Source organism: Festucalex cinctus, chromosome 3 (assembly GCF_051991245.1).
Source record: "Festucalex cinctus isolate MCC-2025b chromosome 3, RoL_Fcin_1.0, whole genome shotgun sequence".
Taxonomy (NCBI): domain Eukaryota; kingdom Metazoa; phylum Chordata; class Actinopteri; order Syngnathiformes; family Syngnathidae; genus Festucalex; species Festucalex cinctus.
In genome coordinates this window covers 6,129,997-6,199,991 of record NC_135413.1, presented here as the reverse complement: position 1 = coordinate 6,199,991, position 69,995 = coordinate 6,129,997, and positions in this window count along the sequence as shown.

The following is a 69,995-nucleotide window of genomic DNA, read 5'->3' as shown; positions in this document are numbered from 1 at the left end:
GCTGGCCAGAATTTTTTCTAAGTCTGATGCCTGGCTGAAAATGTTCAAAGTCCCATGCAGGCCAGAATTTTTTCTAAGTCTGACGCTTGGCCAAAAATTTTCAAAGTCCCATGCAGGCCAGAATTTTTTCTAAGTCTGACTCCTGGCCGAAAATTTTCAAAGTCTCATGCTGTCCAGAATTTTTTCAAAGTCCCATGCTGGCCAGAATTTCTTCTAAGTCCCATGCAGGACAGAATTTTTTCTAAGTCTGACGCCTGGCCGAAAATTTTCAAAGTCCCATGCTGGCCAGAATTTTTTCTAAGTCTGACACCTGCCTGAAATATTTCAAAGTCCCATGCTGGCCAGAATTTTTTCTAAGTCTGACGCTTGGCCAAAAATTTTCAAAGTCCCATGCTGTCCAGAATTTTTTCAAAGTCCCATGCAGGCCAGAATTTTTTCTAAGTCTGACACCTGCCTGAAATATTTCAAAGTCCCATGCAGGCCAGAATTTTTTCTAAGTCCCATGCAGGCCAGAATTTTTTCTAAGTCTGATGCCTGGCTGAAAATTTTCAAAGTCCCATGCTAGCCAGAATTTTTTCAAAGTCTGATGCCTGGCCGAAAATTTACAAAGTCCCATGCTGGCCAGAATTTTTTCTAAGTCTGACGCCTGGATGAAAATTTTCAAAGTCCCATGCTGGTCAGAATATTTTCAAAGACCCATGCTGGCCAGAATTTTTTCTAAGTCTGATGCCTGGCTGAAAATGTTCAAAGTCCCATGCAGGCCAGAATTTTTTCTAAGTCTGACGCCTGGCCGAAAATTTTCAAAGTCCCATGCTGGCCAGAATTTTTTCAAAGTCCCATGCTGGCCAGAATTTTTTCTAAGTCCCATGCAGGCCAGAATTTTTTCTAAGTCTGACGCCTGCCTGAAATATTTCAAAGTCCCATGCTGGCCAAAATTTTTTCTAAGTCTGACGCTTGGCCAAAAATTTTCAAAGTCCCATGCAGGCCAGAATTTTTTCTAAGTCTGACTCCTGGCCGAAAATTTTCAAAGTCTCATGCTGTCCAGAATTTTTTCAAAGTCCCATGCTGGCCAGAATTTTTTCTAAGTCCCATGCTGGCCAGAATTTTTTCTAAGTCCCATGCAGGACAGAATTTTTTCTAAGTCTGACGCCTGGTCGAAAATTTTCAAAGTCCCATGCTGGCCAGAATTTTTTCAAAGACCCATGCTGGCCAGAATTTTTTCTAAGTCTGATGCCTGGCTGAAAATTTTCAAAGTCCCATGCTGGCCAGAATTTTTTCAAAGTCCCATGCTGGCCAGAATTTTTTCTAAGTCTGACGCCTGGCCGAAAATTTACAAAGTCCCATGCTGGCCAGAATTTTTTCAAAGTCCCATGCTGGCCAGAATTTTTTCTAAGTCTGACGCCTGGCTGAAAATTTTCAAAGTCCCATGCTGGCCAGAATTCTTTCAATGTCTGACTCCTGGCCGAAAATTTTCAAAGTCCCATGCTGGGCAGAATTTTTTCTAAGTCTGACTCCTGGCCGAAAATTTTCAAAGTCCCATGCTGGCCAGAATTTTTTCAAAGTCTGACTCCTGGCCGAAAATTTTCAAAGTCCCATGCTGGCCAGAATTTTTTCAAAGTCCCATGCTGGCCAGAATTTTTTCTAAGTCTGACGCCTGGCCGAAAATTTACAAAGTCCCATGCTGGCCAGAATTTTTTCAAAGTCCCATGCTGGCCAGAATTTTTTCTAAGTCTGATGCCTGGCTGAAAATGTTCAAAGTCCCATGCAGGCCAGAATTTTTTCTAAGTCTGACGCTTGGCCAAAAATTTTCAAAGTCCCATGCAGGCCAGAATTTTTTCTAAGTCTGACTCCTGGCCGAAAATTTTCAAAGTCTCATGCTGTCCAGAATTTTTTCAAAGTCCCATGCTGGCCAGAATTTCTTCTAAGTCCCATGCAGGCCAGAATTTTTTCTAAGTCTGACGCCTGGCCGAAAATTTTCAAAGTCCCATGCTGGCCAGAATTTTTTCTAAGTCTGACACCTGCCTGAAATATTTCAAAGTCCCATGCAGGCCAGAATTTTTTCTAAGTCTGACGCCTGCCTGAAATAATTCAAAGTCCCATGCTGGCCAGAATTTTTTCTAAGTCTGACGCTTGGCCAAAAATTTTCAAAGTCCCATGCTGTCCAGAATTTTTTCAAAGTCCCATGCTGGCCAGAATTTTTTCTAAGTCTGACGCCTGGCCGAAAATTTTCAAAGTCCCATGCAGGCCAGAATTTTTTCTAAGTCTGACACCTGCCTGAAATATTTCAAAGTCCCATGCAGGCCAGAATTTTTTCTAAGTCCCATGCAGGCCAGAATTTTTTCTAAGTCTGACGCCTGGCCAAAAATTTACAAAGTCCCATGCTGGCCAGAATTTTTTCTAAGTCTGACACCTGCCTGAAATATTTCAAAGTCCCATGCAGGCCAGAATTTTTTCTAAGTCTGACGCCTGCCTGAAATATTTCAAAGTCCCATACTGGCCAGAATTTTTTCTAAGTCTGACGCTTGGCCAAAAATTTTCAAAGTCCCATGCTGTCCAGAATTTTTTCAAAGTCCCATGCTGGCCAGAATTTTTTCTAAGTCTGACGCCTGGCCGAAAATTTTCAAAGTCCCATGCTGGCCAGAATTTTTTCTAAGTCTGACACCTGCCTGAAATATTTCAAAGTCCCATGCAGGCCAGAATTTTTTCTAAGTCTGACACCTGCCTGAAATATTTCAAAGTCCCATGCTGTCCAGAATTTTTTCAAAGTCCCATGCTGGCCAGAATTTTTTCTAAGTCTGATGCCTGGCTGAAAATTTTCAAAGTCCCATGCTAGCCAGAATTTTTTCAAAGTCTGATGCCTGGCCGAAAATTTACAAAGACCCATGCTGGCCACAATTTTTTCTAAGTCTGACGCCTGCCTGAAATATTTCAAAGTCCCATGCTGGCCAAAATTTTTTCTAAGTCTGACGCTTGGCCAAAAATTTTCAAAGTCCCATGCAGGCCAGAATTTTTTCTAAGTCTGACTCCTGGCCGAAAATTTTCAAAGTCTCATGCTGTCCAGAATTTTTTCAAAGTCCCATGCTGGCCAGAATTTTTTCTAAGTCCCATGCTGGCCAGAATTTTTTCTAAGTCCCATGCAGGACAGAATTTTTTCTAAGTCTGACGCCTGGTCGAAAATTTTCAAAGTCCCATGCTGGCCAGAATTTTTTCAAAGACCCATGCTGGCCAGAATTTTTTCTAAGTCTGATGCCTGGCTGAAAATTTTCAAAGTCCCATGCTGGCCAGAATTTTTTCAAAGTCCCATGCTGGCCAGAATTTTTTCTAAGTCTGACGCCTGGCCGAAAATTTACAAAGTCCCATGCTGGCCAGAATTTTTTCAAAGTCCCATGCTGGCCAGAATTTTTTCTAAGTCTGACGCCTGGCTGAAAATTTTCAAAGTCCCATGCTGGCCAGAATTCTTTCAATGTCTGACTCCTGGCCGAAAATTTTCAAAGTCCCATGCTGGGCAGAATTTTTTCTAAGTCTGACTCCTGGCCGAAAATTTTCAAAGTCCCATGCTGGCCAGAATTTTTTCAAAGTCTGACTCCTGGCCGAAAATTTTCAAAGTCCCATGCTGGCCAGAATTTTTTCAAAGTCCCATGCTGGCCAGAATTTTTTCTAAGTCTGACGCCTGGCCGAAAATTTACAAAGTCCCATGCTGGCCAGAATTTTTTCAAAGTCCCATGCTGGCCAGAATTTTTTCTAAGTCTGATGCCTGGCTGAAAATGTTCAAAGTCCCATGCAGGCCAGAATTTTTTCTAAGTCTGACGCTTGGCCAAAAATTTTCAAAGTCCCATGCAGGCCAGAATTTTTTCTAAGTCTGACTCCTGGCCGAAAATTTTCAAAGTCTCATGCTGTCCAGAATTTTTTCAAAGTCCCATGCTGGCCAGAATTTCTTCTAAGTCCCATGCAGGCCAGAATTTTTTCTAAGTCTGACGCCTGGCCGAAAATTTTCAAAGTCCCATGCTGGCCAGAATTTTTTCTAAGTCTGACACCTGCCTGAAATATTTCAAAGTCCCATGCAGGCCAGAATTTTTTCTAAGTCTGACGCCTGCCTGAAATAATTCAAAGTCCCATGCTGGCCAGAATTTTTTCTAAGTCTGACGCTTGGCCAAAAATTTTCAAAGTCCCATGCTGTCCAGAATTTTTTCAAAGTCCCATGCTGGCCAGAATTTTTTCTAAGTCTGACGCCTGGCCGAAAATTTTCAAAGTCCCATGCAGGCCAGAATTTTTTCTAAGTCTGACACCTGCCTGAAATATTTCAAAGTCCCATGCAGGCCAGAATTTTTTCTAAGTCCCATGCAGGCCAGAATTTTTTCTAAGTCTGACGCCTGGCCAAAAATTTACAAAGTCCCATGCTGGCCAGAATTTTTTCTAAGTCTGACACCTGCCTGAAATATTTCAAAGTCCCATGCAGGCCAGAATTTTTTCTAAGTCTGACGCCTGCCTGAAATATTTCAAAGTCCCATACTGGCCAGAATTTTTTCTAAGTCTGACGCTTGGCCAAAAATTTTCAAAGTCCCATGCTGTCCAGAATTTTTTCAAAGTCCCATGCTGGCCAGAATTTTTTCTAAGTCTGACGCCTGGCCGAAAATTTTCAAAGTCCCATGCTGGCCAGAATTTTTTCTAAGTCTGACACCTGCCTGAAATATTTCAAAGTCCCATGCAGGCCAGAATTTTTTCTAAGTCTGACACCTGCCTGAAATATTTCAAAGTCCCATGCTGTCCAGAATTTTTTCAAAGTCCCATGCTGGCCAGAATTTTTTCTAAGTCTGATGCCTGGCTGAAAATTTTCAAAGTCCCATGCTAGCCAGAATTTTTTCAAAGTCTGATGCCTGGCCGAAAATTTACAAAGACCCATGCTGGCCACAATTTTTTCTAAGTCTGACGCCTGCCTGAAATATTTCAAAGTCCCATGCTGGCCAAAATTTTTTCTAAGTCTGACGCTTGGCCAAAAATTTTCAAAGTCCCATGCAGGCCAGAATTTTTTCTAAGTCTGACTCCTGGCCGAAAATTTTCAAAGTCTCATGCTGTCCAGAATTTTTTCAAAGTCCCATGCTGGCCAGAATTTTTTCTAAGTCCCATGCTGGCCAGAATTTTTTCTAAGTCCCATGCAGGACAGAATTTTTTCTAAGTCTGACGCCTGGTCGAAAATTTTCAAAGTCCCATGCTGGCCAGAATTTTTTCAAAGACCCATGCTGGCCAGAATTTTTTCTAAGTCTGATGCCTGGCTGAAAATTTTCAAAGTCCCATGCTGGCCAGAATTTTTTCAAAGTCCCATGCTGGCCAGAATTTTTTCTAAGTCTGACGCCTGGCCGAAAATTTACAAAGTCCCATGCTGGCCAGAATTTTTTCAAAGTCCCATGCTGGCCAGAATTTTTTCTAAGTCTGATGCCTGGCTGAAAATGTTCAAAGTCCCATGCAGGCCAGAATTTTTTCTAAGTCTGACGCTTGGCCAAAAATTTTCAAAGTCCCATGCTGTCCAGAATTTTTTCAAAGTCCCATGCTGGCCAGAATTTTTTCTAAGTCTGACGCCTGGCTGAAAATTTTCAAAGTCCCATGCTGGCCAGAATTTTTTCAAAGTCTGACTCCTGGCCGAAAATTTTCAAAGTCCCATGCTGGGCAGAATTTTTTCTAAGTCTGACTCCTGGCCGAAAATTTTCAAAGTCCCATGCTGGCCAGAATTTTTTCAAAGTCCCATGCTGGCCAGAATTTTTTCTAAGTCTGACGCCTGGCCGAAAATTTACAAAGTCCCATGCTGGCCAGAATTTTTTCAAAGTCCCATGCTGGCCAGAATTTTTTCTAAGTCTGATGCCTGGCTGAAAATGTTCAAAGTCCCATGCAGGCCAGAATTTTTTCAAAGTCCCATGCTGGCCAGAATGTTTTCTAAGTCTGACGCTTGGCCAAAAATTTTCAAAGTCCCATGCTGTCCAGAATTTTTTCTAAGTCTGACGCCTGGCCGAAAATTTACAAAGTCCCATGCTGGCCAGAATTTTTTCAAAGTCCCATGCTGGCCAGAATGTTTTCTAAGTCTGACGCCTGGCCAGAATTTTTTCAAAGTCCCATGCTGGCCAGAATTTTTTCTAAGTCTGACGCCTGGCCGAAAATTTTCAAAGTCCCATGCTGTCCAGAATTTTTTCAAAGTCCCATGCTGGCCAGAATTTTTTCTAAGTCTGACGCCTGGCCGAAAATTTTCAAAGTCCCATGCTGGCCAGAATTTTTTCAAAGTCCCATGCTGGCCAGAATTTTTTCTAAGTCTGACTCCTGGCCAGAATTTTTCAAAGTCCCATGCAGGCCAGAATTTTTTCTAAGTCTGATGCCTGGCTGAAAATTTTCAAAGTCCCATGCTGGGCAGAATTTTTTCTAAGTCTGACTCCTGGCCGAAAATTTTCAAAGTCCCATGCTGGCCAGAATTTTTTCAAAGTCCCATGCTGGCCAGAATTTTTTCTAAGTCTGACGCCTGGCCGAAAATTTACAAAGTCCCATGCTGGCCAGAATTTTTTCAAAGTCCCATGCTGGCCAGAATTTTTTCTAAGTCTGATGCCTGGCTGAAAATGTTCAAAGTCCCATGCAGGCCAGAATTTTTTCAAAGTCCCATGCTGGCCAGAATGTTTTCTAAGTCTGACGCTTGGCCAAAAATTTTCAAAGTCCCATGCTGTCCAGAATTTTTTCTAAGTCTGACGCCTGGCCGAAAATTTACAAAGTCCCATGCTGGCCAGAATTTTTTCTAAGTCTGACTCCTGGCCAGAATTTTTCAAAGTCCCATGCAGGCCAGAATTTTTTCTAAGTCTGATGCCTGGCTGAAAATTTTCAAAGTCCCATGCTGGCCAGAATTTTTTCTAAGTCTGACACCTGCCTGAAATATTTCAAAGTCCCATGCTGGCCAGAATTTTTTCAAAGTCCCATGCTGGCCAGAATTTTTTCTAAGTCTGACTCCTGGCCAAAAATTTTCAAAGTCCCATGCTGGCCAGAATTCTTTCAAAGTCCCATGCTGGCCAGAATTTTTTCTAAGTCTGACTCCTGGCCAGAATTTTTCAAAGTCCCATGCAGGCCAGAATTTTTTCTAAGTCTGATGCCTGGCTGAAAATTTTCAAAGTCCCATGCTGGCCAGAATTTTTTCTAAGTCTGACACCTGCCTGAAATATTTCAAAGTCCCATGCAGGCCAGAATTTTTTCTAAGTCCCATGCTGGCCAGAATTTTTTCAAAGTCCCATGCTGGCCAGAATTTTTTCTAAGTCTGACACCTGCCTGAAATATTTCAAAGTCCCATGCTGGCCAGAATTTTTTCAAAGTCCCATGCTGGCCAGAATTTTTTCAAAGTCCCATGCTGGCCAGAATTTTTTCTAAGTCTGATGCCTGCCTGAAATATTTCAAAGTCCCATGCAGGCCAGAATTTTTTCTAAGTCTGACGCCTGGCCAAAAATTTTCAAAGTCCCATGCTGTCCAGAATTTTTTCAAAGTCCCATGCTGGCCAGAATTTTTTCTAAGTCTGACGCCTGGCCGAAAATTTTCAAAGTCCCATGCAGGCCAGAATTTTTTCTAAGTCTGACACCTGCCTGAAATATTTCAAAGTCCCATGCAGGCCAGAATTTTTTCTAAGTCCCATGCAGGCCAGAATTTTTTCTAAGTCTGACGCCTGGCCAAAAATTTACAAAGTCCCATGCTGGCCAGAATTTTTTCTAAGTCTGACACCTGCCTGAAATATTTCAAAGTCCCATGCAGGCCAGAATTTTTTCTAAGTCTGACGCCTGCCTGAAATATTTCAAAGTCCCATACTGGCCAGAATTTTTTCTAAGTCTGACGCTTGGCCAAAAATTTTCAAAGTCCCATGCTGTCCAGAATTTTTTCAAAGTCCCATGCTGGCCAGAATTTTTTCTAAGTCTGACGCCTGGCCGAAAATTTTCAAAGTCCCATGCTGGCCAGAATTTTTTCTAAGTCTGACACCTGCCTGAAATATTTCAAAGTCCCATGCAGGCCAGAATTTTTTCTAAGTCTGACACCTGCCTGAAATATTTCAAAGTCCCATGCTGTCCAGAATTTTTTCAAAGTCCCATGCTGGCCAGAATTTTTTCTAAGTCTGATGCCTGGCTGAAAATTTTCAAAGTCCCATGCTAGCCAGAATTTTTTCAAAGTCTGATGCCTGGCCGAAAATTTACAAAGACCCATGCTGGCCACAATTTTTTCTAAGTCTGACGCCTGCCTGAAATATTTCAAAGTCCCATGCTGGCCAAAATTTTTTCTAAGTCTGACGCTTGGCCAAAAATTTTCAAAGTCCCATGCAGGCCAGAATTTTTTCTAAGTCTGACTCCTGGCCGAAAATTTTCAAAGTCTCATGCTGTCCAGAATTTTTTCAAAGTCCCATGCTGGCCAGAATTTTTTCTAAGTCCCATGCTGGCCAGAATTTTTTCTAAGTCCCATGCAGGACAGAATTTTTTCTAAGTCTGACGCCTGGTCGAAAATTTTCAAAGTCCCATGCTGGCCAGAATTTTTTCAAAGACCCATGCTGGCCAGAATTTTTTCTAAGTCTGATGCCTGGCTGAAAATTTTCAAAGTCCCATGCTGGCCAGAATTTTTTCAAAGTCCCATGCTGGCCAGAATTTTTTCTAAGTCTGACGCCTGGCCGAAAATTTACAAAGTCCCATGCTGGCCAGAATTTTTTCAAAGTCCCATGCTGGCCAGAATTTTTTCTAAGTCTGATGCCTGGCTGAAAATGTTCAAAGTCCCATGCAGGCCAGAATTTTTTCTAAGTCTGACGCTTGGCCAAAAATTTTCAAAGTCCCATGCTGTCCAGAATTTTTTCAAAGTCCCATGCTGGCCAGAATTTTTTCTAAGTCTGACGCCTGGCTGAAAATTTTCAAAGTCCCATGCTGGCCAGAATTTTTTCAAAGTCTGACTCCTGGCCGAAAATTTTCAAAGTCCCATGCTGGGCAGAATTTTTTCTAAGTCTGACTCCTGGCCGAAAATTTTCAAAGTCCCATGCTGGCCAGAATTTTTTCAAAGTCCCATGCTGGCCAGAATTTTTTCTAAGTCTGACGCCTGGCCGAAAATTTACAAAGTCCCATGCTGGCCAAAAATTTTCAAAGTCCCATGCTGTCCAGAATTTTTTCTAAGTCTGACGCCTGGCCGAAAATTTACAAAGTCCCATGCTGGCCAGAATTTTTTCAAAGTCCCATGCTGGCCAGAATGTTTTCTAAGTCTGACGCCTGGCCAGAATTTTTTCAAAGTCCCATGCTGGCCAGAATTTTTTCTAAGTCTGACGCCTGGCCGAAAATTTTCAAAGTCCCATGCTGTCCAGAATTTTTTCAAAGTCCCATGCTGGCCAGAATTTTTTCTAAGTCTGACGCCTGGCCGAAAATTTTCAAAGTCCCATGCTGGCCAGAATTTTTTCAAAGTCCCATGCTGGCCAGAATTTTTTCTAAGTCTGACTCCTGGCCAGAATTTTTCAAAGTCCCATGCAGGCCAGAATTTTTTCTAAGTCTGATGCCTGGCTGAAAATTTTCAAAGTCCCATGCTGGGCAGAATTTTTTCTAAGTCTGACTCCTGGCCGAAAATTTTCAAAGTCCCATGCTGGCCAGAATTTTTTCAAAGTCCCATGCTGGCCAGAATTTTTTCTAAGTCTGACGCCTGGCCGAAAATTTACAAAGTCCCATGCTGGCCAGAATTTTTTCAAAGTCCCATGCTGGCCAGAATTTTTTCTAAGTCTGATGCCTGGCTGAAAATGTTCAAAGTCCCATGCAGGCCAGAATTTTTTCAAAGTCCCATGCTGGCCAGAATGTTTTCTAAGTCTGACGCTTGGCCAAAAATTTTCAAAGTCCCATGCTGTCCAGAATTTTTTCTAAGTCTGACGCCTGGCCGAAAATTTACAAAGTCCCATGCTGGCCAGAATTTTTTCTAAGTCTGACTCCTGGCCAGAATTTTTCAAAGTCCCATGCAGGCCAGAATTTTTTCTAAGTCTGATGCCTGGCTGAAAATTTTCAAAGTCCCATGCTGGCCAGAATTTTTTCTAAGTCTGACACCTGCCTGAAATATTTCAAAGTCCCATGCTGGCCAGAATTTTTTCAAAGTCCCATGCTGGCCAGAATTTTTTCTAAGTCTGACTCCTGGCCAAAAATTTTCAAAGTCCCATGCTGGCCAGAATTCTTTCAAAGTCCCATGCTGGCCAGAATTTTTTCTAAGTCTGACTCCTGGCCAGAATTTTTCAAAGTCCCATGCAGGCCAGAATTTTTTCTAAGTCTGATGCCTGGCTGAAAATTTTCAAAGTCCCATGCTGGCCAGAATTTTTTCTAAGTCTGACACCTGCCTGAAATATTTCAAAGTCCCATGCAGGCCAGAATTTTTTCTAAGTCCCATGCTGGCCAGAATTTTTTCAAAGTCCCATGCTGGCCAGAATTTTTTCTAAGTCTGACACCTGCCTGAAATATTTCAAAGTCCCATGCTGGCCAGAATTTTTTCAAAGTCCCATGCTGGCCAGAATTTTTTCAAAGTCCCATGCTGGCCAGAATTTTTTCTAAGTCTGATGCCTGCCTGAAATATTTCAAAGTCCCATGCAGGCCAGAATTTTTTCTAAGTCTGACGCCTGGCTGAAAATTTTCAAAGTCCCATGCTGGTCAGAATTTTTTCAAAGACCCATGCTGGCCAGAATTTTTTCTAAGTCTGACACCTGCCTGAAATATTTCAAAGTCCCATGCAGGCCAGAATTTTTTCTAAGTCTGACGCCTGGCCGAAAATTTTCAAAGTCCCATGCTGGCCAGAATTTTTTCAAAGTCCCATGCTGGCCAGAATTTTTTCTAAGTCTGATGCCTGGCTGAAAATTTTCAAAGTCCCATGCTGGGCAGAATTTTTTCTAAGTCCCATGCTAGCCAGAATTTTTTCTAAGTCTGACGCCTGGCTGAAAATTTTCAAACTCCCATGCTGTCCAGAATTTTTTCAAAGTCCCATGCTGGCCAGAATTTTTTCAAAGACCCATGCTGGCCAGAATTTTTTCTAAGTCTGACACCTGCCTGAAATATTTCAAAGTCCCATGCAGGCCAGAATTTTTTCTAAGTCTGACTCCTGGCCGAAAATTTTCAAAGTCCCATGCTGGCCAGAATTTTTTCTAAGTCTGATGCCTGGCTGAAAATTTTCAAAGTCCCATGCTGGGCAGAATTTTTTCTAAGTCTGACGCCTGGCTGAAAATTTTCAAAGTCCCATGCTGTCCAGAATTTTTTCAAAGTCCCATGCAGGCCAGAATTTTTTCTAAGTCTGACGCCTGGCCAGAATTTTTTCAAAGTCCCATGCTGGGCAGAATTTTTTCTAAGTCTGACACCTGGCTGAAAATTTTCAAAGTCCCATGCTGGCCAGAATTTTTTCAAAGTCTGACGCCTGGCCGAAAATTTTCAAAGTCCCATGCTGGCCAGAATTTTTTCAAAGTCCCATGCTGGCCAGAATTTTTTCTAAGTCTGATGCCTGGCTGAAAATTTTCAAAGTCCCATGCTGGGCAGAATTTTTTCTAAGTCCCATGCTGGCCAGAATTTTTTCTAAGTCTGATGCCTGCTTGAAATATTTCAAAGTCCCATGCAGGCCAGAATTTTTTCTAAGTCTGACTCCTGGCGGAAAATTTTCAAAGTCCCATGCTGGCCAGAATTTTTTCTAAGTCTGACGCCTGGCCGAAAATTTTCAAAGTCCCATGCTGGCCAGAATTTTTTCTAAGTCTGACTCCTGGCCGAAAATTTTCAAAGTCCCATGCTGGCCAGAATTTTTTCTAAGTCCCATGCTGGCCAGAATTTTTTCTAAGTCTGACGCCTGGCCGAAAATTTTCAAAGTCCCATGCTGGCCAGAATTTTTTCTAAGTCTGACTCCTGGCAGGAAAATTTTCAAAGTCCCATGCTGGCCAGAATTTTTTCAATGTCTGACTCCTGGCCGAAAATTTTCAAAGTCCCATGCTGGGCAGAATTTTTTCTAAGTCTGACTCCTGGCCGAAAATTTTCAAAGTCCCATGCTGGCCAGAATTTTTTCAAAGTCCCATGCTGGCCAGAATTTTTTCTAAGTCTGACTCCTGGCCGAAAATTTTCAAAGTCCCATGCTGGCCAGAATTTTTTCAAAGTCCCATGCTGGCCAGAATTTTTTCTAAGTCTGACGCCTGGCCGAAAATTTACAAAGTCCCATGCTGGCCAGAATTTTTTCAAAGTCCCATGCTGGCCAGAATTTTTTCTAAGTCTGATGCCTGGCTGAAAATGTTCAAAGTCCCATGCAGGCCAGAATTTTTTCTAAGTCTGACGCTTGGCCAAAAATTTTCAAAGTCCCATGCAGGCCAGAATTTTTTCTAAGTCTGACTCCTGGCCGAAAATTTTCAAAGTCTCATGCTGTCCAGAATTTTTTCAAAGTCCCATGCTGGCCAGAATTTCTTCTAAGTCCCATGCAGGACAGAATTTTTTCTAAGTCTGACGCCTGGCCGAAAATTTTCAAAGTCCCATGCTGGCCAGAATTTTTTCTAAGTCTGACACCTGCCTGAAATATTTCAAAGTCCCATGCAGGCCAGAATTTTTTCTAAGTCTGACGCCTGCCTGAATTTTTTCAAAGTCCCATGCTGGCCAGAATTTTTTCTAAGTCTGACGCCTGGCCGAAAATTTTCAAAGTCCCATGCTGGCCAGAATTTTTTCTAAGTCTGACACCTGCCTGAAATATTTCAAAGTCCCATGCAGGCCAGAATTTTTTCTAAGTCTGACACCTGCCTGAAATATTTCAAAGTCCCATGCTGTCCAGAATTTTTTCAAAGTCCCATGCTGGCCAGAATTTTTTCTAAGTCTGATGCCTGGCTGAAAATTTTCAAAGTCCCATGCTAGCCAGAATTTTTTCAAAGTCTGATGCCTGGCCGAAAATTTACAAAGACCCATGCTGGCCAGAATTTTTTCTAAGTCTGACGCCTGCCTGAAATATTTCAAAGTCCCATGCTGGCCAAAATTTTTTCTAAGTCTGACGCTTGGCCAAAAATTTTCAAAGTCCCATGCTGGCCAGAATTTTTTCTAAGTCTGACACCTGCCTGAAATATTTCAAAGTCCCATGCTGGCCAGAATTTTTTCTAAGTCTGACGCTTGGCCAAAAATTTTCAAAGTCCCATGCTGTCCAGAATTTTTTCAAAGTCCCATGCTGGCCAGAATTTTTTCTAAGTCTGACGCCTGGCCGAAAATTTTCAAAGTCCCATGCTGGCCAGAATTTTTTCTAAGTCTGACACCTGCCTGAAATATTTCAAAGTCCCATGCAGGCCAGAATTTTTTCTAAGTCTGACACCTGCCTGAAATATTTCAAAGTCCCATGCTGTCCAGAATTTTTTCAAAGTCCCATGCTGGCCAGAATTTTTTCAAAGTCTGACTCCTGGCCGAAAATTTTCAAAGTCCCATGCTGGGCAGAATTTTTTCTAAGTCTGACGCCTGGCTGAAAATTTTCAAAGTCCCATGCTGGCCAGAATTTTTTCTAAGTCTGACTCCTGGCCGAAAATTTTCAAAGTCCCATGCTGGCCAGAATTTTTTCAAAGTCCCATGCTGGCCAGAATTTTTTCTAAGTCTGACTCCTGGCCGAAAATTTTCAAAGTCCCATGCTGGCCAGAATTTTTTCTAAGTCTGACGCCTGGCCGAAAATTTACAAAGTCCCATGCTGGCCAGAATTTTTTCAAAGTCCCATGCTGGCCAGAATTTTTTCTAAGTCTGATGCCTGGCTGAAAATGTTCAAAGTCCCATGCAGGCCAGAATTTTTTCTAAGTCTGACGCTTGGCCAAAAATTTTCAAAGTCCCATGCAGGCCAGAATTTTTTCTAAGTCTGACTCCTGGCCGAAAATTTTCAAAGTCTCATGCTGTCCAGAATTTTTTCAAAGTCCCATGCTGGCCAGAATTTCTTCTAAGTCCCATGCAGGACAGAATTTTTTCTAAGTCTGACGCCTGGCCGAAAATTTTCAAAGTCCCATGCTGGCCAGAATTTTTTCTAAGTCTGACACCTGCCTGAAATATTTCAAAGTCCCATGCTGGCCAGAATTTTTTCTAAGTCTGACGCTTGGCCAAAAATTTTCAAAGTCCCATGCTGTCCAGAATTTTTTCAAAGTCCCATGCTGGCCAGAATTTTTTCTAAGTCTGACGCCTGGCCGAAAATTTTCAAAGTCCCATGCAGGCCAGAATTTTTTCTAAGTCTGACACCTGCCTGAAATATTTCAAAGTCCCATGCAGGCCAGAATTTTTTCTAAGTCCCATGCAGGCCAGAATTTTTTCTAAGTCTGATGCCTGGCTGAAAATTTTCAAAGTCCCATGCTAGCCAGAATTTTTTCAAAGTCTGATGCCTGGCCGAAAATTTACAAAGTCCCATGCTGGCCAGAATTTTTTCTAAGTCTGACGCCTGGATGAAAATTTTCAAAGTCCCATGCTGGTCAGAATATTTTCAAAGACCCATGCTGGCCAGAATTTTTTCTAAGTCTGATGCCTGGCTGAAAATGTTCAAAGTCCCATGCAGGCCAGAATTTTTTCTAAGTCTGACGCCTGGCCGAAAATTTTCAAAGTCCCATGCTGGCCAGAATTTTTTCAAAGCCACATGCTGGCCAGAATTTTTTCTAAGTCCCATGCAGGCCAGAATTTTTTCTAAGTCTGACGCCTGCCTGAAATATTTCAAAGTCCCATGCTGGCCAAAATTTTTTCTAAGTCTGACGCTTGGCCAAAAATTTTCAAAGTCCCATGCAGGCCAGAATTTTTTCTAAGTCTGACTCCTGGCCGAAAATTTTCAAAGTCTCATGCTGTCCAGAATTTTTTCAAAGTCCCATGCTGGCCAGAATTTTTTCTAAGTCCCATGCTGGCCAGAATTTTTTCTAAGTCCCATGCAGGACAGAATTTTTTCTAAGTCTGACGCCTGGTCGAAAATTTTCAAAGTCCCATGCTGGCCAGAATTTTTTCAAAGACCCATGCTGGCCAGAATTTTTTCTAAGTCTGATGCCTGGCTGAAAATTTTCAAAGTCCCATGCTGGCCAGAATTTTTTCAAAGTCCCATGCTGGCCAGAATTTTTTCTAAGTCTGACGCCTGGCCGAAAATTTACAAAGTCCCATGCTGGCCAGAATTTTTTCAAAGTCCCATGCTGGCCAGAATTTTTTCTAAGTCTGATGCCTGGCTGAAAATGTTCAAAGTCCCATGCAGGCCAGAATTTTTTCTAAGTCTGACGCCTGGCCGAAAATTTTCAAAGTCCCATGCTGTCCAGAATTTTTTCAAAGTCCCATGCAGGCCAGAATTTTTTCTAAGTCTGACACCTGCCTGAAATATTTCAAAGTCCCATGCAGGCCAGAATTTTTTCTAAGTCCCATGCAGGCCAGAATTTTTTCTAAGTCTGATGCCTGGCTGAAAATTTTCAAAGTCCCATGCTAGCCAGAATTTTTTCAAAGTCTGATGCCTGGCCGAAAATTTACAAAGTCCCATGCTGGCCAGAATTTTTTCTAAGTCTGACGCCTGGATGAAAATTTTCAAAGTCCCATGCTGGTCAGAATATTTTCAAAGACCCATGCTGGCCAGAATTTTTTCTAAGTCTGATGCCTGGCTGAAAATGTTCAAAGTCCCATGCAGGCCAGAATTTTTTCTAAGTCTGACGCCTGGCCGAAAATTTTCAAAGTCCCATGCTGGCCAGAATTTTTTCAAAGTCCCATGCTGGCCAGAATTTTTTCTAAGTCCCATGCAGGCCAGAATTTTTTCTAAGTCTGACGCCTGCCTGAAATATTTCAAAGTCCCATGCTGGCCAAAATTTTTTCTAAGTCTGACGCTTGGCCAAAAATTTTCAAAGTCCCATGCAGGCCAGAATTTTTTCTAAGTCTGACTCCTGGCCGAAAATTTTCAAAGTCTCATGCTGTCCAGAATTTTTTCAAAGTCCCATGCTGGCCAGAATTTTTTCTAAGTCCCATGCTGGCCAGAATTTTTTCTAAGTCCCATGCAGGACAGAATTTTTTCTAAGTCTGACGCCTGGTCGAAAATTTTCAAAGTCCCATGCTGGCCAGAATTTTTTCAAAGACCCATGCTGGCCAGAATTTTTTCTAAGTCTGATGCCTGGCTGAAAATTTTCAAAGTCCCATGCTGGCCAGAATTTTTTCAAAGTCCCATGCTGGCCAGAATTTTTTCTAAGTCTGACGCCTGGCCGAAAATTTACAAAGTCCCATGCTGGCCAGAATTTTTTCAAAGTCCCATGCTGGCCAGAATTTTTTCTAAGTCTGATGCCTGGCTGAAAATGTTCAAAGTCCCATGCAGGCCAGAATTTTTTCTAAGTCTGACGCCTGGCCGAAAATTTTCAAAGTCCCATGCTGGCCAGAATTTTTTCAAAGTCCCATGCTGGCCAGAATTTTTTCTAAGTCTGACGCCTGGCTGAAAATTTTCAAAGTCCCATGCTGGCCAGAATTCTTTCAATGTCTGACTCCTGGCCGAAAATTTTCAAAGTCCCATGCTGGGCAGAATTTTTTCTAAGTCTGACTCCTGGCCGAAAATTTTCAAAGTCCCATGCTGGCCAGAATTTTTTCAAAGTCTGACTCCTGGCCGAAAATTTTCAAAGTCCCATGCTGGCCAGAATTTTTTCAAAGTCCCATGCTGGCCAGAATTTTTTCTAAGTCTGACGCCTGGCCGAAAATTTACAAAGTCCCATGCTGGCCAGAATTTTTTCAAAGTCCCATGCTGGCCAGAATTTTTTCTAAGTCTGATGCCTGGCTGAAAATGTTCAAAGTCCCATGCAGGCCAGAATTTTTTCTAAGTCTGACGCTTGGCCAAAAATTTTCAAAGTCCCATGCAGGCCAGAATTTTTTCTAAGTCTGACTCCTGGCCGAAAATTTTCAAAGTCTCATGCTGTCCAGAATTTTTTCAAAGTCCCATGCTGGCCAGAATTTCTTCTAAGTCCCATGCAGGACAGAATTTTTTCTAAGTCTGACGCCTGGCCGAAAATTTTCAAAGTCCCATGCTGGCCAGAATTTTTTCTAAGTCTGACACCTGCCTGAAATATTTCAAAGTCCCATGCAGGCCAGAATTTTTTCTAAGTCTGACGCCTGCCTGAAATAATTCAAAGTCCCATGCTGGCCAGAATTTTTTCTAAGTCTGACGCTTGGCCAAAAATTTTCAAAGTCCCATGCTGTCCAGAATTTTTTCAAAGTCCCATGCTGGCCAGAATTTTTTCTAAGTCTGACGCCTGGCCGAAAATTTTCAAAGTCCCATGCAGGCCAGAATTTTTTCTAAGTCTGACACCTGCCTGAAATATTTCAAAGTCCCATGCAGGCCAGAATTTTTTCTAAGTCCCATGCAGGCCAGAATTTTTTCTAAGTCTGACGCCTGGCCAAAAATTTACAAAGTCCCATGCTGGCCAGAATTTTTTCTAAGTCTGACACCTGCCTGAAATATTTCAAAGTCCCATGCAGGCCAGAATTTTTTCTAAGTCTGACGCCTGCCTGAAATATTTCAAAGTCCCATACTGGCCAGAATTTTTTCTAAGTCTGACGCTTGGCCAAAAATTTTCAAAGTCCCATGCTGTCCAGAATTTTTTCAAAGTCCCATGCTGGCCAGAATTTTTTCTAAGTCTGACGCCTGGCCGAAAATTTTCAAAGTCCCATGCTGGCCAGAATTTTTTCTAAGTCTGACACCTGCCTGAAATATTTCAAAGTCCCATGCAGGCCAGAATTTTTTCTAAGTCTGACACCTGCCTGAAATATTTCAAAGTCCCATGCTGTCCAGAATTTTTTCAAAGTCCCATGCTGGCCAGAATTTTTTCTAAGTCTGATGCCTGGCTGAAAATTTTCAAAGTCCCATGCTAGCCAGAATTTTTTCAAAGTCTGATGCCTGGCCGAAAATTTACAAAGACCCATGCTGGCCAGAATTTTTTCTAAGTCTGACGCCTGCCTGAAATATTTCAAAGTCCCATGCTGGCCAAAATTTTTTCTAAGTCTGACGCTTGGCCAAAAATTTTCAAAGTCCCATGCAGGCCAGAATTTTTTCTAAGTCTGACTCCTGGCCGAAAATTTTCAAAGTCTCATGCTGTCCAGAATTTTTTCAAAGTCCCATGCTGGCCAGAATTTTTTCTAAGTCCCATGCTGGCCAGAATTTTTTCTAAGTCCCATGCAGGACAGAATTTTTTCTAAGTCTGACGCCTGGTCGAAAATTTTCAAAGTCCCATGCTGGCCAGAATTTTTTCAAAGACCCATGCTGGCCAGAATTTTTTCTAAGTCTGATGCCTGGCTGAAAATTTTCAAAGTCCCATGCTGGCCAGAATTTTTTCAAAGTCCCATGCTGGCCAGAATTTTTTCTAAGTCTGACGCCTGGCCGAAAATTTACAAAGTCCCATGCTGGCCAGAATTTTTTCAAAGTCCCATGCTGGCCAGAATTTTTTCTAAGTCTGATGCCTGGCTGAAAATGTTCAAAGTCCCATGCAGGCCAGAATTTTTTCTAAGTCTGACGCTTGGCCAAAAATTTTCAAAGTCCCATGCTGTCCAGAATTTTTTCAAAGTCCCATGCTGGCCAGAATTTTTTCTAAGTCTGACGCCTGGCTGAAAATTTTCAAAGTCCCATGCTGGCCAGAATTTTTTCAAAGTCTGACTCCTGGCCGAAAATTTTCAAAGTCCCATGCTGGGCAGAATTTTTTCTAAGTCTGACTCCTGGCCGAAAATTTTCAAAGTCCCATGCTGGCCAGAATTTTTTCAAAGTCCCATGCTGGCCAGAATTTTTTCTAAGTCTGACGCCTGGCCGAAAATTTACAAAGTCCCATGCTGGCCAGAATTTTTTCAAAGTCCCATGCTGGCCAGAATTTTTTCTAAGTCTGATGCCTGGCTGAAAATGTTCAAAGTCCCATGCAGGCCAGAATTTTTTCAAAGTCCCATGCTGGCCAGAATGTTTTCTAAGTCTGACGCTTGGCCAAAAATTTTCAAAGTCCCATGCTGTCCAGAATTTTTTCTAAGTCTGACGCCTGGCCGAAAATTTACAAAGTCCCATGCTGGCCAGAATTTTTTCAAAGTCCCATGCTGGCCAGAATGTTTTCTAAGTCTGACGCCTGGCCAGAATTTTTTCAAAGTCCCATGCTGGCCAGAATTTTTTCTAAGTCTGACGCCTGGCCGAAAATTTTCAAAGTCCCATGCTGTCCAGAATTTTTTCAAAGTCCCATGCTGGCCAGAATTTTTTCTAAGTCTGACGCCTGGCCGAAAATTTTCAAAGTCCCATGCTGGCCAGAATTTTTTCAAAGTCCCATGCTGGCCAGAATTTTTTCTAAGTCTGACTCCTGGCCAGAATTTTTCAAAGTCCCATGCAGGCCAGAATTTTTTCTAAGTCTGATGCCTGGCTGAAAATTTTCAAAGTCCCATGCTGGCCAGAATTTTTTCTAAGTCTGACACCTGCCTGAAATATTTCAAAGTCCCATGGAGGCCAGAATTTTTTCTAAGTCCCATGCTGGCCAGAATTCTTTCAAAGTCCCATGCTGGCCAGAATTTTTTCTAAGTCTGACTCCTGGCCAGAATTTTTCAAAGTCCCATGCAGGCCAGAATTTTTTCTAAGTCTGATGCCTGGCTGAAAATTTTCAAAGTCCCATGCTGGCCAGAATTTTTTCTAAGTCTGACACCTGCCTGAAATATTTCAAAGTCCCATGCTGGCCAGAATTTTTTCAAAGTCCCATGCTGGCCAGAATTTTTTCTAAGTCTGACTCCTGGCCAAAAATTTTCAAAGTCCCATGCTGGCCAGAATTCTTTCAAAGTCCCATGCTGGCCAGAATTTTTTCTAAGTCTGACTCCTGGCCAGAATTTTTCAAAGTCCCATGCAGGCCAGAATTTTTTCTAAGTCTGATGCCTGGCTGAAAATTTTCAAAGTCCCATGCTGGCCAGAATTTTTTCTAAGTCTGACACCTGCCTGAAATATTTCAAAGTCCCATGCAGGCCAGAATTTTTTCTAAGTCCCATGCTGGCCAGAATTTTTTCAAAGTCCCATGCTGGCCAGAATTTTTTCTAAGTCTGACACCTGCCTGAAATATTTCAAAGTCCCATGCTGGCCAGAATTTTTTCAAAGTCCCATGCTGGCCAGAATTTTTTCAAAGTCCCATGCTGGCCAGAATTTTTTCTAAGTCTGATGCCTGCCTGAAATATTTCAAAGTCCCATGCAGGCCAGAATTTTTTCTAAGTCTGACGCCTGGCTGAAAATTTTCAAAGTCCCATGCTGGTCAGAATTTTTTCAAAGACCCATGCTGGCCAGAATTTTTTCTAAGTCTGACACCTGCCTGAAATATTTCAAAGTCCCATGCAGGCCAGAATTTTTTCTAAGTCTGACGCCTGGCCGAAAATTTTCAAAGTCCCATGCTGGCCAGAATTTTTTCAAAGTCCCATGCTGGCCAGAATTTTTTCTAAGTCTGATGCCTGGCTGAAAATTTTCAAAGTCCCATGCTGGGCAGAATTTTTTCTAAGTCCCATGCTAGCCAGAATTTTTTCTAAGTCTGACGCCTGGCTGAAAATTTTCAAACTCCCATGCTGTCCAGAATTTTTTCAAAGTCCCATGCTGGCCAGAATTTTTTCTAAGTCTGACACCTGCCTGAAATATTTCAAAGTCCCATGCAGGCCAGAATTTTTTCTAAGTCTGACTCCTGGCCGAAAATTTTCAAAGTCCCATGCTGGCCAGAATTTTTTCTAAGTCTGATGCCTGGCTGAAAATTTTCAAAGTCCCATGCTGGGCAGAATTTTTTCTAAGTCTGACGCCTGGCTGAAAATTTTCAAAGTCCCATGCTGTCCAGAATTTTTTCAAAGTCCCATGCAGGCCAGAATTTTTTCTAAGTCTGACGCCTGGCCAGAATTTTTTCAAAGTCCCATGCTGGGCAGAATTTTTTCTAAGTCTGACACCTGGCTGAAAATTTTCAAAGTCCCATGCTGGCCAGAATTTTTTCAAAGTCTGACTCCTGGCCGAAAATTTTCAAAGTCCCATGCTGGCCAGAATTTTTTCTAAGTCCCATGCTGGCCAGAATTTTTTCTAAGTCTGACGCCTGGCCGAAAATTTTCAAAGTCCCATGCTGGCCAGAATTTTTTCAAAGTCCCATGCTGGCCAGAATTTTTTCTAAGTCTGATGCCTGGCTGAAAATTTTCAAAGTCCCATGCTGGGCAGAATTTTTTCTAAGTCCCATGCTGGCCAGAATTTTTTCTAAGTCTGATGCCTGCTTGAAATATTTCAAAGTCCCATGCAGGCCAGAATTTTTTCTAAGTCTGACTCCTGGCGGAAAATTTTCAAAGTCCCATGCTGGCCAGAATTTTTTCTAAGTCTGACGCCTGGCCGAAAATTTTCAAAGTCCCATGCTGGCCAGAATTTTTTCTAAGTCTGACTCCTGGCCGAAAATTTTCAAAGTCCCATGCTGGCCAGAATTTTTTCTAAGTCCCATGCTGGCCAGAATTTTTTCTAAGTCTGACGCCTGGCCGAAAATTTTCAAAGTCCCATGCTGGCCAGAATTTTTTCTAAGTCTGACTCCTGGCAGGAAAATTTTCAAAGTCCCATGCTGGCCAGAATTTTTTCAATGTCTGACTCCTGGCCGAAAATTTTCAAAGTCCCATGCTGGGCAGAATTTTTTCTAAGTCTGACTCCTGGCCGAAAATTTTCAAAGTCCCATGCTGGCCAGAATTTTTTCAAAGTCCCATGCTGGCCAGAATTTTTTCAAAGTCTGACTCCTGGCCGAAAATTTTCAAAGTCCCATGCTGGGCAGAATTTTTTCTAAGTCTGACGCCTGGCTGAAAATTTTCAAAGTCCCATGCTGGCCAGAATTTTTTCTAAGTCTGACTCCTGGCCGAAAATTTTCAAAGTCCCATGCTGGCCAGAATTTTTTCAAAGTCCCATGCTGGCCAGAATTTTTCTAAGTCTGACTCCTGGCCGAAAATTTTCAAAGTCCCATGCTGGCCAGAATTTTTTCTAAGTCTGACGCCTGGCCGAAAATTTACAAAGTCCCATGCTGGCCAGAATTTTTTCAAAGTCCCATGCTGGCCAGAATTTTTTCTAAGTCTGATGCCTGGCTGAAAATGTTCAAAGTCCCATGCAGGCCAGAATTTTTTCTAAGTCTGACGCTTGGCCAAAAATTTTCAAAGTCCCATGCAGGCCAGAATTTTTTCTAAGTCTGACTCCTGGCCGAAAATTTTCAAAGTCTCATGCTGTCCAGAATTTTTTCAAAGTCCCATGCTGGCCAGAATTTCTTCTAAGTCCCATGCAGGACAGAATTTTTTCTAAGTCTGACGCCTGGCCGAAAATTTTCAAAGTCCCATGCTGGCCAGAATTTTTTCTAAGTCTGACACCTGCCTGAAATATTTCAAAGTCCCATGCTGGCCAGAATTTTTTCTAAGTCTGACGCTTGGCCAAAAATTTTCAAAGTCCCATGCTGTCCAGAATTTTTTCAAAGTCCCATGCTGGCCAGAATTTTTTCTAAGTCTGACGCCTGGCCGAAAATTTTCAAAGTCCCATGCAGGCCAGAATTTTTTCTAAGTCTGACACCTGCCTGAAATATTTCAAAGTCCCATGCAGGCCAGAATTTTTTCTAAGTCCCATGCAGGCCAGAATTTTTTCTAAGTCTGATGCCTGGCTGAAAATTTTCAAAGTCCCATGCTAGCCAGAATTTTTTCAAAGTCTGATGCCTGGCCGAAAATTTACAAAGTCCCATGCTGGCCAGAATTTTTTCTAAGTCTGACGCCTGGATGAAAATTTTCAAAGTCCCATGCTGGTCAGAATATTTTCAAAGACCCATGCTGGCCAGAATTTTTTCTAAGTCTGATGCCTGGCTGAAAATGTTCAAAGTCCCATGCAGGCCAGAATTTTTTCTAAGTCTGACGCCTGGCCGAAAATTTTCAAAGTCCCATGCTGGCCAGAATTTTTTCAAAGTCCCATGCTGGCCAGAATTTTTTCTAAGTCCCATGCAGGCCAGAATTTTTTCTAAGTCTGACGCCTGCCTGAAATATTTCAAAGTCCCATGCTGGCCAAAATTTTTTCTAAGTCTGACGCTTGGCCAAAAATTTTCAAAGTCCCATGCAGGCCAGAATTTTTTCTAAGTCTGACTCCTGGCCGAAAATTTTCAAAGTCTCATGCTGTCCAGAATTTTTTCAAAGTCCCATGCTGGCCAGAATTTTTTCTAAGTCCCATGCTGGCCAGAATTTTTTCTAAGTCCCATGCAGGACAGAATTTTTTCTAAGTCTGATGCCTGGTCGAAAATTTTCAAAGTCCCATGCTGGCCAGAATTTTTTCAAAGACCCATGCTGGCCAGAATTTTTTCTAAGTCTGATGCCTGGCTGAAAATTTTCAAAGTCCCATGCTGGCCAGAATTTTTTCAAAGTCCCATGCTGGCCAGAATTTTTTCTAAGTCTGATGCCTGGCTGAAAATGTTCAAAGTCCCATGCAGGCCAGAATTTTTTCTAAGTCTGACGCCTGGCCGAAAATTTTCAAAGTCCCATGCTGGCCAGAATTTTTTCAAAGTCCCATGCTGGCCAGAATTTTTTCTAAGTCTGACGCCTGGCTGAAAATTTTCAAAGTCCCATGCTGGCCAGAATTTTTTCAATGTCTGACTCCTGGCCGAAAATTTTCAAAGTCCCATGCTGGGCAGAATTTTTTCTAAGTCTGACTCCTGGCCGAAAATTTTCAAAGTCCCATGCTGGCCAGAATTTTTTCAAAGTCTGACTCCTGGCCGAAAATTTTCAAAGTCCCATGCTGGCCAGAATTTTTTCAAAGTCCCATGCTGGCCAGAATTTTTTCTAAGTCTGACGCCTGGCCGAAAATTTACAAAGTCCCATGCTGGCCAGAATTTTTTCAAAGTCCCATGCTGGCCAGAATTTTTTCTAAGTCTGATGCCTGGCTGAAAATGTTCAAAGTCCCATGCAGGCCAGAATTTTTTCTAAGTCTGACGCTTGGCCAAAAATTTTCAAAGTCCCATGCAGGCCAGAATTTTTTCTAAGTCTGACTCCTGGCCGAAAATTTTCAAAGTCTCATGCTGTCCAGAATTTTTTCAAAGTCCCATGCTGGCCAGAATTTCTTCTAAGTCCCATGCAGGACAGAATTTTTTCTAAGTCTGACGCCTGGCCGAAAATTTTCAAAGTCCCATGCTGGCCAGAATTTTTTCTAAGTCTGACACCTGCCTGAAATATTTCAAAGTCCCATGCAGGCCAGAATTTTTTCTAAGTCTGACGCCTGCCTGAAATAATTCAAAGTCCCATGCTGGCCAGAATTTTTTCTAAGTCTGACGCTTGGCCAAAAATTTTCAAAGTCCCATGCTGTCCAGAATTTTTTCAAAGTCCCATGCTGGCCAGAATTTTTTCTAAGTCTGACGCCTGGCCGAAAATTTTCAAAGTCCCATGCAGGCCAGAATTTTTTCTAAGTCTGACACCTGCCTGAAATATTTCAAAGTCCCATGCAGGCCAGAATTTTTTCTAAGTCCCATTAAGGCCAGAATTTTTTCTAAGTCTGACGCCTGGCCGAAAATTTACAAAGTCCCATGCTGGCCAGAATTTTTTCTAAGTCTGACACCTGCCTGAAATATTTCAAAGTCCCATGCAGGCCAGAATTTTTTCTAAGTCTGACGCCTGCCTGAAATATTTCAAAGTCCCATACTGGCCAGAATTTTTTCTAAGTCTGACGCTTGGCCAAAAATTTTCAAAGTCCCATGCTGTCCAGAATTTTTTCAAAGTCCCATGCTGGCCAGAATTTTTCTAAGTCTGACGCCTGGCCGAAAATTTTCAAAGTCCCATGCTGGCCAGAATTTTTTCTAAGTCTGACACCTGCCTGAAATATTTCAAAGTCCCATGCAGGCCAGAATTTTTTCTAAGTCTGACACCTGCCTGAAATATTTCAAAGTCCCATGCTGTCCAGAATTTTTTCAAAGTCCCATGCTGGCCAGAATTTTTTCTAAGTCTGATGCCTGGCTGAAAATTTTCAAAGTCCCATGCTAGCCAGAATTTTTTCAAAGTCTGATGCCTGGCCGAAAATTTACAAAGACCCATGCTGGCCAGAATTTTTTCTAAGTCTGACGCCTGCCTGAAATATTTCAAAGTCCCATGCTGGCCAAAATTTTTTCTAAGTCTGACGCTTGGCCAAAAATTTTCAAAGTCCCATGCAGGCCAGAATTTTTTCTAAGTCTGACTCCTGGCCGAAAATTTTCAAAGTCTCATGCTGTCCAGAATTTTTTCAAAGTCCCATGCTGGCCAGAATTTTTTCTAAGTCCCATGCTGGCCAGAATTTTTTCTAAGTCCCATGCAGGACAGAATTTTTTCTAAGTCTGACGCCTGGTCGAAAATTTTCAAAGTCCCATGCTGGCCAGAATTTTTTCAAAGACCCATGCTGGCCAGAATTTTTTCTAAGTCTGATGCCTGGCTGAAAATTTTCAAAGTCCCATGCTGGCCAGAATTTTTTCAAAGTCCCATGCTGGCCAGAATTTTTTCTAAGTCTGACGCCTGGCCGAAAATTTACAAAGTCCCATGCTGGCCAGAATTTTTTCAAAGTCCCATGCTGGCCAGAATTTTTTCTAAGTCTGATGCCTGGCTGAAAATGTTCAAAGTCCCATGCAGGCCAGAATTTTTTCTAAGTCTGACGCTTGGCCAAAAATTTTCAAAGTCCCATGCTGTCCAGAATTTTTTCAAAGTCCCATGCTGGCCAGAATTTTTTCTAAGTCTGACGCCTGGCTGAAAATTTTCAAAGTCCCATGCTGGCCAGAATTTTTTCAAAGTCTGACTCCTGGCCGAAAATTTTCAAAGTCCCATGCTGGGCAGAATTTTTTCTAAGTCTGACTCCTGGCCGAAAATTTTCAAAGTCCCATGCTGGCCAGAATTTTTTCAAAGTCCCATGCTGGCCAGAATTTTTTCTAAGTCTGACGCCTGGCCGAAAATTTACAAAGTCCCATGCTGGCCAGAATTTTTTCAAAGTCCCATGCTGGCCAGAATTTTTTCTAAGTCTGATGCCTGGCTGAAAATGTTCAAAGTCCCATGCAGGCCAGAATTTTTTCAAAGTCCCATGCTGGCCAGAATGTTTTCTAAGTCTGACGCTTGGCCAAAAATTTTCAAAGTCCCATGCTGTCCAGAATTTTTTCTAAGTCTGACGCCTGGCCGAAAATTTACAAAGTCCCATGCTGGCCAGAATTTTTTCAAAGTCCCATGCTGGCCAGAATGTTTTCTAAGTCTGACGCCTGGCCAGAATTTTTTCAAAGTCCCATGCTGGCCAGAATTTTTTCTAAGTCTGACGCCTGGCCGAAAATTTTCAGAGTCCCATGCTGTCCAGAATTTTTTCAAAGTCCCATGCTGGCCAGAATTTTTTCTAAGTCTGACGCCTGGCCGAAAATTTTCAAAGTCCCATGCTGGCCAGAATTTTTTCAAAGTCCCATGCTGGCCAGAATTTTTTCTAAGTCTGACTCCTGGCCAGAATTTTTCAAAGTCCCATGCAGGCCAGAATTTTTTCTAAGTCTGATGCCTGGCTGAAAATTTTCAAAGTCCCATGCTGGCCAGAATTTTTTCTAAGTCTGACACCTGCCTGAAATATTTCAAAGTCCCATGGAGGCCAGAATTTTTTCTAAGTCCCATGCTGGCCAGAATTTTTTCAAAGTCCCATGCTGGCCAGAATTTTTTCTAAGTCCCATGCTGGCCAGAATTTTTTCTAAGTCTGACTCCTGGCCAAAAATTTTCAAAGTCCCATGCTGGCCAGAATTCTTTCAAAGTCCCATGCTGGCCAGAATTTTTTCTAAGTCTGACTCCTGGCCAGAATTTTTCAAAGTCCCATGCAGGCCAGAATTTTTTCTAAGTCTGATGCCTGGCTGAAAATTTTCAAAGTCCCATGCTGGCCAGAATTTTTTCAAAGTCCCATGCTGGCCAGAATTTTTTCTAAGTCTGACTCCTGGCCAAAAATTTTCAAAGTCCCATGCTGGCCAGAATTCTTTCAAAGTCCCATGCTGGCCAGAATTTTTTCTAAGTCTGACTCCTGGCCAGAATTTTTCAAAGTCCCATGCAGGCCAGAATTTTTTCTAAGTCTGATGCCTGGCTGAAAATTTTCAAAGTCCCATGCTGGCCAGAATTTTTTCTAAGTCCCATGCTGGCCAGAATTTTTTCAAAGTCCCATGCTGGCCAGAATTTTTTCTAAGTCTGACACCTGCCTGAAATATTTCAAAGTCCCATGCTGGCCAGAATTTTTTCAAAGTCCCATGCTGGCCAGAATTTTTTCAAAGTCCCATGCTGGCCAGAATTTTTTCTAAGTCTGATGCCTGCCTGAAATATTTCAAAGTCCCATGCAGGCCAGAATTTTTTCTAAGTCTGACGCCTGGCTGAAAATTTTCAAAGTCCCATGCTGGTCAGAATTTTTTCAAAGACCCATGCTGGCCAGAATTTTTTCTAAGTCTGACACCTGCCTGAAATATTTCAAAGTCCCATGCAGGCCAGAATTTTTTCTAAGTCTGACGCCTGGCCGAAAATTTTCAAAGTCCCATGCTGGCCAGAATTTTTTCAAAGTCCCATGCTGGCCAGAATTTTTTCTAAGTCTGATGCCTGGCTGAAAATTTTCAAAGTCCCATGCTGGGCAGAATTTTTTCTAAGTCCCATGCTAGCCAGAATTTTTTCTAAGTCTGACGCCTGGCTGAAAATTTTCAAACTCCCATGCTGTCCAGAATTTTTTCAAAGTCCCATGCTGGCCAGAATTTTTTCAAAGACCCATGCTGGCCAGAATTTTTTCTAAGTCTGACACCTGCCTGAAATATTTCAAAGTCCCATGCAGGCCAGAATTTTTTCTAAGTCTGACGCCTGGCCGAAAATTTTCAAAGTCCCATGCTGGCCAGAATTTTTTCTAAGTCTGACGCCTGGCTGAAAATTTTCAAAGTCCCATGCTGTCCAGAATTTTTTCAAAGTCCCATGCTGGCCAGAATTTTTTCTAAGTCTGACGCCTGGCCGAAAATTTACAAAGTCCCATGCTGGCCAGAATTTTTTCTAAGTCTGACGCCTGGCTGAAAATTTTCAAAGTCCCATGCTGGCCAGAATTTTTTCAAAGACCCATGCTGGCCAGAATTTTTTATAAGTCTGACGCCTGCCTGAAATATTTCAAAGTCCCATGCAGGCCAGAATTTTTTCTAAGTCTGACGCCTGGCCAGAATTTTTTCAAAGTCCCATGCTGGGCAGAATTTTTTCTAAGTCTGACACCTGGCTGAAAATTTTCAAAGTCCCATGCTGGCCAGAATTTTTTCAAAGTCTGACTCCTGGCCGAAAATTTTCAAAGTCCCATGCTGGCCAGAATTTTTTCTAAGTCCCATGCTGGCCAGAATTTTTTCTAAGTCTGACGCCTGGCCGAAAATTTTCAAAGTCCCATGCTGGCCAGAATTTTTTCAAAGTCCCATGCTGGCCAGAATTTTTTCTAAGTCTGATGCCTGGCTGAAAATTTTCAAAGTCCCATGCTGGGCAGAATTTTTTCTAAGTCCCATGCTGGCCAGAATTTTTTCTAAGTCTGATGCCTGCTTGAAATATTTCAAAGTCCCATGCAGGCCAGAATTTTTTCTAAGTCTGACTCCTGGCGGAAAATTTTCAAAGTCCCATGCTGGCCAGAATTTTTTCTAAGTCTGACGCCTGGCTGAAAATTTTCAAAGTCCCATGCTGGCCAGAATTTTTTCAAAGTCTGACTCCTGGCCGAAAATTTTCAAAGTCCCATGCTGGCCAGAATTTTTTCTAAGTCTGACGCCTGGCCGAAAATTTTCAAAGTCCCATGCTGTCCAGAATTTTTTCAAAGTCCCATGCTGGCCAGAATTTTTTCTAAGTCTGACGCTTGGCCGAAAATTTTCAAAGTCCCATGCTGGCCAGAATTTTTTCTAAGTCTGACGCTTGGCCAAAAATTTTCAAAGTCCCATGCTGTCCAGAATTTTTTCTAAGTCCCATGCTGGCCAGAATTTTTTCTAAGTCTGACGCCTGGCTGAAAATTTTCAAAGTCCCATGCTGGCCAGAATTCTTTCAATGTCTGACTCCTGGCCGAAAATTTTCAAAGTCCCATGCTGGCCAGAATTTTTTCAAAGTCTGACTCCTGGCCGAAAATTTTCAAAGTCCCATGCTGGCCAGAATTTTTTCTAAGTCCCATGCTGGCCAGAATTTTTTCTAAGTCTGACGCCTGGCCGAAAATTTTCAAAGTCCCATGCTGGCCAGAATTTTTTCAAAGTCCCATGCTGGCCAGAATTTTTTCTAAGTCTGATGCCTGGCTGAAAATTTTCAAAGTCCCATGCTGGCCAGAATTTTTTCTAAGTCTGACTCCTGGCGGAAAATTTTCAAAGTCCCATGCTGGCCAGAATTTTTTCTAAGTCTGACGCCTGGCTGAAAATTTTCAAAGTCCCATGCTGGCCAGAATTTTTTCAAAGTCTGACTCCTGGCCGAAAATTTTCAAAGTCCCATGCTGGCCAGAATTTTTTCTAAGTCTGACGCCTGGCCGAAAATTTTCAAAGTCCCATGCTGTCCAGAATTTTTTCAAAGTCCCATGCTGGCCAGAATTTTTTCTAAGTCTGACGCTTGGCCGAAAATTTTCAAAGTCCCATGCTGGCCAGAATTTTTTCTAAGTCTGACGCTTGGCCAAAAATTTTCAAAGTCCCATGCTGTCCAGAATTTTTTCTAAGTCCCATGCTGGCCAGAATTTTTTCAAAGTCCCATGTTGACCAGAATTTTTGCTAAGTCTGACGCTTGGCCAAAAATTTTCAAAGTCCCATGCTGGCCAGACTTTTTTCAAAGTCCCATGCTGGCCAAAAATTTTCAATGTCCCATGCTGGCCAGAATTTTTTCTAAGTCTGACACCTGCCTGAAATATTTCAAAGTCCCATGCTGGCCAGAATTTTTTCTAAGTCTGACGCCTGGCCGAAAATTTTCAAAGTCCCATGCTGGCCAGAATTTTTTCTAAGTCTGACACCTGCCTGAAATATTTCAAAGTCCCATGCTGGCCAGAATTTTTTCTAAGTCTGACGCCTGGCTGAAAATTTTCAAAGTCTCATGCTGTCCAGAATTTTTTCAAAGTCCCATGCTGGCCAGAATTTTTTCTAAGTCTGACGCCTGGCCGAAAATTTACAAAGTCCCATGCTGGCCAGAATTTTTTCAAAGACCCATGCTGGCCAGAATTTTTTCAAAGACCCATGCTGGCCAGAATTTTTTCTAAGTCTGATGCCTGGCTGAAAATTTTCAAAGTCCCATGCTGGCCAGAATTTTTTCAAAGACCCATGCTGGCCAGAATTTTTTCTAAGTCTGATGCCTGGCTGAAAATTTTCAAAGTCCCATGCTGGCCAGAATTTTTTCTAAGTCCCATGCTGGCCAGAATTTTTTCAAAGTCCCATGCTGGCCAGAATTTTTTCAAAGTCCCATGCTGGCCAGAATTTTTTCTAAGTCTGACGCCTGGCCGAAAATTTACAAAGTCCCATGCTGGTCAGAATTTTTTCTAAGTCTGACGCCTGGCCGAAAATTTTCAAAGTCCCATGCTGGCCAGAATTTTTTCAAAGTCCCATGCTGGCCAGAATTTTTTCTAAGTCTGACACCTGCCTGAAATATTTCAAAGTCCCATGCAGGCCAGAATTTTTTCTAAGTCCCATGCTGGCCAGAATTTTTTCAAAGTCCCATGCTGGCCAGAATTTTTTCTAAGTCTGACTCCTGGCCGAAAATTTTCAAAGTCCCATGCTGTCCAGAATTTTTTCAAAGTCCCATGCTGGCCAGAATTTTTTCTAAGTCTGACGCCTGGCTGAAAATTTTCAAAGTCCCATGCTGGCCAGAATTTTTTCAAAGTCTGACTCCTGGCCGAAAATTTTCAAAGTCCCATGCTGGCCAGAATTTTTTCTAAGTCTGACGCCTGGCCGAAAATTTTCAAAGTCCCATGCTGTCCAGAATTTTTTCAAAGTCCCATGCTGGCCAGAATTTTTTCTAAGTCTGACGCTTGGCCGAAAATTTTCAAAGTCCCATGCTGGCCAGAATTTTTTCTAAGTCTGACGCTTGGCCAAAAATTTTCAAAGTCCCATGCTGTCCAGAATTTTTTCTAAGTCCCATGCTGGCCAGAATTTTTTCAAAGTCCCATGTTGACCAGAATTTTTGCTAAGTCTGACGCTTGGCCAAAAATTTTCAAAGTCCCATGCTGGCCAGACTTTTTTCAAAGTCCCATGCTGGCCAAAAATTTTCAATGTCCCATGCTGGCCAGAATTTTTTCTAAGTCTGACACCTGCCTGAAATATTTCAAAGTCCCATGCTGGCCAGAATTTTTTCTAAGTCTGACGCCTGGCCGAAAATTTTCAAAGTCCCATGCTGGCCAGAATTTTTTCTAAGTCTGACACCTGCCTGAAATATTTCAAAGTCCCATGCTGGCCAGAATTTTTTCTAAGTCTGACGCCTGGCTGAAAATTTTCAAAGTCTCATGCTGTCCAGAATTTTTTCAAAGTCCCATGCTGGCCAGAATTTTTTCTAAGTCTGACGCCTGGCCGAAAATTTACAAAGTCCCATGCTGGCCAGAATTTTTTCAAAGACCCATGCTGGCCAGAATTTTTTCAAAGACCCATGCTGGCCAGAATTTTTTCTAAGTCTGATGCCTGGCTGAAAATTTTCAAAGTCCCATGCTGGCCAGAATTTTTTCAAAGACCCATGCTGGCCAGAATTTTTTCTAAGTCTGATGCCTGGCTGAAAATTTTCAAAGTCCCATGCTGGCCAGAATTTTTTCTAAGTCCCATGCTGGCCAGAATTTTTTCAAAGTCCCATGCTGGCCAGAATTTTTTCAAAGTCCCATGCTGGCCAGAATTTTTTCTAAGTCTGACGCCTGGCCGAAAATTTACAAAGTCCCATGCTGGTCAGAATTTTTTCTAAGTCTGACGCCTGGCCGAAAATTTTCAAAGTCCCATGCTGGCCAGAATTTTTTCAAAGTCCCATGCTGGCCAGAATTTTTTCTAAGTCTGACACCTGCCTGAAATATTTCAAAGTCCCATGCAGGCCAGAATTTTTTCTAAGTCCCATGCTGGCCAGAATTTTTTCAAAGTCCCATGCTGGCCAGAATTTTTTCTAAGTCTGACTCCTGGCCGAAAATTTTCAAAGTCCCATGCTGTCCAGAATTTTTTCAAAGTCCCATGCTGGCCAGAATTTTTTCTAAGTCTGACGCTTGGCCGAAAATTTTCAAAGTCCCATGCTGGCCAGAATTTTTTCTGTCTGACGCTTGGCCAAAAATTTTCAAAGTCCCATGCTGGCCAGAATTTTTTCAAAGTCCCATGCTGACCAGAATTTTTGCTAAGTCTGACGCTTGGCCAAAAATTTTCAAAGTCCCATGCTGGCCAGACTTTTTTCAAAGTCCCATGCTGGCCAGAATTTTTTCAAAGTCCCATGCTGGCCAGAATTTTTTCTAAGTCTGACGCCTGCCTGAAATATTTCAAAGTCCCAAGCAGGCCAGAATTTTTTCTAAGTCTGACGCTTGGCCAAAAATTTTCAATGTCCCATGCTGGCCAGAATTTTTTCTAAGTCTGACACCTGCCTGAAATATTTCAAAGTCCCATGCTGGCCAGAATTTTTTCTAAGTCTGACGCCTGCCTGAAATATTTCAAAGTCCCATGCAGGCCAGAATTTTTTCTAAGTCTGACGCCTGGCCGAAAATTTTCAAAGTCTGACGCCTGCCTGAAATATTTCAAAGTCCCATGCTGGCCAGAATTATTTTCTAAGTCTAACGCCTTGCCGAAAATTTTCAAAGTCCCATGCTGGCCAGAATTATTTTCTAAGTCTGACGCCTTGCCGAAAATTTTCAAAGTCCCATGCTGGCCAGAATTTTTTCTAAGTCTGATGCCTGGCTGAAAATTTTCAAAGTCCCATGCTGGGCAGAATTTTTTCTAAGTCTGACGCCTGGCTGAAAATTTTCAAAGTCCCATGCTGGCCAGAATTTTTTCTAAATCTGACTTCTGGCCGAAAATTTTCAAAGTCCCATGCTGGCCAGAATTTTTTCAAAGTCCCATGCTGGCCAGAATTTTTTCTAAGTCTGACTCCTGGCCGAAAATTTTCAAAGTCCCATGCTGGCCCGAATTTTTTCAAAGTCCCATGCTGGCCAGAATTTTTTCTAAGTCCCATGCTGGCCAGAATTTTTTCTAAGTCTGACGCCTGGCCGAAAATTTTCAAAGTCCCATGCTGGCCAGAATTTTTTCAAAGTCCCATGCTGGCCTGAATTTTTTCAAAGTCACATGCTGGCCAGAATTTTTTCAAAGTCCCATGCTGGCCAGAATTTTTTCTAAGTCTGACACCTGCCTGAAATATTTCAAAGTCCCATGCAGGCCAGAATTTTTTCTAAGTCCCATGCTGGCCAGAATTTTTTCAAAGTCCCATGCTGGCCAGAATTTTTTCAAAGTCCCATGCTGGCCAGAATTTTTTCTAAGTCTGACACCTGCCTGAAATATTTCAAAGTCCCATGCAGGCCAGAATTTTTTCTAAGTCCCATGCTGGCCAGAATTTTTTCAAAGTCCCATGCTGGCCAGAATTTTTTCTAAGTCTGACACCTGCCTGAAATATTTCTAAGTCCCATGCTGGCCAGAATTTTTTTCAAAGTCCCATGCTGGCCAGAATTTTTTCTACGTCTGATGCCTGGCTGAAAATTTTCAAAGTCCCATGCTGGCCAGAATTTTTTCAAAGACCCATGCTGGCCAGAATTTTTTCTAAGTCTGACTCCTGGCCGAAAATTTACAAAGTCCCATGCTGGCCAGAATGTTTTCCAAGTCTGACGCCTGCCTGAAATATTTCAAAGTCCCAAGCAGGCCAGAATTTTTTCTAAGTCTGATGCCTGGCTGAAAATGTTCAAAGTCCCATGCTGGCCAGAAATTTTTCTAAGTCTGACGCTTGGCCAAAAATTTTCAAAGTCCCATGCTGTCCAGAATTTTTTCAAAGTCCCATGCTGGCCAGAATTTTTTCTAAGTCTGATGCCTGTCTGAAATATTTCTAAGTCCCATGTTGGCCAGAATTTTTTCAAAGTCCCATGCTGGCCAGAATTTTTTCAAAGACCCATGCTGGCCAGAATTTTTTCTAAGTCTGATGCCTGGCTGAAAATGTTCAAAGTCCCATGCTGGCCAGAATTTTTTCTAAGTCTGACGCTTGGCCAAAAATTTTCAAAGTCCCATGCTGGCCACAATTTTTTCAAAGTCCCATGCTGGCCAGAATTTTTTCCAAGTCTGACGCCTGGCCGAAAATTTACAAAGTCCCATGCTGGCCAGAATTTTTTCTAAGTCTGACGCCTGGCTGAAAATTTTCAAAGTCCCATGCTGGCCAGAATTTTTTCAAAGTCCCATGCTGGCCAGAATTTTTTCTAAGTCTGACGCCTGGCCGAAAATTTTCAAAGTCCCATGCTGGCCAGAATTTTTTCAAAGTCCCATGCTGGCCTGAATTTTTTCAAAGTCACATGCTGGCCAGAATGTTTTCTAAGTCTGACGCCTGCCTGAAATATTTCAAAGTCCCAAGCAGGCCAGAATTTTTTCTAAGTCTGATGCCTGGCTGAAAATGTTCAAAGTCCCATGCTGGCCAGATTTTTTTCTAAGTCTGACGCTTGGCCAAAAATTTTCAAAGTCCCATGCTGTCCAGAATTTTTTCAAAGTCCCATGCTGGCCAGAATTTTTTCTAAGTCTGATGCCTGTCTGAAATATTTCAAAGTCCCATGTTGGCCAGAATTTTTTCAAAGTCCCATGCTGGCCAGAATTTTTTCAAAGACCCATGCTGGCCAGAATTTTTTCTAAGTCTGATGCCTGGCTGAAAATGTTCAAAGTCCCATGCTGGCCAGAATTTTTTCTAAGTCTGACGCTTGGCCAAAAATTTTCAAAGTCCCATGCTGGCCACAATTTTTTCAAAGTCCCATGCTGGCCAGAATTTTTTCCAAGTCTGACGCCTGGCCGAAAATTTACAAAGTCCCATGCTGGCCAGAATTTTTTCTAAGTCTGACGCCTGGCTGAAAATTTTCAAAGTCCCATGCTGGCCAGAATTTTTTCAAAGTCCCATGCTGGCCAGAATTTTTTCTAAGTCTGACGCCTGGCCGAAAATTTTCAAAGTCCCATGCTGGCCAGAATTTTTTCAAAGTCCCATGCTGGCCTGAATTTTTTCAAAGTCACATGCTGGCCAGAATTTTTTCAAAGTCCCATGCTGGCCAGAATTTTTTCTAAGTCTGACACCTGCCTGAAATATTTCAAAGTCCCATGCAGGCCAGAATTTTTTCTAAGTCCCATGCTGGCCAGAATTTTTTCAAAGTCCCATGCTGGCCAGAATTTTTTCTAAGTCTGACACCTGCCTGAAATATTTCAAAGTCCCATGCTGGCCAGAATTTTTTCAAAGTCCCATGCTGGCCAGAATTTTTTCTAAGTCTGACGCCTGGCCGAAAATTTTCAAAGTCCCATGCTGGCCAGAATTTTTTCAAAGTCCCATGCTGGCCTGAATTTTTTCAAAGTCACATGCTGGCCAGAATTTTTTCAAAGTCCCATGCTGGCCAGAATTTTTTCTAAGTCTGACACCTGCCTGAAATATTTCAAAGTCCCATGCAGGCCAGAATTTTTTCTAAGTCCCATGCTGGCCAGAATTTTTTCAAAGTCCCATGCTGGCCAGAATTTTTTCTAAGTCTGACACCTGCCTGAAATATTTCAAAGTCCCATGCTGGCCAGAATTTTTTCAAAGTCCCATGCTGGCCAGAATTTTTTCTACGTCTGATGCCTGGCTGAAAATTTTCAAAGTCCCATGCTGGCCAGAATTTTTTCAAAGACCCATGCTGGCCAGAATTTTTTCTAAGTCTGACTCCTGGCCGAAAATTTACAAAGTCCCATGCTGGCCAGAATGTTTTCTAAGTCTGACGCCTGCCTGAAATATTTCAAAGTCCCAAGCAGGCCAGAATTTTTTCTAAGTCTGACGCCTGGCCGAAAATTTTCAAAGTCCCATGCTGGCCAGAATTTTTTCAAAGTCCCATGCTGGCCTGAATTTTTTCAAAGTCACATGCTGGCCAGAATTTTTTCAAAGTCCCATGCTGGCCAGAATTTTTTCTAAGTCTGACACCTGCCTGAAATATTTCAAAGTCCCATGCAGGCCAGAATTTTTTCTAAGTCCCATGCTGGCCAGAATTTTTTCAAAGTCCCATGCTGGCCAGAATTTTTTCTACGTCTGATGCCTGGCTGAAAATTTTCAAAGTACCATGCTGGCCAGAATTTTTTCAAAGACCCATGCTGGCCAGAATTTTTTCTGTCTGACGCTTGGCCAAAAATTTTCAAAGTCCCATGCTGTCCAGAATTTTTTCAAAGTCCCATGCTGGCCAGAATTTTTTCTAAGTCTGATGCCTGTCTGAAATATTTCTAAGTCCCATGTTGGCCAGAATTTTTTCAAAGTCCCATGCTGGCCAGAATTTTTTCAAAGTCCCATGCTGGCCAGAATTTTTTCTAAGTCTGACGCTTGGCCAAAAATTTTCAAAGTCCCATGCTGGCCACAATTTTTTCAAAGTCCCATGCTGGCCAGAATTTTTTCCAAGTCTGACACCTGCCTGAAATATTTCAAAGTCCCATGCTGGCCAGAATTTTTTCAAAGTCCCATGCTGGCCAGAATTTTTTCTACGTCTGATGCCTGGCTGAAAATTTTCAAAGTCCCATGCTGGCCAGAATTTTTTCAAAGACCCATGCTGGCCAGAATGTTTTCTAAGTCTGACGCCTGCCTGAAATATTTCAAAGTCCCAAGCAGGCCAGAATTTTTTCTAAGTCTGATGCCTGGCTGAAAATGTTCAAAGTCCCATGCTGGCCAGAATTTTTTCTAAGTCTGACGCTTGGCCAAAAATTTTCAAAGTCCCATGCTGTCCAGAATTTTTTCAAAGTCCCATGCTGGCCAGAATTTTTTCTAAGTCTGATGCCTGTCTGAAATATTTCTAAGTCCCATGTTGGCCAGAATTTTTTCAAAGTCCCATGCTGGCCAGAATTTTTTCAAAGACCCATGCTGGCCAGAATTTTTTCTAAGTCTGATGCCTGGCTGAAAATGTTCAAAGTCCCATGCTGGCCAGAATTTTTTCTAAGTCTGACGCCTGGCCGAAAATTTTCAAAGTCCCATGCTGGCCAGAATTTTTTCTAAGTCTGACGCCTGGCTGAAAATTTTCAAAGTCCCATGCTGGCCAGAATTTTTTCAAAGACCCATGCTGGCCAGAATTTTTTCTAAGTCTGATGCCTGGCTGAAAATTTTCAAAGTCCCATGCTGGCCAGAATTTTTTCAAAGTCCCATGCAGGCCAGAATTTTTTCTAAGTCTGATGCCTGGCTGAAAATTTTCAAAGTCCCATGCTGGCCAGAATTTTTTCTAAGTCTGACACCTGCCTGAAATATTTCAAAGTCCCATGCAGGCCAGAATTTTTTCTAAGTCCCATGCTGGCCAGAATTTTTTCAAAGTCCCATGCTGGCCAGAATTTTTTCTAAGTCTGACACCTGCCTGAAATATTTCAAAGTCCCATGCTGGCCAGAATTTTTTCAAAGTCCCATGCTGGCCAGAATTTTTTCTAAGTCTGATGCCTGCCTGAAATATTTCAAAGTCCCATGCAGGCCAGAATTTTTTCTAAGTCTGACGCCTGGCTGAAAATTTTCAAAGTCCCATGCTGGCCAGAATTTTTTCTAAGTCTGATGCCTGGCTGAAAATTTTCAAAGTCCCATGCTGGCCAGAATTTTTTCTAAGTCTGACACCTGCCTGAAATATTTCAAAGTCCCATGCAGGCCAGAATTTTTTCTAAGTCCCATGCTGGCCAGAATTTTTTCTAAGTCTGACACCTGCCTGAAATATTTCAAAGTCCCATGCTGGCCAGAATTTTTTCAAAGTCCCATGCTGGCCAGAATTTTTTCAAAGTCCCATGCTGGCCAGAATTTTTTCTAAGTCTGATGCCTGCCTGAAATATTTCAAAGTCCCATGCAGGCCAGAATTTTTTCTAAGTCTGACGCCTGGCTGAAAATTTTCAAAGTCCCATGCTGGCCAGAATTTTTTCAAAGACCCATGCTGGCCAGAATTTTTTCAAAGTCCCATGCTGGCCAGAATTTTTTCTAAGTCTGACACCTGCCTGAAATATTTCAAAGTCCCATGCAGGCCAGAATTTTTTCTAAGTCTGACGCCTGGCTGAAAATTTTCAAAGTCCCATGCTGGTCAGAATTTTTTCAAAGACCCATGCTGGCCAGAATTTTTTCAAAGTCCCATGCTGGCCAGAATTTTTTCTAAGTCTGACGCCTGGCTGAAAATTTTCAAAGTCCCATGCTGGTCAGAATTTTTTCAAAGACCCATGCTGGCCAGAATTTTTTCAAAGTCCCATGCTGGCCAGAATTTTTTCTAAGTTTGACTACTGGCCAGAATTTTTTCTAAGTCCCATGCTGGCCAGAATTTTTTCTAAGTCTGACGCCTGGCCGAAAATTTTCAAAGTCCCATGCTGGCCAGAATTTTTTCTAAGTCTGACGCCTGGCTGAAAATTTTCAAAGTCCCATGCTGGCCAGAATTTTTTCTAAGTCTGACACCTGCCTGAAAATTTTCAAAGTCCCTGCAGGCCAGAATTTTTTCAAAGTCCCATGCTGGCCAGAATTTTTTCAAAGTCCCATGCTGGCCAGAATTTTTTCTAAGTCTGACTACTGGCCAGAATTTTTCAAAGTCCCATGCAGGCCAGAATTTTTTCTAAGTCTGATGCCTGGCTGAAAATTTTCAAAGTCCCATGCTGGCCAGAATTTTTTCAAAGTCCCATGCTGGCCAGAATTTTTTCTAAGTCTGACACCTGCCTGAAATATTTCAAAGTCCCATGCTGGCCAGAATTTTTTCAAAGTCCCATGCTGGCCAGAATTTTTTCAAAGTCCCATGCTGGCCAGAATTTTTTCTAAGTCTGATGCCTGCCTGAAATATTTCAAAGTCCCATGCAGGCCAGAATTTTTTCTAAGTCTGACGCCTGGCCGAAGATTTTCAAAGTCCCATGCTAGCCAGAATTTTTTCTAAGTCTGACGCCTGGCTGAAAATTTTCAAACTCCCATCCTGTCCAGAATTTTTTCAAAGTCCCATGCTGGCCAGAATTTTTTCTAAGTCTGACGCCTGGCTGAAAATTTTCAAAGTCCCATGCTGTCCAGAATTTTTTCAAAGTCCCATGCTGGCCAGAATTTTTTCTAAGTCTGACGCCTGGCCGAAAATTTACAAAGTCCCATGCTGGCCAGAATTTTTTCTAAGTCTGACGCCTGGCTGAAAATTTTCAAAGTCCCATGCTGGCCAGAATTTTTTCAAAGACCCATGCTGGCCAGAATTTTTTCTAAGTCCCATGCTGGCCAAAAATTTTCAATGTCCCATGCTGGCCAGAATTTTTTCTAAGTCTGACACCTGCCTGAAATATTTCAAAGTCCCATGCTGGCCAGAATTTTTTCTAAGTCTGACGCCTGGCCGAAAATTTTCAAAGTCCCATGCTGGCCAGAATTTTTTCTAAGTCTGACGCCTGCCTGAAATATTTCAAAGTCCCATGCAGGCCAGAATTTTTTCTAAGTCTGACGCCTGGCCGAAAATTTTCAAAGTCCCATGCTGGCCAGAATTTTTTCTAAGTCTGATGCCTGGCTGAAAATTTTCAAAGTCCCATGCTGGGCAGAATTTTTTCTAAGTCTGACGCCTGGCTGAAAATTTTCAAAGTCCCATGCTGGCCAGAATTTTTTCTAAGTCTGACTTCTGGCCGAAAATTTTCAAAGTCCCATGCTGGCCAGAATTTTTTCAAAGTCCCATGCTGGCCAGAATTTTTTCTAAGTCTGACTCCTGGCCGAAAATTTTCAAAGTCCCATGCTGGCCCGAATTTTTTCAAAGTCCCATGCTGGCCAGAATTTTTTCTAAGTCCCATGCTGGCCAGAATTTTTTCTAAGTCTGATGCCTGGCCGAAAATTTTCAAAGTCCCATGCTGGCCTGAATTTTTTCAAAGTCACATGCTGGCCAGAATTTTTTCAAAGTCCCATGCTGGCCAGAATTTTTTCTAAGTCTGACACCTGCCTGAAATATTTCAAAGTCCCATGCAGGCCAGAATTTTTTCTAAGTCCCATGCTGGCCAGAATTTTTTCAAAGTCCCATGCTGGCCAGAATTTTTTCTAAGTCTGACACCTGCCTGAAATATTTCAAAGTCCCATGCTGGCCAGAATTTTTTCAAAGTCCCATGCTGGCCAGAATTTTTTCTACGTCTGATGCCTGGCTGAAAATTTTCAAAGTCCCATGCTGGCCAGAATTTTTTCAAAGACCCATGCTGGCCAGAATTTTTTCTAAGTCTGATGCCTGGCTGAAAATGTTCAAAGTCCCATGCTGGCCAGAATTTTTTCTAAGTCTGACGCTTGGCCAAAAATTTTCAAAGTCCCATGCTGGCCAGAATTTTTTCTAAGTCTGACGCCTGGCTGAAAATTTTCAAAGTCCCATGCTGGCCACAATTTTTTCAAAGTCCCATGCTGGCCAGAATTTTTTCCAAGTCTGACGCCTGGCCGAAAATTTACAAAGTCCCATGCTGGCCAGAATTTTTTCTAAGTCTGACGCCTGGCTGAAAATTTTCAAAGTCCCATGCTGGCCAGAATTTTTTCAAAGTCCCATGCAGGCCAGAATTTTTTCTAAGTCTGACGCCTGGCCGAAAATTTTCAAAGTCCCATGCTGGCCAGAATTTTTTCAAAGTCCCATGCTGGCCAGAATGTTTTCTAAGTCTGACGCCTGCCTGAAATATTTCAAAGTCCCAAGCAGGCCAGAATTATTTCTAAGTCTGACGCCTGGCTGAAAATGTTCAAAGTCCCATGCTGGCCAGAATTTTTTCTAAGTCTGACGCTTGGCCAAAAATTTTCAAAGTCCCATGCTGTCCAGAATTTTTTCAAAGTCCCATGCTGGCCAGAATTTTTTCTAAGTCTGACGCCTGGCCGAAAATTTTCAAAGTCCCATGCTGGCCAGAATTTTTTCTAAGTCTGACGCCGGGCCGAAAATTTACAAAGTCCCATGCTGGTCAGAATTTTTTCTAAGTCTGACGCCTGGCCGAAAATTTTCAAAGTCCCATGCTGGCCAGAATTTTTTCTAAGTCTGACGCCTGGCTGAAAATTTTCAAAGTCCCATGCTGGCCAGAATTTTTTCAAAGTCCCATGCTGGCCAGAATTTTTTCTAAGTCTGACGCCTGGCCGAAAATTTTCAAAGTCCCATGCTGGCCAGAATTTTTTCTAAGTCTGACGCCTGGCTGAAAATTTTCAAAGTCCCATGCTGGCCAGAATTTTTTCAAAGTCCCATGCTGGCCAGAATTTTTTCTAAGTCTGATGCCTGGCTGAAAATGTTCAAAGTCCCATGCAGGCCAGAATTTTTTCTAAGTCTGACGCCTGGCCGAAAATTTTCAAAGTCCCATGCTGGCCAGAATTTTTTCAAAGTCCCATGCTGGCCAGAATGTTTTCTAAGTCTGACGCCTGCCTGAAATATTTCAAAGTCCCATGCTGGCCAGAATTTTTTCTAAGTCTGACGCTTGGCCAAAAATTTTCAAAGTCCCATGCTGTCCAGAATTTTTTCAAAGTCCCATGCTGGCCAGAATTTTTTCTAAGTCTGACGCCTGGCCGAAAATTTTCAAAGTCCCATGCTGGCCAGAATTTTTTCTAAGTCTGACGCCGGGCCGAAAATTTACAAAGTCCCATGCTGGTCAGAATTTGTTCTAAGTCTGACGCCTGGCCGAAAATATTTCAAAGTCCCATGCTGGCCAGAATTTTTTCAAAGTCCCATGCTGGCCAGAATTTTTTCTAAGTCTGACTCCTGGCCAAAAATTTTCAAAGTCCCATGCTGGCCAGAATTTTTTCAAAGTCCCATGCTGGCCAGAATTTTTTCTAAGTCTGACTCCTGGCCAGAATTTTTCAAAGTCCCATGCAGGCCAGAATTTTTTCTAAGTCTGATGCCTGGCTGAAAATTTTCAAAGTCCCATGCTGGCCAGAATTTTTTCTAAGTCTGACACCTGCCTGAAATATTTCAAAGTCCCATGCAGGCCAGAATTTTTTCTAAGTCCCATGCTGGCCAGAATTTTTTCAAAGTCCCATGCTGGCCAGAATTTTTTCTAAGTCTGACACCTGCCTGAAATATTTCAAAGTCCCATGCAGGCCAGAATTTTTTCTAAGTCTGACGCCTGGCCGAAAATTTTCAAAGTCCCATGCTAGCCAGAATTTTTTCTAAGTCTGACGCCTGGCTGAAAATTTTCAAACTCCCATGCTGTCCAGAATTTTTTCAAAGTCCCATGCTGGCCAGAATTTTTTCTAAGTCTGACGCCTGGCTGAAAATTTTCAAAGTCCCATGCTGTCCAGAATTTTTTCAAAGTCCCATGCTGGCCAGAATTTTTTCTAAGTCTGACGCCTGGCCGAAAATTTACAAAGTCCCATGCTGGCCAGAATTTTTTCTAAGTCTGACGCCTGGCTGAAAATTTTCAAAGTCCCATGCTGGCCAGAATTTTTTCAAAGTCCCATGCTGGCCAGAATTTTTTCTAAGTCTGATGCCTGGCTGAAAATGTTCAAAGTCCCATGCAGGCCAGAATTTTTTCTAAGTCTGACGCCTGGCCGAAAATTTTCAAAGTCCCATGCTGGCCAGAATTTTTTCAAAGTCCCATGCTGGCCAGAATGTTTTCTAAGTCTGATGCCTGCCTGAAATATTTCAAAGTCCCAAGCAGGCCAGAATTATTTCTAAGTCTGACGCCTGGCTGAAAATGTTCAAAGTCCCATGCTGGCCAGAATTTTTTCTAAGTCTGACGCTTGGCCAAAAATTTTCAAAGTCCCATGCTGTCCAGAATTTTTTCAAAGTCCCATGCTGGCCAGAATTTTTTCTAAGTCTGACGCCTGGCCGAAAATTTTCAAAGTCCCATGCTGGCCAGAATTTTTTCTAAGTCTGACGCCGGGCCGAAAATTTACAAAGTCCCATGCTGGTCAGAATTTTTTCTAAGTCTGACGCCTGGCCGAAAATTTTCAAAGTCCCATGCTGGCCAGAATTTTTTCAAAGTCCCATGCTGGCCAGAATTTTTTCTAAGTCTGACTCCTGGCCAAAAATTTTCAAAGTCCCATGCTGGCCAGAATTTTTTCAAAGTCCCATGCTGGCCAGAATTTTTTCTAAGTCTGACTCCTGGCCAGAATTTTTCAAAGTCCCATGCAGGCCAGAATTTTTTCTAAGTCTGATGCCTGGCTGAAAATTTTCAAAGTCCCATGCTGGCCAGAATTTTTTCTAAGTCTGACACCTGCCTGAAATATTTCAAAGTCCCATGCAGGCCAGAATTTTTTCTAAGTCCCATGCTGGCCAGAATTTTTTCAAAGTCCCATGCTGGCCAGAATTTTTTCTAAGTCTGACACCTGCCTGAAATATTTCAAAGTCCCATGCTGGCCAGAATTTTTTCAAAGTCCCATGCTGGCCAGAATTTTTTCAAAGTCTGATGCCTGCCTGAAATATTTCAAAGTCCCATGCAGGCCAGAATTTTTTCTAAGTCTGACGCCTGGCTGAAAATTTTCAAAGTCCCATGCTGGCCAGAATTTTTTCTAAGTCCCATGCTGGCCAGAATTTTTTCAAAGTCCCATGCTGGCCAGAATTTTTTCTAAGTCTGATGCCTGGCTGAAAATTTTCAAAGTCCCATGCTGGCCAGAATTTTTTCAAAGACCCATGCTGGCCAGAATTTTTTCTAAGTCTGATGCCTGGCTGAAAATGTTCAAAGTCCCATGCTGGCCAGAATTTTTTCTAAGTCTGACGCTTGGCCAAAAATTTTCAAAGTCCCATGCTGGCCAGAATTTTTTCTAAGTCTGACGCCTGGCTGAAAATTTTCAAAGTCCCATGCTGGCCACAATTTTTTCAAAGTCCCATGCTGGCCAGAATTTTTTCCAAGTCTGACGCCTGGCCGAAAATTTACAAAGTCCCATGCTGGCCAGAATTTTTTCTAAGTCTGACGCCTGGCTGAAAATTTTCAAAGTCCCATGCTGGCCAGAATTTTTTCAAAGTCCCATGCAGGCCAGAATTTTTTCTAAGTCTGACGCCTGGCCGAAAATTTTCAAAGTCCCATGCTGGCCAGAATTTTTTCAAAGTCCCATGCTGGCCAGAATGTTTTCTAAGTCTGACGCCTGCCTGAAATATTTCAAAGTCCCAAGCAGGCCAGAATTATTTCTAAGTCTGACGCCTGGCTGAAAATGTTCAAAGTCCCATGCTGGCCAGAATTTTTTCTAAGTCTGACGCTTGGCCAAAAATTTTCAAAGTCCCATGCTGTCCAGAATTTTTTCAAAGTCCCATGCTGGCCAGAATTTTTTCTAAGTCTGACGCCTGGCCGAAAATTTTCAAAGTCCCATGCTGGCCAGAATTTTTTCTAAGTCTGACGCCGGGCCGAAAATTTACAAAGTCCCATGCTGGTCAGAATTTTTTCTAAGTCTGACGCCTGGCCGAAAATTTTCAAAGTCCCATGCTGGCCAGAATTTTTTCTAAGTCTGACGCCTGGCTGAAAATTTTCAAAGTCCCATGCTGGCCAGAATTTTTTCAAAGTCCCATGCTGGCCAGAATTTTTTCTAAGTCTGACGCCTGGCCGAAAATTTTCAAAGTCCCATGCTGGCCAGAATTTTTTCTAAGTCTGACGCCTGGCTGAAAATTTTCAAAGTCCCATGCTGGCCAGAATTTTTTCAAAGTCCCATGCTGGCCAGAATTTTTTCTAAGTCTGATGCCTGGCTGAAAATGTTCAAAGTCCCATGCAGGCCAGAATTTTTTCTAAGTCTGACGCCTGGCCGAAAATTTTCAAAGTCCCATGCTGGGCAGAATTTTTTCAAAGTCCCATGCTGGCCAGAATGTTTTCTAAGTCTGACGCCTGCCTGAAATATTTCAAAGTCCCAAGCAGGCCAGAATTTTTTCTAAGTCTGACGCCTGGCTGAAAATGTTCAAAGTCCCATGCTGGCCAGAATTTTTTCTAAGTCTGACGCTTGGCCAAAAATTTTCAAAGTCCCATGCTGTCCAGAATTTTTTCAAAGTCCCATGCTGGCCAGAATTTTTTCTAAGTCTGACGCCTGGCCGAAAATTTTCAAAGTCCCATGCTGGCCAGAATTTTTTCTAAGTCTGACGCCGGGCCGAAAATTTACAAAGTCCCATGCTGGTCAGAATTTTTTCTAAGTCTGACGCCTGGCCGAAAATTTTCAAAGTCCCATGCTGGCCAGAATTTTTTCAAAGTCCCATGCTGGCCAGAATTTTTTCTAAGTCTCACTCCTGGCCAAAAATTTTCAAAGTCCCATGCTGGCCAGAATTTTTTCAAAGTCCCATGCTGGCCAGAATTTTTTCTAAGTCTGACTCCTGGCCAGAATTTTTCAAAGTCCCATGCAGGCCAGAATTTTTTCTAAGTCTGACACCTGCCTGAAATATTTCAAAGTCCCATGCAGGCCAGAATTTTTTCTAAGTCCCATGCTGGCCAGAATTTTTTCAAAGTCCCATGCTGGCCAGAATTTTTTCTAAGTCTGACACCTGCCTGAAATATTTCAAAGTCCCATGCTGGCCAGAATTTTTTCAAAGTCCCATGCTGGCCAGAATTTTTTCAAAGTCTGATGCCTGCCTGAAATATTTCAAAGTCCCATGCAGGCCAGAATTTTTTCTAAGTCTGACGCCTGGCTGAAAATTTTCAAAGTCCCATGCTGGTCAGAATTTTTTCAAAGACCCATGCTGGCCAGAATTTTTTCTAAGTCTGACACCTGCCTGAAATATTTCAAAGTCCCATGCAGGCCAGAATTTTTTCTAAGTCTGACGCCTGGCCGAAAATTTTCAAAGTCCCATGCTAGCCAGAATTTTTTCTAAGTCCCATGCTGGCCAGAATTTTTTCAAAGACCCATGCTGGCCAGAATTTTTTCTAAGTCTGATGCCTGGCTGAAAATTTTCAAAGTCCCATGCTGGCCAGAATTTTTTCAAAGTCCCATGCTGGCCAGAATTTTTTCAAAGTCCCATGCTGGCCAGAATTTTTTCTAAGTCTGACTCCTGGCCAGAATTTTTCAAAGTCCCATGCAGGCCAGAATTTTTTCTAAGTCTGATGCCTGGCTGAAAATTTTCAAAGTCCCATGCTGGCCAGAATTTTTTCTAAGTCTGACACCTGCCTGAAATATTTCAAAGTCCCATGCTGGCCAGAATTTTTTCAAAGTCCCATGCTGGCCTGAAATATTTCAAAGTCCCATGCAGGCCAGAATTTTTTCTAAGTCTGACGCCTGGCCGAAGATTTTCAAAGTCCCATGCTAGCCAGAATTTTTTCTAAGTCTGACGCCTGGCTGAAAATTTTCAAAGTCCCATGCTGTCCAGAATTTTTTCAAAGTCCCATGCTGGCCAGAATTTTTTCTAAGTCTGACGCCTGGCCGAAAATTTACAAAGTCCCATGCTGGCCAGAATTTTTTCTAAGTCTGACGCCTGGCTGAAAATTTTCAAAGTCCCATGCTGGCCAGAATTTTTTCAAAGACCCATGCTGGCCAGAATTTTTTCTAAGTCTGATGCCTGGCTGAAAATTTTCAAAGTCCCATGCTGGCCAGAATTTTTTCTAAGTCTGATGCCTGGCTGAAAATTTTCAAAGTCCCATGCTGGCCAGAATTTTTTCTAAGTCTGACGCCTGGCCGAAAATTTACAAAGTCCCATGCTGGCCAGAATTTTTTCTAAGTCCCATGCTGGCCAGAATTTTTTCTAAGTCTGACGCCTGCCTGAAATATTTCAAAGTCCCAAGCAGGCCAGAATTTTTTCTAAGTCTGACGCTTGGCCAAAAATTTTCAAAGTCCCATGCTGGCCAGAATTTTTTCAAAGTCCCATGCTGGCCAGAATTCTTTCTAAGTCTGATGCCTGGCTGAAAATTTTCAAAGTCCCATGCTGGCCAGAATTTTTTCAAAGTCCCATGCTGGCCAGAATTTTTTCTAAGTCTGACGCCTGGCCGAAAATTTTCAAAGTCCCATGCTGGCCAGAATTTTTTCTAAGTCTGACGCCTGGCTGAAAATTTTCAAAGTCCCATGCTGGCCAGAATTTTTTCAAAGACCCATGCTGGCCAGAATTTTTTCTAAGTCTGATGCCTGGCTGAAAATTTTCAAAGTCCCATGCTGGCCAGAATTTTTTCAAAGTCCCATGCTGGCCAGAATTTTTTCTAAGTCTGACACCTGCCTGAAATATTTCAAAGTCCCATGCTGGCCAGAATTTTTTCAAAGTCCCATGCTGGCCAGAATTTTTTCAAAGTCCCATGCTGGCCAGAATTTTTTCTAAGTCTGATGCCTGCCTGAAATATTTCAAAGTCCCATGCAGGCCAGAATTTTTTCTAAGTCTGACGCCTGGCCGAAAATTTTCAAAGTCCCATGCTAGCCAGAATTTTTCTAAGTCTGACGCCTGCCTGAAATATTTCAAAGTCCCAAGCAGGCCAGAATTTTTTCTAAGTCTGACACCTGGTCGAAAATTTTCAAAGTCCCATGCTGGCCAGAATTTTTTCAAAGTCCCATGCTGGCCAGAATTTTTTCTAAGTCTGATGCCTGGCTGAAAATTTTCAAAGTCCCATGCTGGGCAGAATTTTTTCTAAGTCTGACGCCTGGCTGAAAATTTTCAAAGTCCCATGCTGGCCAGAATTTTTTCTAAGTCTGACTCCTGGCCGAAAATTTTCAAAGTCCCATGCTGGCCAGAATTTTTTCAAAGTCCCATGCTGGCCAGAATTTTTTCTAAGTCTGACTCCTGGCCGAAAATTTTCAAAGTCCCATGCTGGCCAGAATTTTTTCAAAGTCCCATGCTGGCCAGAATTTTTTCTAAGTCTGACACCTGGTCGAAAATTTTCAAAGTCCCATGCTGGCCCGAATTTTTTCAGTCACATGCTGGCCAGAATTTTTTCAAAGTCCCATGCTGGCCAGAATTTTTTCAAAGTCCCATGCTGGCCAGAATTTTTTCAAAGTCCCATGCTGGCCAGAATTTTTTCTAAGTCTGATGCCTGGCTGAAAATTTTCAAAGTCCCATGCTGGCCAGAATTTTTTCAAAGTCCCATGCTGGCCAGAATTTTTTCAAAGTCCCATGCTGGCCAGAATTTTTTCTAAGTCTGACTCCTGGCCGAAAATATTCAAAGTCCCATGCTGGCCAGAATTTTTTCTAAGTCTGACTCCTGGCCGAAAATTTTCAAAGTCCCATGCTGGCCAGAATTTTTTCTAAGTCCCATGCTGGCCAGAATTTTTTCTAAGTCTGACGCCTGGCCGAAAATTTTCAAAGTCCCATGCTGGCCAGAATTTTTTCTAAGTCTGACTCCTGGCCGAAAATTTTCAAAGTCCCATGCTGGCCAGAATTTTTTCTAAGTCCCATGCTGGCCAGAATTTTTTCAAAGTCCCATGCTGGCCAGAATTTTTTCTAAGTCTGACGCTTGGCCAAAAATTTTCAAAGTCCCATGCTGTCCAGAATTTTTTCAAAGTCCCATGCAGGCCAGAATTTTTTCTAAGTCTGACGCCTGGCCAGAATTTTTTCAAAGTCCCATGCTGGGCAGAATTTTTTCTAAGTCTGACACCTGGCTGAAAATTTTCAAAGTCCCATGCTGGCCAGAATTTTTTCAAAGTCTGACTCCTGGCCGAAAATTTTCAAAGTCCCATGCTGGCCAGAATTTTTTCAAAGTCCCATGCTGGCCAGAATTTTTTCTAAGTCTGATGCCTGGCTGAAAATTTTAAAAGTCCCATGCTGGGCAGAATTTTTTCTAAGTCCCATGCTGGCCAGAATTTTTTCTAAGTCTGATGCCTGGCTGAAAATTTTCAAAGTCCCATGCTGGGCAGAATTTTTTCTAAGTCTGACGCCTGGCTGAAAATTTTCAAAGTCCCATGCTGGCCAGAATTTTTTCTAAGTCTGACTCCTGGCCGAAAATTTTCAAAGTCCCATGCTGGCCAGAATTTTTTCTAAGTCTGACTCCTGGCCGAAAATTTTCAAAGTCCCATGCTGGCCAGAATTTTTTCAAAGTCCCATGCTGGCCAGAATTTTTTCTAAGTCTGACGCCTGGCCGAAAATGTTCAAAGTCCCATGCTGGCCAGAATTTTTTCTAAGTCTGACTCCTGGCCGAAAATTTTCAGTCCCATGCTGGCCAGAATTTTTTCTAAGTCCCATGCTGGCCAGAATTTTTTCTAAGTCTGATGCCTGGCTGAAAATTTTAAAAGTCCCATGCTGGGCAGAATTTTTTCTAAGTCCCATGCTGGCCAGAATTTTTTCTAAGTCTGATGCCTGCCTGAAATATTTCAAAGTCCCATGCAGGCCCGAATTTTTTCTAAGTCTGACACCTGGTCGAAAATTTTCAAAGTCCCATGCTGGCCCGAATTTTTTCAGTCACATGCTGGCCCGAATTTTTTCTAAGTCTGACACCTGGTCGAAAATTTTCAAAGTCCCATGCTGGCCCGAATTTTTTCAGTCACATGCTGGCCAGAATTTTTTCAAAGTCCCATGCTGGCCAGAATTTTTTCTAAGTCTGACGCCTGGCCGAAAATGTTCAAAGTCCCATGCAGGCCAGAATTTTTTCTAAGTCTGACTCCTGGCTGAAAATTTTCAAAGTCCCATGCTGGCCAGAATTTTTTCTAAGTCCCATGCTGGCCCGAATTTTTTCTAAGTCTGACACCTGGTCGAAAATTTTCAAAGTCCCATGCTGGCCCGAATTTTTTCAAAGTCACATGCTGGCCAGAATTTTTTCAAAGTCCCATGCTGGCCAGAATTTTTTCTAAGTCTGACGCCTGGCCGAAAATGTTCAAAGTCCCATGCTGGCCAGAATTTTTTCAAAGTCCCATGCTGGCCAGAATTTTTTCAAAGTCTGACTCCTGGCCGAAAATTTTCAAAGTCCCATGCTGGCCAGAATTTTTTCTAAGTCTGATGCCTGGCTGAAAATTTTCAAAGTCCCATGCTGGGCAGAATTTTTTCTAAGTCTGACGCCTGGCTGAAAATTTTCAAAGTCCCATGCTGGCCAGAATTTTTTCTAAGTCTGACTCCTGGCCGAAAATTTTCAAAGTCCCATGCTGGCCAGAATTTTTTCAAAGTCCCATGCTGGCCAGAATTTTTTCTAAGTCTGACTCCTGGCCGAAAATTTTCAAAGTCCCATGCTGGCCAGAATTTTTTCAAAGTCCCATGCTGGCCAGAATTTTTTCTAAGTCTGACGCCTGGCCGAAAATGTTCAAAGTCCCATGCTGGCCAGAATTTTTTCTAAGTCTGACTCCTGGCCGAAAATTTTCAGTCCCATGCTGGCCAGAATTTTTTCTAAGTCCCATGCTGGCCAGAATTTTTTCTAAGTCTGATGCCTGGCTGAAAATTTTAAAAGTCCCATGCTGGGCAGAATTTTTTCTAAGTCCCATGCTGGCCAGAATTTTTTCTAAGTCTGATGCCTGCCTGAAATATTTCAAAGTCCCATGCAGGCCCGAATTTTTTCTAAGTCTGACACCTGGTCGAAAATTTTCAAAGTCCCATGCTGGCCCGAATTTTTTCAGTCACATGCTGGCCCGAATTTTTTCTAAGTCTGACACCTGGTCGAAAATTTTCAAAGTCCCATGCTGGCCCGAATTTTTTCAGTCACATGCTGGCCAGAATTTTTTCAAAGTCCCATGCTGGCCAGAATTTTTTCTAAGTCTGACGCCTGGCCGAAAATGTTCAAAGTCCCATGCAGGCCAGAATTTTTTCTAAGTCTGACTCCTGGCTGAAAATTTTCAAAGTCCCATGCTGGCCAGAATTTTTTCTAAGTCCCATGCTGGCCCGAATTTTTTCTAAGTCTGACACCTGGTCGAAAATTTTCAAAGTCCCATGCTGGCCCGAATTTTTTCAAAGTCACATGCTGGCCAGAATTTTTTCAAAGTCCCATGCTGGCCAGAATTTTTTCTAAGTCTGACGCCTGGCCGAAAATGTTCAAAGTCCCATGCTGGCCAGAATTTTTTCAAAGTCCCATGCTGGCCAGAATTTTTTCAAAGTCTGACTCCTGGCCGAAAATTTTCAAAGTCCCATGCTGGCCAGAATTTTTTCTAAGTCTGATGCCTGGCTGAAAATTTTCAAAGTCCCATGCTGGGCAGAATTTTTTCTAAGTCTGACGCCTGGCTGAAAATTTTCAAAGTCCCATGCTGGCCAGAATTTTTTCTAAGTCTGACTCCTGGCCGAAAATTTTCAAAGTCCCATGCTGGCCAGAATTTTTTCAAAGTCCCATGCTGGCCAGAATTTTTTCTAAGTCTGACGCCTGGCCGAAAATGTTCAAAGTCCCATGCTGGCCAGAATTTTTTCTAAGTCTGACTCCTGGCCGAAAATTTTCAGTCCCATGCTGGCCAGAATTTTTTCTAAGTCCCATGCTGGCCAGAATTTTTTCTAAGTCTGATGCCTGGCTGAAAATTTTAAAAGTCCCATGCTGGGCAGAATTTATTCTAAGTCTGACGCCTCTCCAAAAATTTTCAAAGTTCCACACCAATCTTTTCAATAGCCTGGGTTAAAAGGGTTGCAGTACCGCCGGCCACCATCGGGAGGCGCTGCAGATAGGGCACCCGGTTCCCTATCTGGGGGCCTTTCCACCCAAACCGCAAAATGGAGTTGTCACGATTTCAGAAGGGAGCAATTTCAGACGAGGCACCTCCAGGGCCGAACAAGGGAGGCTCACCAGACTTATGTCCGACAAAGAGGAGGGTTGGGGCGGCCTCCTTGGGCAGACGGCCTGCTCTCTGGCCTGGTTGTCAGATTTTTTCAAAGTCTGACGCCTGCCCGAAATATTTCAAAGTCCCACACCATTCATTTCAATAGCCTGGGTCACCAGGCCCGAAAATTGTCAAAGTCCAACGCCTGTCCGAAAATTTTCAAAGTCCCATGCTGGCCAGAATTTTTTCTAAGTCTGACGCCTGGCCGAAAATTTTCAAAGTCCCATGCTGTCCAGAATTTTTTCAAAGTCCCATGCTGGCCAGAATTTTTTCTAAGTCTGATGCCTGGCTGAAAATTTTCAAAGTCCCATGCTGGGCAGAATTTTTTCTAAGTCCCATGCTGGCCAGAATTTTTTCTAAGTCTGATGCCTGCCTGAAATATTTCAAAGTCCCATGCAGGCCAGAATTTTTTCTAAGTCCCATGCTGGCCCGAATTTTTTCTAAGTCTGACACCTGGTCGAAAATTTTCAAAGTCCCATGCTGGCCCGAATTTTTTCAAAGTCTGACACCTGGTCGAAAATTTTCAAAGTCCCATGCTGGCCCGAATTTTTTCAAAGTCACATGCTGGCCAGAATTTTCTCAAAGTCCCATGCTGGCCAGAATTTTTTCTAAGTCTGACGCCTGGCCGAAAATGTTCAAAGTCCCATGCTGGCCAGAATTTTTTCAAAGTCCCATGCTGGCCAGAATTTTTTCAAAGTCCCATGCTGGCCAGAATTTTTTCTAAGTCTGACGCCTGGCTGAAAATTTTCAAAGTCCCATGCTGGCCAGAATTTTTTCAAAGTCTGACTCCTGGCCGAAAATTTTCAAAGTCCCATGCTGGCCAGAATTTTTTCTAAGTCTGATGCCTGGCTGAAAATTTTCAAAGTCCCATGCTGGGCAGAATTTTTTCTAAGTCTGACGCCTGGCTGAAAATTTTCAAAGTCCCATGCTGGCCAGAATTTTTTCTAAGTCTGACTCCTGGCCGAAAATTTTCAAAGTCCCATGCTGGCCAGAATTTTTTCAAAGTCCCATGCTGGCCAGAATTTTTTCTAAGTCTGACTCCTGGCCGAAAATTTTCAAAGTCCCATGCTGGCCAGAATTTTTTCAAAGTCCCATGCTGGCCAGAATTTTTTCTAAGTCTGACGCCTGGCCGAAAATGTTCAAAGTCCCATGCTGGCCAGAATTTTTTCTAAGTCTGACTCCTGGCCGAAAATTTTCAAAGTCCCATGCTGGCCAGAATTTTTTCTAAGTCCCATGCTGGCCAGAATTTTTTCTAAGTCTGACGCCTGGCCGAAAATTTTTTAAGTCCCATGCTGGCCAGAATTTTTTCTAAGTCTGACTCCTGGCCGAAAATTTTCAAAGTCCCATGCTGGCCAGAATTTTTTCTAAGTCCCATGCTGGCCAGAATTTTTTCAAAGTCCCATGCTGGCCCGAATTTTTTCAAAGTCACATGCTGGCCAGAATTTTTTCAAAGTCACATGCTGGCCAGAATTTTTTCAAAGTCCCATGCTGGCCAGAATTTTTTCTAAGTCTGACGCCTGGCCGAAAATGTTCAAAGTCCCATGCTGGCCAGAATTTTTTCAAAGTCCCATGCTGGCCAGAATTTTTTCTAAGTCTGACGCCTGGCTGAAAATTTTCAAAGTCCCATGCTGGCCAGAATTTTTTCAAAGTCTGACTCCTGGCCGAAAATTTTCAAAGTCCCATGCTGGCCAGAATTTTTTCTAAGTCTGATGCCTGGCTGAAAATTTTCAAAGTCCCATGCTGGGCAGAATTTTTTCTAAGTCTGACGCCTGGCTGAAAATTTTCAAAGTCCCATGCTGGCCAGAATTTTTTCTAAGTCTGACTCCTGGCCGAAAATTTTCAAAGTCCCATGCTGGCCAGAATTTTTTCAAAGTCCCATGCTGGCCAGAATTTTTTCTAAGTCTGACTCCTGGCCGAAAATTTTCAAAGTCCCATGCTGGCCAGAATTTTTTCTAAGTCTGACTCCTGGCCGAAAATTTTCAAAGTCCCATGCTGGCCAGAATTTTTTCAAAGTCCCATGCTGGCCAGAATTTTTTCTAAGTCTGACGCCTGGCCGAAAATGTTCAAAGTCCCATGCTGGCCAGAATTTTTTCTAAGTCTGACTCCTGGCCGAAAATTTTCAGTCCCATGCTGGCCAGAATTTTTTCTAAGTCCCATGCTGGCCAGAATTTTTTCTAAGTCTGATGCCTGGCTGAAAATTTTAAAAGTCCCATGCTGGGCAGAATTTTTTCTAAGTCCCATGCTGGCCAGAATTTTTTCTAAGTCTGATGCCTGCCTGAAATATTTCAAAGTCCCATGCAGGCCCGAATTTTTTCTAAGTCTGACACCTGGTCGAAAATTTTCAAAGTCCCATGCTGGCCCGAATTTTTTCAGTCACATGCTGGCCCGAATTTTTTCTAAGTCTGACACCTGGTCGAAAATTTTCAAAGTCCCATGCTGGCCCGAATTTTTTCAGTCACATGCTGGCCAGAATTTTTTCAAAGTCCCATGCTGGCCAGAATTTTTTCTAAGTCTGACGCCTGGCCGAAAATGTTCAAAGTCCCATGCAGGCCAGAATTTTTTCTAAGTCTGACTCCTGGCTGAAAATTTTCAAAGTCCCATGCTGGCCAGAATTTTTTCTAAGTCCCATGCTGGCCCGAATTTTTTCTAAGTCTGACACCTGGTCGAAAATTTTCAAAGTCCCATGCTGGCCCGAATTTTTTCAAAGTCACATGCTGGCCAGAATTTTTTCAAAGTCCCATGCTGGCCAGAATTTTTTCTAAGTCTGACGCCTGGCCGAAAATGTTCAAAGTCCCATGCTGGCCAGAATTTTTTCAAAGTCCCATGCTGGCCAGAATTTTTTCAAAGTCTGACTCCTGGCCGAAAATTTTCAAAGTCCCATGCTGGCCAGAATTTTTTCTAAGTCTGATGCCTGGCTGAAAATTTTCAAAGTCCCATGCTGGGCAGAATTTTTTCTAAGTCTGACGCCTGGCTGAAAATTTTCAAAGTCCCATGCTGGCCAGAATTTTTTCTAAGTCTGACTCCTGGCCGAAAATTTTCAAAGTCCCATGCTGGCCAGAATTTTTTCAAAGTCCCATGCTGGCCAGAATTTTTTCTAAGTCTGACTCCTGGCCGAAAATTTTCAAAGTCCCATGCTGGCCAGAATTTTTTCAAAGTCCCATGCTGGCCAGAATTTTTTCTAAGTCTGACGCCTGGCCGAAAATGTTCAAAGTCCCATGCTGGCCAGAATTTTTTCTAAGTCTGACTCCTGGCCGAAAATTTTCAGTCCCATGCTGGCCAGAATTTTTTCTAAGTCCCATGCTGGCCAGAATTTTTTCTAAGTCTGATGCCTGGCTGAAAATTTTAAAAGTCCCATGCTGGGCAGAATTTTTTCTAAGTCCCATGCTGGCCAGAATTTTTTCTAAGTCTGATGCCTGCCTGAAATATTTCAAAGTCCCATGCAGGCCCGAATTTTTTCTAAGTCTGACACCTGGTCGAAAATTTTCAAAGTCCCATGCTGGCCCGAATTTTTTCAGTCACATGCTGGCCCGAATTTTTTCTAAGTCTGACACCTGGTCGAAAATTTTCAAAGTCCCATGCTGGCCCGAATTTTTTCAGTCACATGCTGGCCAGAATTTTTTCAAAGTCCCATGCTGGCCAGAATTTTTTCTAAGTCTGACGCCTGGCCGAAAATGTTCAAAGTCCCATGCAGGCCAGAATTTTTTCTAAGTCTGACTCCTGGCTGAAAATTTTCAAAGTCCCATGCTGGCCAGAATTTTTTCTAAGTCCCATGCTGGCCCGAATTTTTTCTAAGTCTGACACCTGGTCGAAAATTTTCAAAGTCCCATGCTGGCCCGAATTTTTTCAAAGTCACATGCTGGCCAGAATTTTTTCAAAGTCCCATGCTGGCCAGAATTTTTTCTAAGTCTGACGCCTGGCCGAAAATGTTCAAAGTCCCATGCTGGCCAGAATTTTTTCAAAGTCCCATGCTGGCCAGAATTTTTTCAAAGTCTGACTCCTGGCCGAAAATTTTCAAAGTCCCATGCTGGCCAGAATTTTTTCTAAGTCTGATGCCTGGCTGAAAATTTTCAAAGTCCCATGCTGGGCAGAATTTTTTCTAAGTCTGACGCCTGGCTGAAAATTTTCAAAGTCCCATGCTGGCCAGAATTTTTTCTAAGTCTGACTCCTGGCCGAAAATTTTCAAAGTCCCATGCTGGCCAGAATTTTTTCAAAGTCCCATGCTGGCCAGAATTTTTTCTAAGTCTGACGCCTGGCCGAAAATGTTCAAAGTCCCATGCTGGCCAGAATTTTTTCTAAGTCTGACTCCTGGCCGAAAATTTTCAGTCCCATGCTGGCCAGAATTTTTTCTAAGTCCCATGCTGGCCAGAATTTTTTCTAAGTCTGATGCCTGGCTGAAAATTTTAAAAGTCCCATGCTGGGCAGAATTTATTCTAAGTCTGACGCCTCTCCAAAAATTTTCAAAGTTCCACACCAATCTTTTCAATAGCCTGGGTTAAAAGGGTTGCAGTACCGCCGGCCACCATCGGGAGGCGCTGCAGATAGGGCACCCGGTTCCCTATCTGGGGGCCTTTCCACCCAAACCGCAAAATGGAGTTGTCACGATTTCAGAAGGGAGCAATTTCAGACGAGGCACCTCCAGGGCCGAACAAGGGAGGCTCACCAGACTTATGTCCGACAAAGAGGAGGGTTGGGGCGGCCTCCTTGGGCAGACGGCCTGCTCTCTGGCCTGGTTGTCAGATTTTTTCAAAGTCTGACGCCTGCCCGAAATATTTCAAAGTCCCACACCATTCATTTCAATAGCCTGGGTCACCAGGCCCGAAAATTGTCAAAGTCCAACGCCTGTCCGAAAATTTTCAAAGTCCCATGCTGGCCAGAATTTTTTCTAAGTCTGACGCCTGGCCGAAAATTTTCAAAGTCCCATGCTGTCCAGAATTTTTTCAAAGTCCCATGCTGGCCAGAATTTTTTCTAAGTCTGATGCCTGGCTGAAAATTTTCAAAGTCCCATGCTGGGCAGAATTTTTTCTAAGTCCCATGCTGGCCAGAATTTTTTCTAAGTCTGATGCCTGCCTGAAATATTTCAAAGTCCCATGCAGGCCAGAATTTTTTCTAAGTCCCATGCTGGCCCGAATTTTTTCTAAGTCTGACACCTGGTCGAAAATTTTCAAAGTCCCATGCTGGCCCGAATTTTTTCAAAGTCTGACACCTGGTCGAAAATTTTCAAAGTCCCATGCTGGCCCGAATTTTTTCAAAGTCACATGCTGGCCAGAATTTTCTCAAAGTCCCATGCTGGCCAGAATTTTTTCTAAGTCTGACGCCTGGCCGAAAATGTTCAAAGTCCCATGCTGGCCAGAATTTTTTCAAAGTCCCATGCTGGCCAGAATTTTTTCAAAGTCCCATGCTGGCCAGAATTTTTTCTAAGTCTGACGCCTGGCTGAAAATTTTCAAAGTCCCATGCTGGCCAGAATTTTTTCAAAGTCTGACTCCTGGCCGAAAATTTTCAAAGTCCCATGCTGGCCAGAATTTTTTCTAAGTCTGATGCCTGGCTGAAAATTTTCAAAGTCCCATGCTGGGCAGAATTTTTTCTAAGTCTGACGCCTGGCTGAAAATTTTCAAAGTCCCATGCTGGCCAGAATTTTTTCTAAGTCTGACTCCTGGCCGAAAATTTTCAAAGTCCCATGCTGGCCAGAATTTTTTCAAAGTCCCATGCTGGCCAGAATTTTTTCTAAGTCTGACTCCTGGCCGAAAATTTTCAAAGTCCCATGCTGGCCAGAATTTTTTCAAAGTCCCATGCTGGCCAGAATTTTTTCTAAGTCTGACGCCTGGCCGAAAATGTTCAAAGTCCCATGCTGGCCAGAATTTTTTCTAAGTCTGACTCCTGGCCGAAAATTTTCAAAGTCCCATGCTGGCCAGAATTTTTTCTAAGTCCCATGCTGGCCAGAATTTTTTCTAAGTCTGACGCCTGGCCGAAAATTTTTTAAGTCCCATGCTGGCCAGAATTTTTTCTAAGTCTGACTCCTGGCCGAAAATTTTCAAAGTCCCATGCTGGCCAGAATTTTTTCTAAGTCCCATGCTGGCCAGAATTTTTTCAAAGTCCCATGCTGGCCCGAATTTTTTCAAAGTCACATGCTGGCCAGAATTTTTTCAAAGTCACATGCTGGCCAGAATTTTTTCAAAGTCCCATGCTGGCCAGAATTTTTTCTAAGTCTGACGCCTGGCCGAAAATGTTCAAAGTCCCATGCTGGCCAGAATTTTTTCAAAGTCCCATGCTGGCCAGAATTTTTTCTAAGTCTGACGCCTGGCTGAAAATTTTCAAAGTCCCATGCTGGCCAGAATTTTTTCAAAGTCTGACTCCTGGCCGAAAATTTTCAAAGTCCCATGCTGGCCAGAATTTTTTCTAAGTCTGATGCCTGGCTGAAAATTTTCAAAGTCCCATGCTGGGCAGAATTTTTTCTAAGTCTGACGCCTGGCTGAAAATTTTCAAAGTCCCATGCTGGCCAGAATTTTTTCTAAGTCTGACTCCTGGCCGAAAATTTTCAAAGTCCCATGCTGGCCAGAATTTTTTCAAAGTCCCATGCTGGCCAGAATTTTTTCTAAGTCTGACTCCTGGCCGAAAATTTTCAAAGTCCCATGCTGGCCAGAATTTTTTCAAAGTCCCATGCTGGCCAGAATTTTTTCTAAGTCTGACGCCTGGCCGAAAATGTTCAAAGTCCCATGCTGGCCAGAATTTTTTCTAAGTCTGACGCCTGGCCGAAAATTTTCAAAGTCCCATGCTGGCCAGAATTTTTTCTAAGTCTGACGCTTGGCCAAAAATTTTCAAAGTCCCATGCTGTCCAGAATTTTTTCTAAGTCCCATGCTGGCCAGAATTTTTTCAAAGTCCCATGCTGGCCAGAATTTTTTCAAAGTCCCATGCTGGCCAGAATTTTTTCTAAGTCTGACGCCTGCCTGAAATATTTCAAAGTCCCAAGCAGGCCAGAATTTTTTCTAAGTCTGACGCCTGGCCGAAAATTTTCAAAGTCCCATGCTGGCCAGAATTTTTTCTAAGTCTGACGCCTCTCCAAAAATTTTCAAAGTTCCACACCAATCTTTTCAATAGCCTGGGTTAAAAGGGTTGCAGTACCGCCGGCCACCATCGGGAGGCGCTGCAGATAGGGCACCCGGTTCCCTATCTGGGGGCCTTTCCACCCAAACCGCAAAATGGAGTTGTCACGATTTCAGAAGGGAGCAATTTAAGACGAGGCACCTCCAGGGCCGAACAAGGGAGGCTCACCAGACTTATGTCCGACAAAGAGGAGGGTTGGGGCGGCCTCCTTGGGCAGACGGCCTGCTCTCTGGCCTGGTTGTCAGATTTTTTCAAAGTCTGACGCCTGCCCGAAATATTTCAAAGTCCCACACCATTCATTTCAATAGCCTGGGTCACCAGGCCCGAAAATTGTCAAAGTCCAACGCCTGTCCGAAAATTTTCAAAGTCCCATGCTGGCCAGAATTTTTTCTAAGTCTGACGCCTGGCCGAAAATTTTCAAAGTCCCATGCTGTCCAGAATTTTTTCAAAGTCCCATGCTGGCCAGAATTTTTTCTAAGTCTGATGCCTGGCTGAAAATTTTCAAAGTCCCATGCTGGCCAGAATTTTTTCAAAGTCCCATGCTGGCCAGAATTTTTTCTAAGTCTGATGCCTGCCTGAAATATTTCAAAGTCCCATGCAGGCCAGAATTTTTTCTAAGTCTGACGCCTGGCCGAAAATTTTCAAAGTCCCATGCTAGCCAGAATTTTTCTAAGTCTGACGCCTGCCTGAAATATTTCAAAGTCCCAAGCAGGCCAGAATTTTTTCTAAGTCTGACACCTGGTCGAAAATTTTCAAAGTCCCATGCTGGCCAGAATTTTTTCAAAGTCCCATGCTGGCCAGAATTTTTTCTAAGTCTGATGCCTGGCTGAAAATTTTCAAAGTCCCATGCTGGGCAGAATTTTTTCTAAGTCTGACGCCTGGCTGAAAATTTTCAAAGTCCCATGCTGGCCAGAATTTTTTCTAAGTCTGACTCCTGGCCGAAAATTTTCAAAGTCCCATGCTGGCCAGAATTTTTTCAAAGTCCCATGCTGGCCAGAATTTTTTCTAAGTCTGACTCCTGGCCGAAAATTTTCAAAGTCCCATGCTGGCCAGAATTTTTTCAAAGTCCCATGCTGGCCAGAATTTTTTCTAAGTCTGACACCTGGTCGAAAATTTTCAAAGTCCCATGCTGGCCCGAAATTTTTCAGTCACATGCTGGCCAGAATTTTTTCAAAGTCCCATGCTGGCCAGAATTTTTTCAAAGTCCCATGCTGGCCAGAATTTTTTCTAAGTCTGATGCCTGGCTGAAAATTTTCAAAGTCCCATGCTGGCCAGAATTTTTTCAAAGTCCCATGCTGGCCAGAATTTTTTCAAAGTCCCATGCTGGCCAGAATTTTTTCTAAGTCTGACTCCTGGCCGAAAATTTTCAAAGTCCCATGCTGGCCAGAATTTTTTCTAAGTCCCATGCTGGCCAGAATTTTTTCTAAGTCTGACGCCTGGCCGAAAATTTTCAAAGTCCCATGCTGGCCAGAATTTTTTCTAAGTCTGACTCCTGGCCGAAAATTTTCAAAGTCCCATGCTGGCCAGAATTTTTTCTAAGTCCCATGCTGGCCAGAATTTTTTCAAAGTCCCATGCAGGCCAGAATTTTTTCTAAGTCTGACGCCTGGCCAGAATTTTTTCAAAGTCCCATGCTGGGCAGAATTTTTTCTAAGTCTGACACCTGGCTGAAAATTTTCAAAGTCCCATGCTGGCCAGAATTTTTTCAAAGTCTGACTCCTGGCCGAAAATTTTCAAAGTCCCATGCTGGCCAGAATTTTTTCAAAGTCCCATGCTGGCCAGAATTTTTTCTAAGTCTGATGCCTGGCTGAAAATTTTAAAAGTCCCATGCTGGGCAGAATTTTTTCTAAGTCCCATGCTGGCCAGAATTTTTTCTAAGTCTGATGCCTGGCTGAAAATTTTCAAAGTCCCATGCTGGGCAGAATTTTTTCTAAGTCTGACGCCTGGCTGAAAATTTTCAAAGTCCCATGCTGGCCAGAATTTTTTCTAAGTCTGACTCCTGGCCGAAAATTTTCAAAGTCCCATGCTGGCCAGAATTTTTTCAAAGTCCCATGCTGGCCAGAATTTTTTCTAAGTCTGACTCCTGGCCGAAAATTTTCAAAGTCCCATGCTGGCCAGAATTTTTTCAAAGTCCCATGCTGGCCAGAATTTTTTCTAAGTCTGACGCCTGGCCGAAAATGTTCAAAGTCCCATGCTGGCCAGAATTTTTTCTAAGTCTGACTCCTGGCCGAAAATTTTCAGTCCCATGCTGGCCAGAATTTTTTCTAAGTCCCATGCTGGCCAGAATTTTTTCTAAGTCTGATGCCTGGCTGAAAATTTTAAAAGTCCCATGCTGGGCAGAATTTTTTCTAAGTCCCATGCTGGCCAGAATTTTTTCTAAGTCTGATGCCTGCCTGAAATATTTCAAAGTCCCATGCAGGCCCGAATTTTTTCTAAGTCTGACACCTGGTCGAAAATTTTCAAAGTCCCATGCTGGCCCGAATTTTTTCAGTCACATGCTGGCCCGAATTTTTTCTAAGTCTGACACCTGGTCGAAAATTTTCAAAGTCCCATGCTGGCCCGAATTTTTTCAGTCACATGCTGGCCAGAATTTTTTCAAAGTCCCATGCTGGCCAGAATTTTTTCTAAGTCTGACGCCTGGCCGAAAATGTTCAAAGTCCCATGCAGGCCAGAATTTTTTCTAAGTCTGACTCCTGGCTGAAAATTTTCAAAGTCCCATGCTGGCCAGAATTTTTTCTAAGTCCCATGCTGGCCCGAATTTTTTCTAAGTCTGACACCTGGTCGAAAATTTTCAAAGTCCCATGCTGGCCCGAATTTTTTCAAAGTCACATGCTGGCCAGAATTTTTTCAAAGTCCCATGCTGGCCAGAATTTTTTCTAAGTCTGACGCCTGGCCGAAAATGTTCAAAGTCCCATGCTGGCCAGAATTTTTTCAAAGTCCCATGCTGGCCAGAATTTTTTCAAAGTCTGACTCCTGGCCGAAAATTTTCAAAGTCCCATGCTGGCCAGAATTTTTTCTAAGTCTGATGCCTGGCTGAAAATTTTCAAAGTCCCATGCTGGGCAGAATTTTTTCTAAGTCTGACGCCTGGCTGAAAATTTTCAAAGTCCCATGCTGGCCAGAATTTTTTCTAAGTCTGACTCCTGGCCGAAAATTTTCAAAGTCCCATGCTGGCCAGAATTTTTTCAAAGTCCCATGCTGGCCAGAATTTTTTCTAAGTCTGACTCCTGGCCGAAAATTTTCAAAGTCCCATGCTGGCCAGAATTTTTTCAAAGTCCCATGCTGGCCAGAATTTTTTCTAAGTCTGACGCCTGGCCGAAAATGTTCAAAGTCCCATGCTGGCCAGAATTTTTTCTAAGTCTGACTCCTGGCCGAAAATTTTCAGTCCCATGCTGGCCAGAATTTTTTCTAAGTCCCATGCTGGCCAGAATTTTTTCTAAGTCTGATGCCTGGCTGAAAATTTTAAAAGTCCCATGCTGGGCAGAATTTTTTCTAAGTCCCATGCTGGCCAGAATTTTTTCTAAGTCTGATGCCTGCCTGAAATATTTCAAAGTCCCATGCAGGCCCGAATTTTTTCTAAGTCTGACACCTGGTCGAAAATTTTCAAAGTCCCATGCTGGCCCGAATTTTTTCAGTCACATGCTGGCCCGAATTTTTTCTAAGTCTGACACCTGGTCGAAAATTTTCAAAGTCCCATGCTGGCCCGAATTTTTTCAGTCACATGCTGGCCAGAATTTTTTCAAAGTCCCATGCTGGCCAGAATTTTTTCTAAGTCTGACGCCTGGCCGAAAATGTTCAAAGTCCCATGCTGGCCAGAATTTTTTCAAAGTCCCATGCTGGCCAGAATTTTTTCAAAGTCCCATGCTGGCCAGAATTTTTTCTAAGTCTGACGCCTGGCTGAAAATTTTCAAAGTCCCATGCTGGCCAGAATTTTTTCAAAGTCTGACTCCTGGCCGAAAATTTTCAAAGTCCCATGCTGGCCAGAATTTTTTCTAAGTCTGATGCCTGGCTGAAAATTTTCAAAGTCCCATGCTGGGCAGAATTTTTTCTAAGTCTGACGCCTGGCTGAAAATTTTCAAAGTCCCATGCTGGCCAGAATTTTTTCTAAGTCTGACTCCTGGCCGAAAATTTTCAAAGTCCCATGCTGGCCAGAATTTTTTCAAAGTCCCATGCTGGCCAGAATTTTTTCTAAGTCTGACTCCTGGCCGAAAATTTTCAAAGTCCCATGCTGGCCAGAATTTTTTCAAAGTCCCATGCTGGCCAGAATTTTTTCTAAGTCTGACTCCTGGCCGAAAATGTTCAAAGTCCCATGCTGGCCAGAATTTTTTCTAAGTCTGACTCCTGGCCGAAAATTTTCAAAGTCCCATGCTGGCCAGAATTTTTTCTAAGTCCCATGCTGGCCAGAATTTTTTCTAAGTCTGATGCCTGGCTGAAAATTTTAAAAGTCCCATGCTGGGCAGAATTTTTTCTAAGTCCCATGCTGGCCAGAATTTTTTCTAAGTCTGATGCCTGCCTGAAATATTTCAAAGTCCCATGCAGGCCAGAATTTTTTCTAAGTCTGACTCCTGGCTGAAAATTTTCAAAGTCCCATGCTGGCCAGAATTTTTTCTAAGTCCCATGCTGGCCCGAATTTTTTCTAAGTCTGACACCTGGTCGAAAATTTTCAAAGTCCCATGCTGGCCCGAATTTTTTCAGTCACATGCTGGCCAGAATTTTTTCAGTCCCATGCTGGCCAGAATTTTTTCTAAGTCTGACGCCTGGCCGAAAATGTTCAAAGTCCCATGCTGGCCAGAATTTTTTCAAAGTCCCATGCTGGCCAGAATTTTTTCAAAGTCCCATGCTGGCCAGAATTTTTTCTAAGTCTGATGCCTGGCTGAAAATTTTCAAAGTCCCATGCTGGGCAGAATTTTTTCTAAGTCTGACGCCTGGCTGAAAATTTTCAAAGTCCCATGCTGGCCAGAATTTTTTCTAAGTCTGACTCCTGGCCGAAAATTTTCAAAGTCCCATGCTGGCCAGAATTTTTTCTAAGTCCCATGCTGGCCAGAATTTTTTCTAAGTCTGACGCCTGGCCGAAAATTTTCAAAGTCCCATGCTGGCCAGAATTTTTTCTAAGTCCCATGCTGGCCAGAATTTTTTCTAAGTCTGACTCCTGGCCGAAAATTTTCAAAGTCCCATGCTGGCCAGAATTTTTTCAAAGTCCCATGCTGGCCAGAATTTTTTCTAAGTCTGACTCCTGGCCGAAAATTTTCAAAGTCCCATGCTGGCCAGAATTTTTTCTAAGTCCCATGCTGGCCAGAATTTTTTCTAAGTCTGATGCCTGGCTGAAAATTTTAAAAGTCCCATGCTGGGCAGAATTTTTTCTAAGTCCCATGCTGGCCAGAATTTTTTCTAAGTCTGATGCCTGCCTGAAATATTTCAAAGTCCCATGCAGGCCAGAATTTTTTCTAAGTCTGACTCCTGGCTGAAAATTTTCAAAGTCCCATGCTGGCCAGAATTTTTTCTAAGTCCCATGCTGGCCCGATTTTTTTCTAAGTCTGACACCTGGTCGAAAATTTTCAAAGTCCCATGCTGGCCCGAATTTTTTCAGTCACATGCTGGCCAGAATTTTTTCAGTCCCATGCTGGCCAGAATTTTTTCTAAGTCTGACGCCTGGCCGAAAATGTTCAAAGTCCCATGCTGGCCAGAATTTTTTCAAAGTCCCATGCTGGCCAGAATTTTTTCAAAGTCCCATGCTGGCCAGAATTTTTTCTAAGTCTGATGCCTGGCTGAAAATTTTCAAAGTCCCATGCTGGGCAGAATTTTTTCTAAGTCTGACGCCTGGCTGAAAATTTTCAAAGTCCCATGCTGGCCAGAATTTTTTCTAAGTCTGACTCCTGGCCGAAAATTTTCAAAGTCCCATGCTGGCCAGAATTTTTTCTAAGTCCCATGCTGGCCAGAATTTTTTCTAAGTCTGACGCCTGGCCGAAAATTTTCAAAGTCCCATGCTGGCCAGAATTTTTTCTAAGTCCCATGCTGGCCAGAATTTTTTCTAAGTCTGACTCCTGGCCGAAAATTTTCAAAGTCCCATGCTGGCCAGAATTTTTTCTAAGTCCCATGCTGGCCAGAATTTTTTCAAAGTCCCATGCTGGCCCGAATTTTTTCAAAGTCACATGCTGGCCAGAATTTTTTCAAAGTCCCATGCTGGCCAGAATTTTTTCTAAGTCTGACGCCTGGCCGAAATCTTTCAAAGTCCCATGCTGTCCAGAATTTTTTCAAAGTCCCATGCTGGCCAGAATTTTTTCTAAGTCTGACGCCTGGCCGAAAATTTTCAAAGTCCCATGCTGTCCAGAATTTTTTCTAAGTCCCATGCTGGCCAGAATTTTTTCAAAGTCCCATGCTGGCCAGAATTTTTTCTAAGTCTGACGCTTGGCCAAAAATTTTCAAAGTCCCATGCTGTCCAGAATTTTTTCAAAGTCCCATGCAGGCCAGAATTTTTTCTAAGTCTGACGCCTGGCCAGAATTTTTTCAAAGTCCCATGCTGGGCAGAATTTTTTCCAAGTCTGACGCCTGGCTGAAAATGTTCAAAGTCCCATGCTGGCCAGAATTTTTTCAAAGTCTGACTCCTGGCCGAAAATTTTCAAAGTCCCATGCTGGCCAGAATTTTTTCTAAGTCTGACGCCTGGCCGAAAATTTTCAAAGTCCCATGCTGGCCAGAATTTTTTCAAAGTCCCATGCTGGCCAGAATTTTTTCAAAGTCCCATGCTGGGCAGAATTTTTTCTAAGTCTGACTCCTGGCAGGAAAATTTTCAAAGTCCCATGCTGGCCAGATTTTTTCAAAGTCCCATGCTGGCCAGAATTTTTTCTAAGTCTGACGCCTGGCCGAAAATTTTCAAAGTCCCATGCTGGCCAGAATTTTTTCTAAGTCTGACGCTTGGCCAAAAATTTTCAAAGTCCCATGCTGTCCAGAATTTTTTCTAAGTCCCATGCTGGCCAGAATTTTTTCAAAGTCCCATGCTGGCCAGAATTTTTTCAAAGTCCCATGCTGGCCAGAATTTTTTCTAAGTCTGACGCCTGCCTGAAATATTTCAAAGTCCCAAGCAGGCCAGAATTTTTTCTAAGTCTGACGCCTGGCCGAAAATTTTCAAAGTCCCATGCTGGCCAGAATTTTTTCTAAGTCTGACGCCTCTCCAAAAATTTTCAAAGTCCCATGCTGGCCAGAATTTTTTCTAAGTCCCATGCTGGCCAGAATTTTTTCAAAGTCCCATGCTGGCCCGAATTTTTTCAAAGTCACATGCTGGCCAGAATTTTTTCAAAGTCCCATGCTGGCCAGAATTTTTTCTAAGTCTGACGCCTGGCCGAAATCTTTCAAAGTCCCATGCTGTCCAGAATTTTTTCAAAGTCCCATGCTGGCCAGAATTTTTTCAAAGTCTGACTCCTGGCCGAAAATTTTCAAAGTCCCATGCTGGCCAGAATTTTTTCTAAGTCTGACGCCTGGCCGAAAATTTTCAAAGTCCCATGCTGGCCAGAATTTTTTCAAAGTCCCATGCTGGCCAGAATTTTTTCAAAGTCCCATGCTGGGCAGAATTTTTTCAAAGTCCCATGCTGGCCCGAATTTTTTCAGTCACATGCTGGCCAGAATTTTTTCAGTCCCATGCTGGCCAGAATTTTTTCAAAGTCTGACTCCTGGCCGAAAATTTTCAAAGTCCCATGCTGGCCAGAATTTTTTCTAAGTCTGACGCCTGGCCGAAAATTTTCAAAGTCCCATGCTGGCCAGAATTTTTTCAAAGTCCCATGCTGGCCAGAATTTTTTCAAAGTCCCATGCTGGCCAGAATTTTTTCTAAGTCTGACGCCTGCCTGAAATATTTCAAAGTCCCAAGCAGGCCAGAATTTTTTCTAAGTCTGACGCCTGGCCGAAAATTTTCAAAGTCCCATGCTGGCCAGAATTTTTTCTAAGTCTGACGCCTCTCCAAAAATTTTCAAAGTCCCATGCTGGCCAGAATTTTTTCTAAGTCCCATGCTGGCCAGAATTTTTTCAAAGTCCCATGCTGGCCCGAATTTTTTCAAAGTCTGATGCCTGGCTGAAAATTTTCAAAGTCCCATGCTGGGCAGAATTTTTTCTAAGTCCCATGCTGGCCAGAATTTTTTCAAAGTCTGACTCCTGGCCGAAAATTTTCAAAGTCCCATGCTGGCCAGAATTTTTTCTAAGTCTGACGCCTGGCCGAAAATTTTCAAAGTCCCATGCTGGCCAGAATTTTTTCAAAGTCCCATGCTGGCCAGAATTTTTTCAAAGTCCCATGCTGGCCAGAATTTTTTCAAAGTCCCATGCTGGCCAGAATTTTTTCAAAGTCCCATGCTGGCCAGAATTTTTTCTAAGTCTGACGCCTGGCCGAAAATTTTCAAAGTCCCATGCTGGCCAGAATTTTTTCAAAGTCCCATGCTGGCCAGAATTTTTTCAAAGTCCCATGCTGGCCAGAATTTTTTCAAAGTCCCATGCTGGCCAGAATTTTTTCTAAGTCTGACGCCTGCCTGAAATATTTCAAAGTCCCAAGCAGGCCAGAATTTTTTCTAAGTCTGACGCCTGGCCGAAAATTTTCAAAGTCCCATGCTGGCCAGAATTTTTTCTAAGTCTGACGCCTCTCCAAAAATTTTCAAAGTCCCATGCTGGCCAGAATTTTTTCAAAGTCCCATGCAGGCCAGAATTTTTTCTAAGTCTGACGCCTGGCCAGAATTTTTTCAAAGTCCCATGCTGGGCAGAATTTTTTCCAAGTCTGACGCCTGGCTGAAAATGTTCAAAGTCCCATGCTGGCCAGAATTTTTTCAAAGTCTGACGCTTGGCCAAAAATTTTCAAAGTCCCATGCTGTCCAGAATTTTTTCAAAGTCCCATGCAGGCCAGAATTTTTTCTAAGTCTGACGCCTGGCCAGAATTTTTTCAAAGTCCCATGCTGGGCAGAATTTTTTCCAAGTCTGACGCCTGGCTGAAAATGTTCAAAGTCCCATGCTGGCCAGAATTTTTTCAAAGTCTGACGCCTGGCCGAAAATTTTCAAAGTCCCATGCTGGCCAGAATTTTTTCAAAGTCCCATGCTGGCCAGAATTTTTTCAAAGTCCCATGCTGGGCAGAATTTTTTCAAAGTCCCATGCTGGCCCGAATTTTTTCAGTCACATGCTGGCCAGAATTTTTTCAGTCCCATGCTGGCCAGAATTTTTTCAAAGTCTGACTCCTGGCCGAAAATTTTCAAAGTCCCATGCTGGCCAGAATTTTTTCTAAGTCTGACGCCTGGCCGAAAATTTTCAAAGTCCCATGCTGGCCAGAATTTTTTCTAAGTCTGACTCCTGGCCGAAAATTTTCAAAGTCCCATGCTGGCCAGAATTTTTTCTAAGTCTGACTCCTGGCCGAAAATTTTCAAAGTCCCATGCTGGCCAGAATTTTTTCTAAGTCTGACGCCTGGCCGAAAATTTTCAAAGTCCCATGCTGGCCAGAATTTTTTCAAAGTCCCATGCTGGCCAGAATTTTTTCAAAGTCCCATGCTGGCCAGAATTTTTTCAAAGTCCCATGCTGGCCAGAATTTTTTCAAAGTCCCATGCTGGCCAGAATTTTTTCTAAGTCTGACGCCTGGCCGAAAATTTTCAAAGTCCCATGCTGGCCAGAATTTTTTCAAAGTCCCATGCTGGCCAGAATTTTTTCAAAGTCCCATGCTGGCCAGAATTTTTTCAAAGTCCCATGCTGGCCAGAATTTTTTCTAAGTCTGACGCCTGCCTGAAATATTTCAAAGTCCCAAGCAGGCCAGAATTTTTTCTAAGTCTGACGCCTGGCCGAAAATTTTCAAAGTCCCATGCTGGCCAGAATTTTTTCTAAGTCTGACGCCTCTCCAAAAATTTTCAAAGTCCCATGCTGGCCAGAATTTTTTCTAAGTCCCATGCTGGCCAGAATTTTTTCAAAGTCCCATGCTGGCCCGAATTTTTTCAAAGTCTGATGCCTGGCTGAAAATTTTCAAAGTCCCATGCTGGGCAGAATTTTTTCTAAGTCCCATGCTGGCCAGAATTTTTTCAAAGTCTGACTCCTGGCCGAAAATTTTCAAAGTCCCATGCTGGCCAGAATTTTTTCTAAGTCTGACGCCTGGCCGAAAATTTTCAAAGTCCCATGCTGGCCAGAATTTTTTCAAAGTCCCATGCTGGCCAGAATTTTTTCAAAGTCCCATGCTGGCCAGAATTTTTTCAAAGTCCCATGCTGGCCAGAATTTTTTCTAAGTCTGACGCCTGGCCGAAAATTTTCAAAGTCCCATGCTGGCCAGAATTTTTTCAAAGTCCCATGCTGGCCAGAATTTTTTCAAAGTCCCATGCTGGCCAGAATTTTTTCAAAGTCCCATGCTGGCCAGAATTTTTTCAAAGTCCCATGCTGGCCAGAATTTTTTCTAAGTCTGACGCCTGCCTGAAATATTTCAAAGTCCCAAGCAGGCCAGAATTTTTTCTAAGTCTGACGCCTGGCCGAAAATTTTCAAAGTCCCATGCTGGCCAGAATTTTTTCAAAGTCTGACGCCTCTCCAAAAATTTTCAAAGTCCCATGCTGGCCAGAATTTTTTCAAAGTCCCATGCTGGCCAGAATTTTTTCAAAGTCCCATGCTGGCCAGAATTTTTTCAAAGTCCCATGCTGGCCAGAATTTTTTCAAAGTCCCATGCTGGCCAGAATTTTTTCAAAGTCCCATGCTGGCCAGAATTTTTTCTAAGTCTGACGCCTGGCCGAAAATTTTCAAAGTCCCATGCTGGCCAGAATTTTTTCAAAGTCCCATGCTGGCCAGAATTTTTTCAAAGTCCCATGCTGGCCAGAATTTTTTCAAAGTCCCATGCTGGCCAGAATTTTTTCTAAGTCTGACGCCTGCCTGAAATATTTCAAAGTCCCAAGCAGGCCAGAATTTTTTCTAAGTCTGACGCCTGGCCGAAAATTTTCAAAGTCCCATGCTGGCCAGAATTTTTTCAAAGTCTGATGCCTGGCTGAAAATTTTCAAAGTCCCATGCTGGGCAGAATTTTTTCTAAGTCCCATGCTGGCCAGAATTTTTTCAAAGTCTGACTCCTGGCCGAAAATTTTCAAAGTCCCATGCTGGCCAGAATTTTTTCAAAGTCCCATGCTGGCCAGAATTTTTTCTAAGTCTGACGCCTGGCCGAAAATTTTCAAAGTCCCATGCTGGCCAGAATTTTTTCAAAGTCCCATGCTGGCCAGAATTTTTTCAAAGTCCCATGCTGGCCAGAATTTTTTCAAAGTCCCATGCTGGCCAGAATTTTTTCCAAGTCTGACGCCTGGCTGAAAATGTTCAAAGTCCCATGCTGGCCAGAATTTTTTCAAAGTCTGACGCCTGGCCGAAAATTTTCAAAGTCCCATGCTGGCCAG